The sequence below is a fragment of the Urtica dioica genome, chromosome 7, assembly GCF_054948205.1.
Source record: "Urtica dioica subsp. dioica isolate 48M chromosome 7, U.dioica_male_clone48M_v1_H2, whole genome shotgun sequence".
Classification (NCBI taxonomy): Eukaryota; Viridiplantae; Streptophyta; class Magnoliopsida; order Rosales; family Urticaceae; genus Urtica; species Urtica dioica.
Window position 1 is genome coordinate 30731825 of NC_142762.1, and position 72089 is coordinate 30803913.

The 72089-nt window shown below is 35.9% G+C and overlaps 3 protein-coding genes across 3 annotated transcripts; 2 read left to right on the plus strand and 1 right to left on the minus strand.

Annotated features, from left to right (window-relative positions):
• The first annotated feature begins 24397 nt into the window (after positions 1 to 24397).
• LOC149390771 (lachrymatory-factor synthase-like) lies at positions 24398 to 25136 on the plus strand. The gene has a single exon (XM_089621394.1). The coding sequence runs from the start codon at positions 24543 to 24545 to the stop codon at positions 25044 to 25046; it is 504 nt and encodes a 167-aa protein (XP_089477520.1). The 5' UTR covers positions 24398 to 24542; the 3' UTR covers positions 25047 to 25136.
• Positions 25137 to 44893: 19757 nt separating this feature from the next.
• On the plus strand, positions 44894 to 45610 carry LOC149390772 (lachrymatory-factor synthase-like). The gene has a single exon (XM_089620659.1). It carries the CDS (start codon positions 45025 to 45027, stop codon positions 45514 to 45516), a length of 492 nt encoding a protein of 163 aa, XP_089476785.1. The 5' UTR covers positions 44894 to 45024; the 3' UTR covers positions 45517 to 45610.
• A 3572-nt stretch (positions 45611 to 49182) lies between these two features.
• On the minus strand, positions 49183 to 52858 carry LOC149390773 (alpha/beta-Hydrolases superfamily protein). The gene is made up of 7 exons (XM_089620596.1): positions 52219 to 52858; positions 51956 to 51994; positions 51781 to 51851; positions 51394 to 51458; positions 50487 to 50576; positions 50302 to 50394; positions 49183 to 49963 (listed from the first exon to the last, which is right to left on the minus strand). Exons 1-7 carry the CDS (start codon positions 52809 to 52811, stop codon positions 49547 to 49549), a joined length of 1368 nt encoding a protein of 455 aa, XP_089476722.1. The 5' UTR covers positions 52812 to 52858; the 3' UTR covers positions 49183 to 49546.
• Positions 52859 to 72089: the final 19231 nt, after the last annotated feature.

The window sequence follows — 72089 nt, forward strand, 5'->3', positions numbered from 1 at the left end:
CGTCTCTCTTTCTTTCCTCGGCACCTCGAGCAACCACGAAAGTTTCTATCACTAAATCACTTGAAATAAAGGAATTAGTGAGTGGGCACTTTTAAACACTACGACTTAAGAACGAGTCTTGAAGTCGCAGAGCTAAACACTAGGTCAAATGAGGACCTAGGTGCCAAAACAAAAAAATCGAAAATAAACTAGAGAGAGAGAGAGAGGAAGGGGCGGCAACCACAAGTTCTAGAGAGAGAGGCTCTCAATCTCTAACTTATGTGGAATGAAAAAAATGAGAAGAATGAGGCTCCTATTCATAGGAGAGGTCTTACCTTCAATAAGGTAGTTTCCTCTTCTATAGAATATCACATATTCATGAGCCAATTTCGTCTTTTCCTCTTTGACATACTCGGCCAAGGTAGGCTTCATTAAGCCTTGGATTTGTTTCCTATTTTGTTACATGCCTAGCCTTTTGTCTCTCTCTTGGGCGCCTACCTCATTTCCTCTTAGGGGAAATTTGTTTCCTCTTTTTCTTTTTGGCAAGTATCTTCATACATTTATGCACAAAATATTTTCTCTTTCTCTTGGGTATGTTGGGCGCCTATCTCATTCAAGAAAGGCCTTCTAGAAGCTTTTCCACTTGTTCATGACAACATGAAAAATGTCCATTAAGAATTTTCAATAAAATTCTTATGAAATGAAATTAATTCACAAGACCCAATTATTTTAATATGGTCGAGTGACATTAAGTCATCAAATGAACTTGTCAAAAAATTTATTGACATTCATTTCATCCTATGTCTCAAAAGACAAAAATACCCTTTTGACAATTTTCGTTCTTGTTTTGATTTAGCGTCCAGTTTAACTATTCCTAATCGATGCGATTCGTGACAGTGACCTCATGGATCCAAATGAACAAAGCTTGAGCTAAAATACTTGGACTCAAAAGTTCACAAACCTTTTCCAAGTTTAGCTTAATGTCAACTGACTCCACTAAAGAGTTGACACTGAAAATCTCTCGGTTCAAATGAATTTATTTTCTACTCAAGAATTCAACCTAATTGTAATGAGTGGATCCACAGAATATTATCAGTGTTTACCCTTCATGAATATCATCAGCTAGTCGGGATTTACAAAATTACCATTTTACCCTTCTAGCTGTATTTCCTCAACTCCTTTGTCGCTTGTGAATAAGTTAGAAACAATGTATTGACGAGGAGCTAACAAGTCACATTGTTTCATCCAAAAGAGTCAGGACTCAATTTGGACACTGGCCAGTTCATTTATTCACACTCCAAGGAACAAAGCATGATGTGATATACATTACATTTCAGCAATCTCGTACATGAATTCCATATCTATGAGATCTTCACAAAGTTATTCATGATATTCTCACAACTTAGTACTTCACCAATAGGCCTTGTTCGGAATCACATAGTGAGTCCGAACTCTGACTTTCTCAAATGAGAATACTAAGAGTTTGTTCATGCAAATCTACATTTGTCTCTTCGTAAGTTGTTTAGTTTGTTTATGGACTAAAGACTAATGTTTTATCATAAAGCTTCAAACAGACACGGAAGAATGAATGAACGTTTCAACATTTTATTAATGGATAAGCAATTACAAGCAAGAGTCTTCATGAGACTTTATTACATCAAATGTACAATATAAAGATTACAACTCTTCTTGTGGGCACCATTGACAATACCTCTATCCATCATCTCTGATCGCGATGGTCATTTCACTTCTAACTTCTGGAGGTGCGTGCAAAAGTCGCTGGGATCGCAACTGAAGTTTAGCACCGCTTTTCACCCCCAAACGGATGGCCAATCCGAGAGGACGATTCAGACCCTAGAGGATATGCTAAGGGCATGTGTCATGGATTTTGGTGGGAGTTGGAGTAAGAGGCTGCCACTTATTGAATTCTCATACAACAACAGCTACCAAGCCTCAATCGGCGTTGCACCATATGAAGCTCTCTATGGGAGAAAGTGCCGATCTCCAATTCACTGGTTTGAAGCGGGAGAAAATAATCTCGAGAAAACAGATTTTATCCGAGACACAACAGAGGCTATCAAGAAAATTCGTGATCGAATGGGAACTGCCCAAAGTCGACAGAAAAGTTACGCCGATAAGAGAAGGCAGCCACTGGAATTTCAAGTAGGAGATTTGGTGTTCTTGAAGGTAGCACCTCTCAATGGTGTGATGAGGTTCGGCAAGAAGGGAAAGTTGAGCCCGATGTACATTGGTCCTTTCGAGATCATAGAAAGAATCGGAAAGGTAGCCTACCGTCTAGCCCTGAATCCCAAGTTAGCATTGGTGCACAATGTGTTTCATGTCTCGATGCTCAAGAAGTACCTACCTGACCCAACGCACGACTTAATCCAAGAGCCCATCGAAGTTCACGAAGACTTGACGTATGAAGAGAAACTTGTCCGGATTCTCGATCGCGAAGAGAAAGTTTTGAGGAACAAGGCGATTCCTTTGGTAAAAGTGCTTTGGAGGAATCACAAGATAGAAGAAGCTACTTGGGAACGGGAAGAAGACATGAAAACACGATATCCCGATCTTTTCAGAGATTTTTTTAGTATGTTCAAGTAAGAATTCTTATGTTTTTCTCGACTTTTGTTAATTTTCGGGACGAAAATTCTAATAAGTAGGGGAGATTGTGAAATCCCAATTTTTTTTAGCATAATTAAAAAGCTAAAATTTTTGTGTTCGAGTTACGTTAGTTTTTTTTTTTTAATAAAGTAGTAGTGAATGATTTATTTATGTGGTAGTTTTTGAAGTTTTTTTTTTTTATGTGTTCTTTATAGTATTTCTGAATTTAATATACTCTTTAGATTACAAAATATGGATATAATATATATATAAGTCATTTTACGTTTATATATATATATATATATATATATATATATAAGTTACTTATATGTATATATTCTTATGTATTAAAGTTACGTAATATATACTTATATATATTATCAATTTGTTTTTATATAAGTTATTCTATGTTTATATATATATATATATATATATATATATATATATATATATATATAATATATACGTATATAATCTATATGTCAAGCCTTTAGGTTAGTGTAGGTTAGGATATACGTATATACTTATATATTAATAATAATAATTAATATATTAATATTAGGAGTAGGATTAGGGTTTGGGCTTTTAGGATTTGGGCTTTTAGGGTTTATTTAAGCTATATTTAAACATCCCCTCATCTTCTTTTAACGCTTCTTCTCTGCTCTCTCTCCCCCATCCCTCTCTTGGTTTGAAAAATTCGTAGCTCCAATTAGGTATGTTTTCTTTTCTCTCTGGTTCGGATTCCCTGAAAACGGTTTCTTAAAACGCTTGTACTGGTTTCAAAAACATTGTTTTTGTGTTGATTCTTTTTGGAAACGTTAGTTTTAAGTGTCTTCTATCTAAATCTCCAATCAAAAAATATTTTTATGAAATACAGAATATTTTCCGATTATTTTCAAATCGGCGCACAGACCTGAGCCCAATTCTCGATTTTCAGACTTTAAACGCTTACTGTGGCTTCAACAAATTTGGTTTTGTGTTGATTGTTTTTGGAAAAGTTAGGTTTAAATGTCTTCTATCTAACATAATTGAAAAATATTTTTATCAAATACAGAATATTTTCTGATTATTTTCAAAACGGTGCGCACACAGTTTTTGACAAAAATTTTAAAGTTAGATTTTAGCACTTCTTTTATTTTTAATAAACAGTTAAAAAATTATTTTGGCCGTGATACCTTTACAAAAAGTGATCCAAATTATGTTTTATACCTACTCGAATATTTATAGAAGTTTTCTCAGAGTTTTAATTTTTTCACCGAAACCCTAATAGCCAAGGGTATTTTGGTAATTTCACTTTGAAAGTCGTTTTTGAAAATTTCCAGAACCTGAGTTGTCTTTAGAACTTCTTCAACAGTAGCTTAATAATTTTTTTCGCATCGATTAGGTTCCGAGTCGCGTAGCTTTTCCGACCCGTCTAGTTTTCCCGTGCCATCCTCGACCAACGGTCGAAATTTCCGAAACGAAGGTGAGAATGATCTCACTGCAACACGGATTAGTTAAAAAAAATATATATACTAAGTATTATGTGATATGAAGTATTTATGTATTGTGTGAATCTTTGTGTGTGTGTTTGTTCGGAATGTGCTTGGTATGATAGGATATGACGAGATGTGAGTTTATGTTATTATCTTATGCTCTGTATTAGAGTATCTATAACACGTCTTATCTTTCTAGCTATGTTATCATGTATGTTTTATCTTATGTCGCTCATGCTTTTAACGTAATGAACACGATTAATAAGTTAAGTAAGCAAGAGAGTCGTACCGCCTCGAACTATGGAGGTAATTAGAGGAATTTCTCGAGCCGAACTACGGGCTCACATAGAGAGTTCCTCATATGTTTATGTATGTGACGGGGCGTTCTATGGGAGGTCGCAGCCCCATGGTTCGTTACCAAAGTGTACACTGAAATTGGTACGGTTACTCTAGGGGACCCCCGAACTAAAATACGATAGACTTTTAATAGGGTATCTCATGTCACAGTTAAAATTTAAAGTACTAATAACTGGTTCATGCATTTTTATTTTCTTACTTATGTTTTGTGAGTTATAGTTATTCTCGCTGAGCGTTAGCTCACTCTATGTATATACGTCCGTGTTGTAGGTAAACAACATATGAACAAGTGAGGAGGGTGGAGCAGCGGCGGCGATAGCGAGAGGGTTGGGTTATGGTTGCCGTTTTCGAAAATAAAAGACTTCCGATTTACTTTCAGTTTTTCAATAATCCAGACCCAAGGTTTTATTTTTCTTATGGTTTAAGTTATGTTTTTCAATTCCGTTAAAGGTTACGACTTTATTTATGGTATTTATTTATAATGGTATTTTTGGGTTTTAGTTTCCGATTATGCAACTTCGAATTTTTGGTCGTTTTCGTTCATCAAGTTTTAAATGAAAATTTATTTTTAGGTTATGAGTTTTCAAACTTTATATTTTAAGTTATGTTTAAAAAAAAAAAAATTACCTCAAATTTTCTTAAGTTTTAAAAAGTAAGATGAGTAAGATGGTCCGAAAAGTCGGGTCATCACAATTGGTATCAGAGCAACGAACGTACGACCCCCTTCGCTATTGATCGTACGGCTTCCCCCTACTCAAGTAAGTTAGTACTTTTTTTGTTTACATCTTAGTCGTATTTTTTTTTACTTAGATGGAAAACATTCAAGCTGCTCGTGGACGAGGTAGAGGAAGGCCACGAGGCCGAGGTAGAGGAAGAGGTAGAGTTCCCGCTGATGTCCAAATGCAAGGTGCTCATCATGACGCTCCGTTTCCCGAACAACAGGGAGCAGCAGAGAATCCCAACGGTCCAGCCCCCGGACCTTAGCCAGCGGCCTAACCAGATCTTGCGGTACTCGTTACTGCATTGCTACAACGTATCGAAGCCCAAGAAATGGAGATACAAGAGTTGAGGAACCACCTCCCCCAAGTGAATGGAAATATGGGAGAGGATCAACAAGCACCACCAGTACCTCCTCGGGCTGTACCTCAGATGGGTCCAGTTGTTGTGGCTGATGATCTTTTCGAAAGGTTCAGGAGGATGAGAGCTCCAGATTTTGAAGGTTCCACTACAACACTCAAGTTCTGGAATTTTCAGAATTTCGGTTGAAAGTGCACAATTACGAAAATACCATTAAAGTCGAGAAATTAAATTTTTTGAAAAAAATTAAATCTATACAATTTATACTAAAAGCAAATAATATTTGGAACACTTCTTACTTCAGAGGCACATGAAAAATATGCTCAGATTATTAAATAAAAAATCAAAAGTATATGAGAGCAATATTGAATCTTTTTAAAAACTAAAAACTGTTTTGGAACAATTCTGCGCACTGTTTGGAGTTTATTCCAAATATATTCTATGTGTATTCGAAAATTCTAAAATTTGGACTAGATACCAAAAACATATAGAACTAGGTCATGTACGAACATTCGGTAAAAACGAATGTTTTAAGTATATAAACATGACGTTTTGTTTTAAAAAGAATTAAAGCGAAAACATGAGCAAATAACATGTGAATGTATACTCTGTAAAAAAATTAGATTAAAAAAATGTTTGTAACTATTTTAAAACGTGCGATTTTGACACTTCTTAAAAATGATTTCTAAACAGGAAATATTAAACCTAATTTTTCTTATGAAAAAACGAAATAAAAGCAAAAAAAAAAAAAAGAATAATTAAGGAAGTGAACTGACCACGAAACCTTAAAAGAAGTTAGAAAAACTCACTAACACTTCTTGAACAAAAACTTAGAAATTAAGGTGACTATTTGGGTGATTAGGGTTTTTATTTTTATTTTAGGGAAGAAGAGAAAAAGGGAAAGAGAGAGTGGGATGAGAGATCGTGAGTGAGAGGGCTAGAGAGAGCCTGAGGAAAAAGTGAGTGGAACAAAAAAAACTAACCTAATATAATCTAATAAAAAGTCAAAACAAATACCCATGCATTAAAATTATACGGTATAGTTATTTGATATTATTATCGTAATTATGTACTCATATGCCGAAAATTAGGCGGAAGACTTGGTCCCTATTATTTTTCTAACCGGACGAAAGATTTTTCAAAGCGGAGTAATAGAAATTCGTTAGCTACTTAAACAATAATAAACAACACGTACATGCATGTATATATTAATACCTGGATAATTTTTCTATTGAATTCAAAGGGCTACCATATATTCGTATAAATATATACATATAAATCATAACAAAAAACATATATATATATATATATATATATATATATATATATCTAGTGTATATATACAATCCAATATATATATATATATATATATATATTAATAATATTATATTGCCCACAACATACACGCATACCAATTACTATATATATACGTATATAACCATATCAATAAAAAGAATACCTAATATATACTTTTATTTCCTTTTGATATTTTTGGAATGAAATATAAATTTGACACCATTATGACATTAAATTTATATTATATATATATATATATATATATATATATATATCTTTAATTATATACATGTGTATCGTAGAAAAAGGAGAACTTAAAACTTAACCTATAAAATTCCTTAGGTTCTTTACTAGAGTAGATTTCGGGGTTCGACACTCACATTAGTTATGTGTGTGAATAGACATGTGTTTATATATCAATTGCGCCTCTCCACTTAGTACCAATTGGTTTTAAGATGGAATTTAACAAAAACGAGAGAGAATGAGGGATTTCGTTTTAGGGTTAATGATTTTGACGAGGAATAAGAGGGATTAAACAGATTTAACCTAACTTTGATTGCGATATTCGATGCGACAAGTCGCATCCAAAGTTCAATCAAACTAAAATCATTGTAAAATTTGGGCACGTCATTAATTGACGAAAATAAGAGAGAGAAATGAAGCCCACTCGGAATTTTGTGACATTTGAATGCAACAGCCCAGTTTCAATTTTGGATGCGACAAAATTAAAATCAATTAAAATGAGTGAAATTTGATTAAACTCGATAGCTCTTTAGGTCGCGACTTGTCGCATCCAATGATCATTTGGATTAGTCGTGTCAAAAAACTGTCCGAAGCTAAAAACCTAATTTTTCATAGTAATGTAAATGTATAAACAAGGTTTTGCAAAACTAAATCAGTTCTTGATTCTTTCTACATCCCTAAACTTTCTATGGTATCATCATTAAACAAAGTTTTGCAAACTGAATCAGTTTTATTTCTATTTTTTGTTTAATTAAAAGTGGTGATGTATAACTGTCCGAAGCTAAAAACCTAATTTGTCATAGTAATATAAATGTATAAACAAGGTTTTGCAAAACTGAATCAGTTCTTGATTCTCTTTACATCCCTAAACTTTCTATGGTATCATCACTAAACAAAGTTTTGCCAAGTGAATCAGTTCGTTATTTATATTTTTTGTTTAATTAAAAGTGGTGATATATAAAAAAGTGGATGATATTTTTTTATCTAGCTCTTTGCAATTTTTTTTCCTCTTAATTTTCTTTTGCAAAAATGGGTTGGTATTATAAATTATATTATCCTTATGTATTCATTTGAAAAAAAAATAAGACGTTTTCCAACAAAGATAATGAATTTTCATAATTATACATACATACATATATATATATATATATATATATGTATGTATATATATATATGCATACATTATATATTTACATACACTGAAACAAATATTTCATATTAATATACATTTTTCTAATTTTTTATTTATTTATTTTTCTGCTTTATGTATATAAGTATTTGTTGCAACTAGTTAATCATATAACTTTTTTTAAAGAACTAGCTCAAGTTTTATTTTATTAGGATAATAGTCCACCAGGCCGAAGTTAATTAAATTAATTATTCAGTTAATTAAATTAATTGAATAGTTAATTTAATTAACTGAACAGTTAATTTGATTAAATTTGGCCTGACGGGCTATTTTTCTAATAAAATGAAACTTTGACTATTTTTTAAAAAAATGGTGGACTATTGAGTTAATGGCCTAATTACCTCTTATTTATATGAGCCAACGACTAATTCAAGATTTTCAAGTCTCATGTGAAATTTACTCTGAAAATAAAAAAGATAGTAAGATATATGTTTATAACTTAGTATAAATTAGTGTGGAGTTATAATAGTCTTTCATTCTTAGTAAATAAACATTGCATTGGAAAACTAACTATGATAATATAACACTATCATAAATTTATATAAAAATATTACATTTTTTGCAACTAAACATTGCAACTTTACATTCTTAAAATTATGGTTATTTTAATAACAAACGGTACGTAAGAGCCACTCCAACGCAACAACATAACGCTATATAGAGCGTACAAAGTTCTCCAACCAAACGCCAAAAGCAACGGCATATTTGGTGTTAAATACAGTATCACGCTATATTTAGCATGGCACTGTGTACACGATATAAATTTTTTATTTTTTTTAAATTTATTTTATTAACCCATTAAACAAAAAATTTATATATATATATATATATAACTTTATTAATATTTATTAAGCTTGAATGTAATTTTTATTTCATTAAACATTCAATTAAAACATAAATTTAAACATAAATTACAAATTTCAAATTAAATACACAAAATAAACATAAAACTAAAAATAATAACACAAACTTAAAAGAAATAGTAAAAATATAAAACATACATAATTTAGTATTGGTAAGTAATGTAATTTTTATTTCAATTTTTTTATATTTTAATTTATTTTAAATATTGGTAAGTAATAAATAATTTTAATCACTTCATTAAAAAAAACAAAAAATTAGCGAAATAGCCAATTAAAACGTTGGCAATTGCTAAATAGCCAAGGTTTTGTAAATATTACGTAAATAGCCACTACATAAAAGCATTCAAAACCAATCAATAACAAGGAGAGAAATATTTAATGACATAACCATGTGTTCATAAATAATATAATAAAGCATAAAGAAAGAAAAGATTCATCCTATCTGAAATAGGCATATAATCCAGAAAATCTCGGCTCATAATGACACATCAACATGTTTATAAATAAATCCAATAAATGAAAGTAGTAAAACTAGTGGGAAATTAGATCATCAAATGGAGCATGAGCTTCTCTACAATTCGGGCTTGAATCCGACATTATTCAGCAAGCTCGAGCTCGTCAAAACTTGCGTGCTCCATCAGACCTGCTCTGCAACAAGAAAGAAGTTTGCTCAAGATTAATTATCCTTAAAACACTTTTAGGATATCTTTAATCATGAATTTTAAGGTACCATACCAATATTCTTCTTATTTTTCTCAAGCTCAGCTAAGTACACAGGACACTGCTCTTCCAATGGCCATCAGTGTTGTAGTGGTGACATTTACCAATGCTTTCACTATTCTTCTCTTTTCCTTTTCCCACTTCTCTTGATGTTTCTAATTTCCTTCTTGGCGGGACCTTTCCCCTTCATAATACTAGGGTGTACCTTAGATGATTCAGCACAAGAAGTCCAATTCTTCTTAGACTTTTGGGTTTTCGGCGAAGAACTCTTGTCAGCATAGTTAGCCGACCCTTTGTTCTTCCCATGTCGAGTGATAGACTCGAAAGTCTGTAACACATTCAATAGCTGAGACAGTCCATAACTCAACTTATTTATTATGTAGTTGGAATGTGGAATGTATGAAGTCAATCGAAATGGAATTCAGAATGATTCTCCCCTGAGTAACCTCATCCATCCCTACTTTTCGTCTCATCCATCAGATCAGAATCTAGGATATTTTCTTACTTTTCTCATATATTTAAGGAATCTAGATATTTGAGAATTATGAGGACAATATCTTATTTCCTTATTTAATGGAGAGAATATCTCTACCATTGAAATTAATTATGAGAGAGGATAAATGACAATATCTTATTTCCTTATTTAATGTAGAGATAATATCTCAACCATTATTATTCTCTCGTTTATTTAATTAGTTACCTGATTTCTTTTCCACAAATCTAGCAACTAATTAAATAGAGAATATTGGGTAATTAATATCTATAGTAGGCGCTCAACTTCTTGGTCATGGGCCAAGGAATTTCGAATTTTACAGTGTCCATAAGGCCCAACTTAAAATTCAATTAATTATTTAGTTGATCTAACAATAAATAATTAATTCCACAATAAATGTTTAATTCGGCAAATAGACAAATTTCCAAATGAATGGTGCTGAACAATTTTTAGCTGTGAGATTATAATAATAATCTTCATTATTACTAGAGAGTTCTTATTTATCTTTATCAGAGCCGAATCAAGGACTATGAACCTAGTAACATAATCTCCTATATTAAAAGACGAAATAGTCATTTCTCTTTTCAATCGATTCGTTCAATCTTGTTCAGTACTGCACAAAGTAATCGAAGATTGCACTCTACTTATTACTAGAATTATATTTAGTCATCGTGACGAGTGTTCAGGATCTAGTCAATTCGTGATCAAAATCCTCCAGGTTCAACCCATATCGAGTAAGGTCAATTATTCTGCGATACCTTTCTCGATATGTATATACCCTAAGCATCGTTGTTTCCCAACGAAAGATTCTTCCGTACGTTACTTACTACGAAATTGCTAGCAATCTATCCGTTCTGGAATCATCACTTAGGTGAGTGAACATTGACCTTCTTTCAGGAAGGCTTGATTCCATATCTGTCAACCACTTTCTTCTCATCTCACATTCCGGATTCCCAAGATATAATTATCCCAGCATCTCAGTAGCCTTTAATGAATGAGTCAAAGAACCCGACGATATTACCTGTAAGTCCATGATCACTTCAGGATTTAGATCAAGTCTCACTGTGACCATCATGGCGACCTTGGTTAGTGTGTCATAACGGTACTTAAACGACACATCAACAATCAAAATCTATCCAGGCTGCACACTTACCACAAGTACAGAATGCTCCAACAAAGTGATCAACCTTCACTTGTGTTCTACATATATGATTTTAGATACAACTATCATGGCATGTATCAATCATCGACCATGTTTTAACTCACCGCTCAAACTCAGATGCCCAGCATGTGGTTCATTTTAATGGTGATGCTATGGTAGATAGTTGTTATTGATTCTGATTCAGAAAACAACCCACTAATCATACGATGCTAATAAAGTAAACTTCTTATCCAAATCAGTAATCATTCATGTTTATTTATTATCTTCAGTGGGCAATATTCCTAACAATCTCCCACTTTGACCAGAGAAGATAAGGCAGTTTCCTTAGGCCATTTCATTCTTAGCCATCATACAACTGACGGCTTTGATGTTTGACCAGGATTGAGATTCCCATCTTATGGATTCTCACCTTAATCTATAATTATGTCGATTGATGTATGTCTCATTTAATATTCTTCCAGTTAATGCTTCTTTGCAAGTGATCTTTGACTTACCTCATAAGGTCAAGTCAAATTGTTCGTAGTAAATTAGTCTACTACAGAACACATTAACATTTTACATATCTTTTAGATAATCCACCAGAATTTATATCATTAAGATAATAAGTCTACCTATTCCAGGTGTACATCCCTTTGGAGCCAAAGCTAGTTGCCCATAGCATGTTTCAATCTCATCACCACTAATCATAGTGTGATTTTATTGAACATATTTATAAGAACTTCTATTGACCTATTTCCATTACTTGGTTATTTATAGTTGCTCCGTATCAGTCGTGTTCATATTCTATATACACAAGGATCTACTATATTTTAATAACTAAAAGTATCTCGCTATTTCCAGAAAGTCTTAGGGGCTGTTTGGTAGTTAATTCAAACAGTTTTTTGTTTTTTGTTTTCTATTTTTTGTAGTTGTACGGTAAAATATTTTTGCAGTTTTTTTCAAATAACTGTTTGGTACATATTATATTTTTATTATTGAGAAGCTGAAAAAACAAAATTACTATTTGGTACATGAATCTGTTTTCTAACTCAATTATTTTTTTAACATATATTTAAATACACAAAACATAAATATGACATTGTAGTCTAAATTATATACAATCATTTTTTTTACATTATAAACATAACATCATGCATATTGACTCTACATATCTTGAGCTATAAAATCTCTAAACTCCGTATATAAACGTCGAGCTTGTGTAGGTGCGCCTGTGTACGGCGGTCCGCCAACTTCTGATGCACTTTGACCTCCGACTCTTTCAGAACCTTCACCTTCAATATCCTCAATAGGAACATCTTGATTCCATCTTGTAAGCAAATGGTCTTCCTTTGCATACATTTTTTTTTATTAAATTATGTAATATAAAGCATGCCATAACTATACGAACTTGTTTGTGTAACGATGAGTGCATGTAGTTAAAAATTTCTTCTGGTCTACTCATTTGTCTATTTTGTCAGAACTCGGATAACTGATAATGTGCGGTGCGGTACGGTGACAAAAAACTTGGCTCGTTAGGAAATCCGTTATCCACGACATAGTATTTTCCTCCACAAATATGCAAACACACTAATAAAACTAAGCAAAGAAATCTCACAGATTCAACAACAACAAAAGTATTACAGAAATACATACAAACACAGTAATAACACTTAGCAACCAAGTCCCACATCTTGATTTTGGATTTCTAATTTTGATCGCCTTTTTAAAACTATAAAGCATAAGAGAATAAATAGTACCTTCAGTCAAACGAATACAGAGGTCAGTCCTCTCTTGGGAAACTGAAGAGATGCTTCAGAAATGCTCCTTTATCCAACTTTCCTGATTTCAAGTTGAATATCTGGATTAGAACACGGTATGCACATATGACCCTTTTTTTTTTTTTTGGCTAGCAACACAGACTTTGTATTTACTATATACATATGTATATGTATGATTTTTTTTAAAATCTGGATATGGATATGCATATTGTTTTCTCAGTAAGGTCTCCAAAAAGAAAACTACTCTACATAGAATATCTATAACATAGTTAATAAACACAGCCGCTCCCCCAACTTTCATCCTCAGGCCGCCACGTGGCGTCGCGAGGAGGCGACACGTGGCAGCCTTTTTTTTTTTTTGTCTTTCCGTTTTTTTTTACCTTTCCGTTTTTTTTTGCCGTTGCCTTTCCGTTTTCTTTTTTGCCTTTGTCTTTCCCTTTCCGGTTTTTTTTTTTTTTTGTCTTTGCCTTTGCCTTTTTTTTTTTCTTTTTTCTTTGCCCTTTCGTTTTTTGTTTTGTTTTGTTTTTTAGCTTTTTTCTATTTTGTAAATTTTTTATTTATTTATATTGTTTTTTTTCTCCCTCTCTCATCAATATATTTTGTATAATTTTTTTATGTATTTTATAATCATAATTACGGATACTATATTATACTACATCAATAACATACATTATTTTGACTGTATGTTAGTTTTAAATTTTCTTTATTAAATTATATTTCTTTTTTTCTTTGATATTTATTTCCCTTTACCTTATATGTGTCTCCATATTTCATTGAAAAGCGAACGCAAGTCTTATTTACCCATGAAAGTCTAATCGATGTATAAAATAATTTTTTAACATTTTATTATTCGTTCATGATTTTTAAGGATTTTTTCTTAATTATACTATATCGTTTTCTTTTTTTGAGGTTTTTTTCAATCTATTTTGTAAATCTTTTTTTTTATGTATATTGTTTTTTTTTCTCCCTCTCTCATCAATATATTTTTTATCATTTTTTTATGTATTTTATAATCATAATTACTGATACTATATTATACTATATCAATAACATACATTATTTTGAGTGTATGTTAGTTTTATATTTCCTTTATCAAATTCTCTTTCTTTTTTCTCTTTGATATTTATTTCCATTCACCTTATATGTGTCTCCATATTTCATTGGAAAGCGAATGCAAGTCTTATTTACCCATGAAAGTCTAATCAGTGTACAAAATAAATTTTTTACATTTTATTATTCGTTCATGATTTTTAAGGGTTTTTTCTTAATTGTCGATTTCTTTGGTGCCCATTGTTTACGAATCTTGATAACACAAATTAACATCTACAAATTTTACTTGCTATTATCATTTATAATATGCTAAAATCATTCGCACGTAGCGCGATGCTAAAACTAGTTACAGTAAAAAGCAAACTTTCGTTAGACACGCCAAAACTTTGACATAATCACGTTAATACCAAATCTGTATATATGGGTATTTTAATTTTTTTTATAAAAACCCTAGAATTTCCTATGTTCGTTTGACCAAACCAATAATTAATTAGCTCGTTTTATAGCCTTGGTTAGAGAATACCTTGAATTTTCACAAGAGCGATTCCGATTGGAAGAGATCCGCGGAGAAAATTCAAGCGAGAAAGAAAGAGTTGGTCGGAGAGATTGAGTCACTTGGGCTGAGAAAGACACCGGAGAGATCGGGGAGGGTCGAGAGAGCGATGAGAAGTGGTGAGGAAGAAGATGATTTGAGAAAAAAGAAAAAGATAAAAAAAAATTAGGGAAAAAGAATGATGAACTGGAGAAATGAGGAAGATGTCGAAAGAGTGAGAGAGAGAGAAAGAGAAAAGTTGAGTCAAAAATTTACAAAACACCTTTTTTGGCTTTTCTAATTCTTTTGATATATTTAAAAAACAACTTTAATAGTTTTTAATCACATTAGTTGAAAACCAAAGCCAAGCACCCACTTTCCATTTTGTTTTCTATTTTTATAGTTTGAAATGTTAAAAACGCTTTTTGAAATGACAAACAAACAGAACCTTAGTGTTACAACACTTTACTATTTCTCGGAAATTTACCATTGTCAGAAGTCTAATTATTAGGCCTTTTAATTACAATGTCTTTAGCTTCGAAAATCGAGCTACATACCTTATATCAATAAGTATATTTGAGACTACACGGAACGAGTTTATCGTTTCTATACATCAAAATATAGAAACAGTCAGCTCAGTCAATGTACTGGTGTCATAATTTGGTCCATCATTCAAACGGTAATGACACATGTTTTGGAGTCATAATAATCGATCATTCTCAAGATATCGATTTCTTTTAACAAACCTTCATATACAATCATTCATGGTTTGTCCATCACTTGGATCAACTTTTCATATTTCAAAAAGTTTTAGTAATCAAACCACTATGATCCATGCCATAAATTTTTTAGAACTTCATCCATAAAGGACAGTTCATCTTCCACTCAGAAGATCCCGATGAATTGGTTCGTGGTATCAGAAAGAAGAGTACGAACATCGCCAATGTCTCTTCTCAAAGGCTCGATCCCTTGTCTGCCAAACAGCTCATTAGTAGCTCGAACTCATTCATTAATCTATTTATAGATCTATCTTTTCCATTAAGCCAATGGCTTAACTGGTAGATCTACAAAATACGGGTTTATGACTTTAAGTAAGTTAGTTTGATCTTCAGTGATACTTCACGATCATATCTTTTCATTTAAAAAAATATATTGTTGATGATAGTTACAAGGATCCTTACAAAGATGCACTCACCTATTGATTTTAGTGGCAAGTTAATTACCAAGTATCCTTCCATTCAAATTATTGACTTATGTGGTAAGGCAATTATTAATTATCATTCCACTCATATTATTGAATAACAGCAGATTTGTTCCAGTTAAGGTTGCCATCATCAATGATGGCTTCAATCCTGTGAAGGATGCTGCTATTTATATATTGATCAATAGTGGCTAGATTCATTTAAAGGTTGCTCCCACTTAATTATGGAACAACAATGGCTAGAATTCGATCAAGGATGCTCCCACTCAATAATATGACTAACAGTGGCTAAGTTTCAATTAAGGATGCTCCCACTCAACCATTTGATTAACAGTGGCTAGGTAACAATTAAGGATGCTCCCACTCAATCAATGTGAATATTAGTGGCTAGGTTCCAATTAAGGATGCTCCGACTTATTCAATTTATCAGAGATTTATAACTTAGAAAATATAATTGTGCTTACATATAGTATATGAACGGAAATCAAAATCATTCACATTCTATATCATTCAATTCTATGGCAAAGGCATTCATTCATATTCAAATATCATAAAAGCATTCAAAAATATATCAATAACAAGGAGATAAATATTTAATGACACAACCATGTGTTCATAAATAATGTAATAAAGCATAAATAAATAAATAAAATTCATCCTATCTGAAATAGCCATAAGAGGCTATAATCCAGAAAATCTCAGATCCTAATGACACATCATCATGTTAAAAAATAACTCCAACAACTGAAAGTGATAAAACTAGCAGGAAATTAGATCTTCAAATGGAGCATGAGCTTCTCTACAATTCGGGCTTAAATTCGTCATTGTTCAGCAAGCTCGTCAACACTTGCGTGCTCCATCAGACCTGCTCTGCAACATGAAAGAAGTTTGCTCATGACTAATTATCCTCAAAACACTTTTAGGATATCTTTAATCATGAATTTTAAGGTACCATACCAGCATTCTTCTTGTTTTTCTCGAGCTCAGCCAAGTACAATGGACAGTGATGGAATTTACCAATGCTTTCACTATTCTTCTCTTTTCCTTTTCCACTTCTCGTGAAGTTTCTACTTTCCATCTTGGCGGGACCATTCCCATTCGAAGTACTAGGGTGTGCCTTAGATGACGCAACACCAGAAGTCCACTTCTTCTTGATTTTCGGCGAAGAACTCTTGTGAACATAGTTAGCCAACCCTTTGTTCTTCCCATGTCGAGTGATAGACTCGAAAGCCTGTAACTCATTCAATAGCTGAGACAATGCATAACTCAACTTATTCATTATGTAGTTGGATGTGAACTGTATGAAGTCACTCAAAAGGGAATTCAGAATGATTCTCACCTGAGTAACCTCATCCATCAGAGCCCTATGGAGTTCAGCTGCGATCAAGTAGTACGTCATTTTCATGACATGATCCCTTACCGGAGTTCCCGCAATCATCTAAGTGCTCGTGCACTTACGAGTGAGTTCACTGTGGACTTGCTCCCTCAGCATCCCAAAAATTTCTTGCACCGAGTCAAGGATCTCCACGCCGGTCTCTTTTCCTTCCATCAGATATTCTTGCAAGGATGTAGGTCATGGATTTGTTATTGGCCATGGTCCACTTGTCATAGTCTTCCCTCAAGTTCTTGGAGGCAGCACGACCAACATAAGTAGGTCTATCTTTAGTGAGGATAAAATGGATGCTTTCACTCACCAGCACAATGTTCATGTTTGACTTTCACTTAGGGAAGTTTTCACCAGTGAGAACGTCTTTCGACAACAAGGTCATAATAGGGTTCCACATGGTTACTGAATATATAAAAGCAATTTTATCAGCAATATGAAAATAAACAACTATAAATTTAATTTAGGAAATAAAAACCATAATGCAATCATGCACGGGATAAAATACTAAGCAAAAGAACCCCGTTTTATATTCCATGGTAATTCAACTAATAGGCACAATCCGTCTCACTAGGATGACATAACGAAGTGCACCTAGTGAAAATGAGAATCATCTTAGATTAGTGAGCAATCACAGTATATGTACATTCATAACTATGCTCACTAACTATCAGTTTTATAGGAATCTTTAGCCACATGAACAACCATCGATTGTTTCATGCATGAGTCGACCCAACATGTCAGCAGAAGAAAGCTTAGCTCATACGCCTTGGAGAAGTTCTAAGCCACGCAGAGATCCACTCCTCCCACCTATCGCCATAGACACAACCTTGGTATTAGAATCAGAAAAGCTCTTCCGTTCGGAGTAGACCACCATGGCATTCAATTAAGAAGACCTGCCGGTCACGAAGGGATCTTTCATCATCATGGTGTTGTCATCAATGTTGGAGGTCTATTACTCAATATAATTTTAATATTTTAATTTTCCTAGTATTAAACATTAATCTATTTGATACACTTGGGTTTACTAAATCATATTAAAAACCCAAGTGCTTCTAAGCTACCCTTAAAAACATGAGTTTCGATATAACTTAATTATTAGGAATTTCGTGACATCAAGTCTTGATTATCCTAATAGTATTCCATCACGGAAAAGCTCCCAGTAGGGTAGGAAAGACACTAGGCCTTTCAACAACCTCTCAGCTTAGCCTCTTATCGGCTTGATGACAAAGCTCTCCGATCCGTTCAACTAATTCATTAAAACTATCCTAATCCAATTAGATAATTTAAATAAATGAAAGTCCATGATAACCATTAACCCACGAAAGAATTTCTAAGTTATAGCATACAAACATGGCTAAGTAATTAAATAAACAAGCAAACATGGTTTGATTCGGTTTGATCGTTTCCTATTTGATCCTATAAATAAAAACAAGATGAGATCCATACAATTGGCCCATGGATTCGGTTTGGGCCCAATCTATGTCTCATGAAAAATAAATCAATACAAATTATTTATTTTTCCATATTTTTCAAAAATAAATTAATTTAGGGCTCTATGTCTCATTGAAAAATAAATCGATATCATAATCATTTACTTTTCTATGTTTTAAATTAAAAAAATCGTTAAGCTCCAACCCATACAATTAATTAAATAAAACATTTAAATAATAATTTTTTTAATTAGTGAACCCGTGGGCCCACTTGGCTACCTGGCCTTGACCCGGACGAATCCCACCAGCCCTAACGAGCCATGGTAGGGCTGGACTTGTTTGAACAAGAGCCGTCACAAAGGACGGCTCAGAGGAGGGCCGTGAGGCCGTGGCCGTGGGGTTGGGTGGACGGCCTTGTGCTCGTTCGTCCATCGCCTCGCCGCCGTGGTCTCGTGAGCCGTCGGGGCTGCTCTGGGTCTTCGATAGGTTATGGGTTTATGGTCGTGATCACGGTTCGTCAATCGTCGGATTACAATCAATAATAAAATTACATAAAACCTATACGCTTTGAATTTCGGGTGTACATAAAATCTAAAAAGAGAGAATCAAACATTCTACGATCAAACCAAATAACAATTCACATATCTTCATATTGAATTGAATGAAAAATATAAACACATATAATTTCATTCAAACCATATTAAATTTAATTATCATAACGAATCAATTAATTAAATAAATCATCTAGCTCTGATACTACTTGTTAGTAATTAATTCAACTCATCATAACCATGCGGAATAAAATAATTACGCTACTTAGCTAATTAATTAAGGTTATTTAATTAATATCAAACCATGAGAGCAGTTGTCAAGCAACCGAATTAAATAGACGAGTTATCAGAAAACTTACAGGTTTCTCCTTAAGCTTCTGAAACGGGTTCACCTTCTTCTTCTCAACTTCCTCTCCAATCTTTGAGCTCCGATCTGATCTCCCGGAACGTAAACTCTGGATGACACCGTAGTCTTCCGAAACGTAATCTCTGAACGAAAATCTAATTATGGAGTTTCAGATTTACTCTTATATTTCTAATAATGGAATCACATAATTCTGAGGGAGAGGGACAAAGAAAAAAATATGTCAACCTCTATGATATTGGGCGAAGTTTTTGCTTCTTCGGTTGTGTTGATTGTCTCATTAACCCCTATTTATAGTGGTAGAAATGAGATATTCTAGTAAGCTCCTAGAGATATTTATTCTTCTTTATTTTTACCTATTTTGTAGTTAAGCATGAACCGTTGGATCTTGACTATGAATCCTACTTTTTCTCTCATCCATCATATTAGAATCTAGGATATTATATTTTCTTATTTTTCTCATATATTTAAGGAATCTAGATATTTGAGAATTATGAGGACAATATCTTACTTCCTTATTTAATGGAGAGAATATCTCTACCATTATTATTCTCATAGTTATTAGGAAATTAATTATGAGAGAGAATAAATGACAATATATTTTCTTATTTAATGAAGAGAGAATATCTTAACCATTATTATTATCTCTCTTATTTAATTAATTATCTAATTTCTTTGCCACAAATCTAACAACTAATTAAAGAGAGAATATTGGGTAATTAATACCCATAGTAGGCACCCAACTTCATGGTCATATGCCAAGGAATTTCGAATTTTACAATGTCCCTTAGGTGAGTGAACATTGATCTTCTTTCAGGAAGGGTGGATTCCATATATGTTAATAACTTTCTTCTCAGATCACATTCCGGATTCCCAAGACATAAGTATCTTAGCGTCTCAGTAGTCTTTAACGAATGAGTCAAAGAACCCGACGATATGACCTAGAAGTCCATAATCACTTCAAGATTTAGATCAAGTCTAACTGTGACCATCATAGTGACCCTGGTTAGTGTGTCATAACGGTACTTAAACGACACATCAACAACCAAAGTCTGTCCACGTCGTACACTTACCGCAAGTACAGAATGCTCCCACAAAGTGATCAACCTTCACTTATGTTCCACATATATGATTTTAGATACAGCTATCCAGGCATGTATCAATCATCGACCATGTTTTAGCTCATCGCCCGAACTCAGATGCCCAACGTGTGATTCAGTTTAATGCGGAGGCTATGGACGATAGTTGTTATTGATTCTAATTTAAAAAACAACCCACTAATAATATGATGCTAATATAGTAAACTTCTTATCAAATTCAGTAATCATTCATCTTTATTCATTATCTTCAGTGAGCAATATTCCTAACACTTCTACCTCACAGTCGGAACAGATTACTAAGCCTGCTCCAGAAGACGAAGAGAATGAAGATGAAGATGAGGACGAGGAAAAAAATGTGGCCGATAGTGGTGAAGATGAAGATGATGAAGGTTCTGTTGAGACTCCTACTTTCTAGAGTCTCTCTTTATTTGGTCTGTACTATCTGAATATTTGGTCTCCTTTAGTTGTTTATGTTCTGGTTGATACACTCATTGGCTTCTCTTTATGATCAGTCTCTGATCTCCTATTCGGTATGTGTATTCACACCAATGTTTAAAATATCGATACCGATACTCATACCGAGGTTCTTATTTTACGGATATAACGATGGATATTCTATGACAATTTTAATACCGACTACCGATTATATCGGTGATATATCGATTATCGACGGATATATCGACAAAAATCTTATAACAAAATATAATAAAATATGTACCACTATTTATATTTTAAAATATCTAATAAAACAATCAAATTTAAAATATAACTATAACTTTTTTCTTATAGATATACATTATTAATATTTACATTTCTTTCTCAATATTAAAAAATGTAACAAAATATTTTTCAAAGAAATTATTTTTCTACTACATTACAAATATTCTTTAAAATAATAAAAAGGAATAGTATTATATATATTTAATTATTTAGTCTATTAGTAAAGATATTATATATATATATATATATATATATATATATAATACGTTATTTGTGATACATATATTTATATGTATAATAAAATATAAATAAGGAAATATTAATAATATCATTCTACTAAGTAAAATTAATAAGAAAAAGATATAAATAATAAGAAATCATAAATAAACAAAAGACAAAAAAAACAAAACAAATAAAACGATATTTTCAAATTTGGATAATATTTTGTCGATATTTGTTGATATTTTGGATTTTTAACTACTAAAAAATATCGGTATTTTATCGATATTTATAAAACGATAACGATTACAACGGATATTTTACCGAGACTCTTCAAAATTGGATATATCGATGATATATCACCGATATATCCTGATATTTTGAACATTGATTCAGACTATGTTGATTGTGGTGATTATCTGTTGTTTGCGTCAGTTCTCGTGTGCTTATTCAGATATTTGTCTTCCCTTGTTTTGGTTTATCCTTGTCTTTGATATGTTTTTGAGGCAATCAGGGGGAGAGGTAGTCTATTTGTCATTTAGTTTGACTTATTTGATTGCTAGTCTCTTGGTATCATGTCATTTATTTTGACTTAAACTTTATCTGACTAAGAACTTCTCTAGAAGTGCTTGCCTAAAAAATAGCCAAAGGGGGAGTTTGTTGCTACGTTATGTGTTGGCTTATTTTTTTACTACAAGTTGCTGAGGAAAGATGTCGGACAACATGCTTCAGGATTTGTAGATACATATTTCTCTTTTTGCGCAGACTGTAATTCTGGCAAGTTTCTTCTGCCACAACTTATCACTGAAGACTTTCCTTGATGATCTTCATGCGTTTATGGGTGAGGAAACCCTAGATTGACTTCTAGACTTATATGACTGCTATAAAAGCCGAGTGCTACCCCATTAGCTATTCTTTACGCTTTATCAAATATTTAGGGTTCCTAACCGTACATATGATCAGCGGACTGGGAAACTATTTATTTTGATAAGAGCAGTGTAATTCTCCAAACATTATTCCAGAAATCTGAGTGTCTGTGAGATTAAGTTTTGTGATTGCGTGATTGAAGTCTTTACGTGTGTTGATATTGAAGCTGACCAAGTATCGAAGCGTGCTTGAAGAGTGGAATCGAGAGGGGTCTCAAATTTAGGGGGAGTCCTGATTTGGTAATCACTTGTAGTAATAGTTCTAGGGCATTGATTCCGGTGTTGTTCATATAAGTCCATTGTTTGTACTATTTTCTACTTGATAGTGAAATATTTTTCATTGGCTGAGAGCCCTTAAATGTAGATGACATTGCACCGCACTGTGTAAATATATTATGTGTCCTTTATTTTACGCACTGGTTATTTTATTATTCATTATCTGCATCAGAGCAAGTTGTCGAACACATTGACTCTACATTGTGTACGACATCTTCTCTCTCTCAACATAATTTCATGAAATTTGTAATTAAAATTATTGAAATGCACGAGTTTAATAGTAGACAATTTCCGTGATATACAAGATATCAAGAGGTTTTGTATGTTAACTAAATGATATATTTTGGGATATTTGTATGATATTTAACTTATATGTGTTTTTTTTTTTTTTTATAGTTTATGTAAGCTATAGGGGCTGCCGATGGCATTTATCAGTACACTAAATCGTGGTATATATCAATGCACTGAGGTTTCTAACTAAAGATTGACGCCGTCGCTTCCAAATATTAAAAAAAAAGTATAACTTCAAATTTAAAAAGGCGGCTAAATTTCAATGTTTACAATTTACACGTGCTCGTAACATTTGTTTCAAACCAAAATTTCTAAACTAAACAATTATTTTAAAATCAATTAATTTGTGTTAAATATCGAAATTACATATTTAAGAGCGCAAATACAATTTTCTATACATAATCTAGCAAGTTAAATATACAATTAAAATCAATAAATTTACAAATAGTCAAGTTTATTTAAAATTATAAAAATAATCAAACTTACAAAATTCGTAATGTCTACAACTTTTTGTTGGTTCCGAATATAAAATCGTTACCAAAGTAATGATAAAGAGTTAAAATGGGAATAAGGAGAACACTATATTGGGAGAAAAGTTCTTTCTCTTTGCTTAGAAGATAATATGTCAAATACAAGTTTTTGAGTTGAAATGAAATGCATACAACTATGGCTATTTATAGGAAATGAAATACTACATTAAAATCCTTGCTCATCAAGTTTGCTTGCTCATCAAGTTTGCTTACTCCCCAAATTTGTAAAGACTTGCTCACCAAGTTGAGCTTATTAATCTCGCACTTTTCTGCCTCGTGTATAAATGTAAATACACAGTGGATCTCATATTTAATCTAGAGGCGTCAATATTGAGAAATACACCAACTAACTCTACAGAAAAAAATAAAGAATGTTGTAATATCTAATTGTAAGGTCTTAATAATCAGCCTTGTAATTTTCTATTGCATGTGTCCATGCGAAAGACTTGACAAAGTTTTTTATTCTCATTTGACTTTGAACCGCTATAGACATTACCATGTAATAAACTGTGTGCATGATCCTCTAACAATTAATATCCTTCAAAAACGGAGTATTTGAAATCCACCACGACCGTCACCACATAAGGGATTTCCACGTTGTCTTTTCTTAACATCTCTATAAAAAGATCTTAATCATAAGGGATTTCCACATTATCTTTCATAAAATCTCTGTACATAGATCTTAATAAGCATCATAAGCGATTCCATCACTCTGTTGCTTTAACATCTGTTCAGATTTCTCTCCCGACAATGGTGAAAGACGGAGAATGGCAAGGAAAAGTGTCGGCGAAAGTGAGAGGCGCAACGGCGGAGCAAGTCTGGCCTCTGATTGCGGATTTCTTCGGCCTCGACAAGTGGCACCCCGGCGTGGACACTTGTCGCCGTCTGGACGGTCCGGGAGGGGCGATCCGCTACTGCGAGAGGAGGGTAAGGCATGAGACGACTGGTGAGATCATAGCCGTTAGGTGGGCCAAGGAGAGGCTGATCGAGACTGATCCGATCGAACGGCGACTGAGATACGAGGTCCAGGAGAACAATGTGGGGTTCCGACAGTGGATCGCCACCGCCCAGGTGGTGTCGTCGGACGCAAAAGGGCAGAGCGGTAATTACGGGTGCGAGATCATATGGCTGTTCGGCGGAGAGCCCATGCAGGGCTGGACTTACCAACAGATCGTGGCGTATTATGACTCGTCTCTCACAGGCATCGCTAAGAATATAGAACACGCTCTTCTCTCTATTGCCTCGCATAACTAGAAGTTGACTTTTATTTCTCTTTCTCTCTCGTGCATCGTATTCATGTTACGTGCACGAACTATAGGTCGTCATTAATTATAGTGTATTTTTTATACGTTTATTTTAAACATATTTCATGCATGTTGTTGTCTTAATTTGAGTTTGACGAGTCAACGATAGCTCTTCCTTATAAAACTTCGTTTTTCGTTTTCCGATCTCTCTCAATTATCATGTCATCGGTTAGGTTGGGTTGTGCAAAACTGCAATAACTATATATACAGTTGTGGCAGAGATCATCAGATCCTGTGATTGCAGTTTTATCCGAGGGTTTGAAATTTGATGCCGACAAAATATATATAAACATATATATATATATATATATTAGTAGTTTAATTTTTCAAAAATACGGATATAATTTTTGGAGAAATTGAAATGACTGACTACGAGTTTCAGAATTAGTAATTTACCGTATTTTTTATTTATTTTGTACGGAAAATATACCCGCAGACATTTCAATCAGTGTTAAAATCTGTCATACATTTTTTTTTTAAATAAAAAAAATAAAAGCAGTTTACATATTAGTAAACACATATAATGCTGCATTAACTAACGTTAAATTTAGTATAAAATAAATACACTTGACTGAAGAGAAATTTTCCTCCCTTCTGTTGAAAGAAAAATGAAAGAGTCGAAGTACTGATTCATATGGATTTTAATATGGGTCTAAAGTTATTATGCTTACTGAATTTCATAAGGTTTTGGGAGTTTGGTAATGCTTCTCCATATTAGAAGCACAAGTGGCATGGGAAATGGTTCATGTGTTGCAATATGAGTCTAAAGTTAGTATGCTTCATTAATTTCATAAGGTTTGGGAGTATGGTAATGCTTCTCCATATTAGAAGCACAAGTTGCATGGGAAATGGTTAAGGTTATTAGTTAGGCTAATCTAAAAAAAGTTGTGTCGATATGCACTAAGACAAATAAAGACTTTGGATGTGACTTTTGTCCAAAGCTCAAAAAATCGCATCCAATAATAATGCGACTTTGGAAGCGACAAAAATTGCATCCAATCCTCTATAGCTAAAGCTACTGGATGCGACTAATCTTATAAGAAAAATCATGATTTTTTTATGCAACATATTTTATGCGATTATCGATTCCGCCAAAACATAAATTGCGGGAATTGATACATTTGGATGCGACTAGTCGCATCTAAAGACTTTCCCGTCAAAGCGCGGGAATTCTTTAGATGCGACTAATCGCATCCAAAAGTCATTTTCCGCACTTTAACGTGTTGTTTTTAGATGCGACAAGAAACCGTTTTATTTATTTTTAAAATTAATATTTATATAAATATATTATGGTAAAATAAAGTAATTTCGAAAATATTATAAGACATAATATAATTTTTTATATGAAATATAATAAAAATTATCATAATTTTTTCATAAAAAATACAAATAAAAGAGTTGCTAAATATAAAAATATTACTTCTTGCGTGATTTCTCGACAAACAGCTCTGCTACTGTCCTCTTGCGTTTTTCCTTCCTCTTGTGACGATGCTTCCGTTATTGCTTGCACGATCTCGCTAGTGCTTTACACGAGCTGGCATAATCCATTCTACCTCTGTAGATACTGGCATAATCTGAGCCCTCGCAGATACGACGCAGAGGCAGTAGTCAATAACGTGGTCTGTGGCTCGGAGTTGGGTCAGCGGCGTGGCTTGCGGCTTATCGTCGGATCAGCAGCTCGATATCAGGCCAGTGGCGTGGTATATTCGGCTCGGTGTCGGGTCATCGACGTCCTTTGCGGTTCGCAGAGAGGCAGATGAGGTTAGAGAGTTAGAGACAGAGATAAGCATAGAGAGTTAAAGACGTAGAAAGGTAGAGAGAGATTGAGAGAGAGAGAGAGAGAGAGAGAGATAGATTGAGAGAGAGAGAGAGAAGGCAAGGCATGACAGTGTTGTCAATGGTGCCCACAAGAAGAGTTGTAGTCTTTATATTGTACATTTGATGTAATAAAGTCTCATGAAGACTCTTGCTTGTAATTGCTTATTCATTAATAAAAAGTTGAAACGTTCATTCATTCTTCCGTGTCTGTTTGAAACTTTATGATAAAACATTAGTCTTTAGTCCATAAACAAACTAAACAACTTACGAAGAGACAAATGTAGATTTGCATGAACAAACTCTTCGTAGTTTGCTTAAAACGATATATTCGCAATCTAAGGGTCAAATGCCTATTGACCTCAGTACGATTATTATGAGAATCTATGATGTCTAGTTATGGAGCATTGAGAGTTGGAGACTCTATAGTTCTTCTAGGTATCTTCTAAAGGTACTGAATTGACCAGTGTACTTCTAGAGACAAAATAAGAACAAACCATTTAACCTCTTATGTCTCGAAATCACTACATATGAATTGCATCGTGCTTACCTTAATCCTGAAATGAGACATGCCATTTCACAACTTACGTATTCTCATTTGAGAAAGTCAGAGTTCGGACTCACTATGTGATTCCGAACATGGCCTATTGGTGAAGTACTAAGTTGTGAGAATGTCATGAGTAACTTTGTGAAGTTCTCATAGATATGGAATTCATGTACAAGATTGCTGAAATACAATGTATATCACCTCATGCTTTGTTCCTTGGAGTGTGAATAAATGAACTGGCCAGTGTCCGAATTGAGTCTTGACTCTTTTGGATTAAACAATGTGACTTGTTAGCTCCTCGTCAATACATTGTTTCTAACTTATTCACAAGCGAAAAATGAGTTGAGGAAATAACAGCTAGAAGGGTAAAATGGTAATTTTGTAAATCCCGACTAGCTGATGATATTCATGAAGGGTAAACACTGATAATATTCTGTGGATCCACTCATTACAATTAGGTTGAATTCTTGAGTAGAAAATAAATTCATTTGAACCGAGAGATTTCCAGTGTCAACTCTTTAGTGGAGTCAGTTGACATTAAGCTAAACTTGGAAAAGGTTTGTGAACTTTCGAGTCCAAGTGTTTAGCTCAAGCTTTGTTCATTTGGATCCATGAGGTCACTGTCACGAATCACATCGAGTAGGAATAGTTAAACTGGAAGCTAAGTCAAAACAAGAATGAAAATTGTCAAAAGGGTATTTTTGTCTTTTGAGACATAGGATGAAATGAATGTCAATAAATTTTTTGACATGGTCATTTGATGACATACATCACTCGGAAAAAATTAGATTTATTGGGCCTTGTGGATTAATTTCATTTCATAAGAATTTTATTGAAAATTCTTAATGGGCATTTTCCATATTGTCATGAACAAATGAAGGAGCTTCTAGAAGCCCCTTCTAGAGTGAATATAGGCGACCAACATACCCAAAGAAAGAGAGAATATTTTGTGCATAAATATATCAAGATACTTACCAAAAGAAAAAGAGGAAACAAATTTCCTATGCATGCCATAAGGAAATTCGGCCAAGGCTAGAGAAAGGAACAAAATAGGAAACAAATCAAGGCTTCTAGAATGCCTTGTTGGCCGTGTGACTCTATGAAGGAAAAAGGGAAATTGGCTCATGAATATGTGATATTCTATAGAAGAGGAAACTACCTTATTGAACGTGAGACCTCTCCTATAAATAGGAGCCTCATTCCACACATTTTATTCATCCAAGTTTAAGAGATTTGAGAGACTCTCTCTCTAGAACTTGGCCGATCCTCTCTCTCTCTCTAGTTAATTTTCGGTTTTTGTTTTGGCACCTAGGTCCTCATTTGACCTAGTGTTTAGCTCTGCGACTTCAAGACTCGTTCTTAAGTCGTAGTGTTTAAAAGTGCCCACACACTAATTCCTTTTCTCTCGAGTGATTTAGTGATAGAAACTTTCGGTGTTGCTCGAGTTGCCGAGGAAGGAAGAGAGACATGCTGCGAAGGGAGACGAACATTGCAACCTTTTTCCAAAAGCTTCTCAACGTTCAAGCGTCTAAAAAAGTTAGTAAACTTCTATGCTCATATTAGTTTTTATTTATATGTGCTTGTTCTTTGTCTAGGTTAGTAAAAACTGTTTTACTTGAAAAAGAAATTTTTTAAAATTCCGCCGCTTAACGAAGCGTTAAACTTTTTCTTAAACCCTAGATCGATTCCAACAGACACCTGGGTTTGAACAGATGCGGTCCTCATTGGTGGTATGGGAGAGAGATATAAATAGAGAGAGAGAGAGAGAGAATGTGATAGAAACATGCCTCGGGCGTCAGTCAATGTTGGCTCAGCGGCATGGAGCAACAGTCAGTGACGGCAAGAAAGAGACAATGGTTGTCTATGCGATCTCGATGGTTCGATGGTGATCTCAGTGGCTCGGACACGCGTAGAAGAGGCAAGGTGAGGGTAGTGGTCTTAAACGCAGATGGTCTGTTGGCCTCGCGAAGGAACTCTGGTGGTTGGATGGTCTCGTGTGAAGGAACGATGCTGACGGGGTCGAGTAAAGAATCGCGGTGTTTTTTTAGAGTGAGAGAGAGAGCGGTGGTTGTAGGATTTTAGGATATGAAATTGGGGTCGGAGAGAAAGAGGTGGTGGTTGTGGTGGTGGTGGTGGTAATGGCAGAGATAGCGAATGAGTGGTGGTGAAGAAAAAGAACAGAAGTGGTGGTCGGAGAGGATGGTCGCACGAAGATAGAGATAGATCTACGGAGTGAGAGACTTCGAAAAGATCTAAATCAGCGGAGATGGGGCGACGAGCATGAAAAAGGTCAGAGAGAGGTGGTTTTGCATTGAAAACTATTGAAGTGTGATAGTTTGTTGGAATTGATCTAGGGTTAAGAAAAGATTTAACGCTTCAAGCAAGCGGCGGAATTTAAAAATTTTCTTTTAAACAAGTAAAACGTTTTTACTAACCTAGACAAAGAGCAAGCACATGTTTATATTTAAAACTCTCTAAAAGAAATACTCGTTAACTAACCTTTGTGAAGCTTGAACGTTGAGAAGCCTTATGAAGGTTGAAACGTTCGTCTCCCCACGCAGCTCGTCTTTCTTCGTTCTTTGGGAAACTCGAGTAACCACGAAAGTTTCTATCACATGAATCACTCGAGAAAGAAATGAATTTGTGTGTGGGCACTTTTAAAAACGACGACTCAAAAAACAAGTCTAAGAGTCGAAGAGCTAAAACACTAGGTCAAATGTGGACCGGTGCCAAAACAAAAACGAAAAGAACTTAGAGAGAGAGAGTGTGAGACGGGCGGCCTGTTGTCAATGGTGCCCACAAGAATAATTGTAATCTTTATTTTGTACATTTGATGTAATAAATTCTCACAAAGACTTTTGCTTGTAATTGCTTATTCAATTAATAAAAAGTTGAAACATTCATTCATTCTTGTCTGTTTGAAGCTTTATGATAAAACATTAGTCTTTAGTCCATAAACAAACTCAACAACTTACGAAGAGACAAATGTAGATTTGCATGAACAAACTCTTCGTAGTTTGCTTAAAACGATATATTCACAAATCTAAGGTCAAAGGACTATTGACCTCAGTATGATTGTTAGGAGAATCTATGATATGTCTGGTTATTGGACATTGAGAGTTGGAGACTCTATAGTTCTTCTAGGTATCTTCCAAAGCTACTGAATTGACCAGTGCACCTCTAGAGACAAGATAAGACCAAACCATTTAACCTCTTATGTCTCGAAATCACTACGTATGAATTGCATCGTGCTTACCTTAATCCTGAAAATGAGACATGCCATTCCACAGCTTACGTATTCTCATTTAAGAAAGTCAGAGTTCGGACTCACTATGTAATTCTGAACAGGACCTATTGGTGAAATACTAAGTTGTGAAGATGTCATGAGTAACTTTGTGAAGTTCTCATAGATATGGAATTCATGTACAAGATTGCAGAAATGCAATGTATATCACCTCATGCTTTGTTCCTTGGAATGTGAATAAATGAACTGGCTAGTGTCCAAATTGAGTCTTGACTCTTTTGGATGAAACAATGTGACTTGTTAGCTCCTCGTCAATACATTGTTTCTAACTTATTCACAAGCGGCAAAGGAGTTGAGGAAATAACAGCTAGAAGGGTAAAATGGTAATTTTGTAAATCCCGACTACCTGATGATATTCATGAAGGGTAAACATAGATAATATTCAATGGATCGACTCATTACAATTAGGCTGAATTCTTGAGTAGAAAATAATTTTATTTGAACCGATAGATTTTCAGTGTCAACTCTTTAGTGGAGTTAGTTGACATTAAACTAAACTTGGAAAAGGTTTGTGAACTTTTGAGTCTAAGTATTTAGCTCAAGCTTTGTTCATTTGGATCCATGAGGTCACTGTCACAAATCATATCAAGTAGGAATAGTTAAACTAGGAGCTAAGTCAAAACAAGAACGAGCCAAGGTTTACGAAAATTGTCTAAAGGGTATTTTTGTGTTTTTGGACATAGGATGAAATGAATGTCAATAAATTTTTTGACATGGTCATTTGATGACTTGCATCCACTCGGCCAAGTTAGTTTGTTAGGGCCTTGTGGATTAATTTCATTTCATAAGAGTTTTATTGAAAATTCTTAATGGGCCTTTCTCATGTTGTCATGAACAAATGAAGAAGCTTTTAGAAACTCCTTCTAGAGAGACTTGGCCGCCCACCCTATAGAGAAATAGGAGAGATTATTTTGTGCATAAATGTATCGAGAAGAAACAAATTTCCTCCATGCACAAAGAGGGAATTCGGCCAAGACAAGTCAAGGGAGAAGAAAACATAAAAGGAAACAAATCCAAGGCCTTCTAGAAGGCATCTTGGCCGTGTGGAATAAAATGGAAAGAGGTAATATTTTGCTCATGAACATGTGATATTCTATAGAAGAGGAAACTGCCTTATTCAAGATGAAACATCTCCTATAAATAGAGCCCTCATTCTTCACATTTCATTCATCCAAAGTTTTAGAGATTGAGAGCTTCTCTCTCTAGACTTGGCCGACTTCACCTCTCTCTCTCTCTCTCTAGTTTTCTTTCGTTTTTGTTTTGGCACCTAGGTCCTTATTTGACCTAGCATTTTTAGCTCTTCGACTTTGAGACTTGTTCTCGAGCCGACGTGTTTAAAAGTACCCACTCACTCATTCCTTTTCTCTCGAGTGATTATAGTGATAGAAACTTTCGTGGTTGCTCGAGTTGCCGATGAAAGAAGAGAGATGTACTACGAGGGGAGACGAACGTTGCAACTTTTCAAAAGCTTCTCAACGTTCAAGATTCTAAAAAGGTTAGTAAATTTATAATGCTCATAATATTTTTTATTTACGTGTACTTGCTCTTTGTCTAGGTTAGTAAAATCGTTTTACTTGTCAAAAGAAAAGTTTTAAAATTCCGCCGCTTACCCGAAACGTTAAACTTTTTCTTAAACCCTAGATCAATTCCAACACGGCCAAGCTAGAGAGAGAAGCTCTCAATCTCTAAAACTTTGAAATGAATAAATAATGAGAATGACGGCCCTATTTATAGGATAGGGATTACCTTCGACAAGGTAGTTTCCTCTTCTATATAATATCACATATTCATGAGCAAATATTGCTTCTTTCTCCTTCCATTTGGACGTGCAACCTCATAGTGCAAGTCATTGGATTTGTTTCCACTTTTATCTTCCTTTTCTCTTGCCTTATCTTGCCACCCATCTCTTTCCATGCAAAGGAAATTTGTTTCCTCTTTTTTTTTGGCAAGTATCTTCATACATCAATGCACAAAATAATCTCTCTTTTTCTCCTTGGGTTGGACGGCTAACAAGCTTCTAGAAGGTACTTCTAGATTTTTCTTCATTTGTTCACGACAACATAAAAAATGCTCATTAAGAATTTTCAAGTAAAATTCCATGAAATGAAATTAATCCTCAAGGCCCAAAAACTTGTTGTGATCGAGTGTTTATTCGTCATCATATGACAATGTCAAAAAATTTATCGACATTCATTTCATCCTATGTCCAAAAAGACAAAAATACCCTTAAGACATTTTTTGTAAAACTTGTCTCGTTCTTATTTTGACTTAGCTTCTAGTTTAACTAATCCTACTCGATATGACTTGTGACAGTGACCTCATGGATCCAAATGAACAAAGCTTGAGCTAGCATACTTGGACTCAAAAGTTCACAAACATTTTCCAAGTTTAGTTTAATGTCAACTGACTCCATTAAAGAGTTGACACTGAGAATCTCTCGTTTCAAATGAATTTATTTTCTACTCAAGAATTCAACTTATTTGTGATGAGTGGATCCACTGAATATTATCTATGTTTACCCTTCATGAATATCATAAGCTAGTCGGGATTTACGAAAATTACCATTTTACCCTTCTAGCTGTTATTTCCTCAACTCATTTGTCGCTTGTGAATAAGTTAGAAACAATGTATTGATGATGAACTAACAAATCACATTGATTCATCCAAAAGAGTCATGACTCAATTTGGACACTGGCCAGTTCATTTATTCACATTCCAATGAACAAAGCATGAGGTGATATACATTGCATTTCAGCAATCTTTTACATGAATTCCATATCTATGAGATCTTCACAAAGTTACTCATGACATCTTCATAACTTAGTGTTTTACCAAAAGGTCCTTTTCAGAATCACATAGTGAATCCGAACTCTGACTTTCTCAATTGAGAATACGTAAGCTATGAAATGGCATGTCTCATTTCTGGATTGAGGTAAGCATGATGCAATTCATACGTAGTGACTTCGAGACATAAGAGGTTAAATGGTTTGTTCTTATCTTGTCTTTAGAAGTGCACTGGTCAATTCAGTACCTTCAGAAGATACCTAGATGAACTATAGAGTCTCCAACTCTCAATGTCTCATAACCAGACATCATAGATTCTCCAAACAATCGTACTGGGATCAATAGTCTTCTAATCCTTAGATTGAGAATATATTATATTAAGAAAACCATGAAAAGTTTGTTCATGCAAATCTACATTTGTCTCTTCATATGTTGTTAGGTTTGTTGAAGGACTGAGGACTATAGATTATCATAAATCTTCAAACATACAAGGAAGAATGAATGAACGTTTCAAATTTTATTAATAAATAAGCAGTTACAAGCAAGAGTCTTCGTGAGACTATATTACATCAAATGCACATAAATAGACACTAGTACTCTTCTTGTGGGCATCATTGACAACAAACTCCCACTTGACTCAAAGAAGATGTGAGTAGTCCTTCATGCCTAATCCCTCCCGATTCTGGTCGAAGACCTTGTTCGCTAGGGTCTTGGTGAATGGATCTGCCAGGTTGTCGACCGTTGAGATCTTCTTAACCACCACGTCTCCGCGCTGCACGATCTCTCGAATTAAATGGTATTTTCTCTCAATATGTTTAGAGTGCTTATGGCTTCGAGGTTTCTTTGAGTTAGCGACAACCCCATTGTTATCACAATAAAGGGTCATGGGCTCGTCGACGTTTGGAACGACTTCCAAATACTTAAGGAATTTTCTAAGCCATACAACCTCCTTGGATGCTTCAGAAGCAGCCACATATTCTGCTTCCATTGTGGAGTCAGCAATGCAAGATTGCTTAATACTCCTCCACACAACAGCTCCACCATTAAGGATGAACACAGATCCCGAAGTGGATTTCATGGAATCCTTATCCACTTGAAAATCGGAGTCAGTATATCCCGTCATGTCAGGTCAGTACCTGAATATGTAAGCATCAAGTTCCTAGTTCTTCGAAAGATACTTAAGAACATGCATAACATCAATCCAGTGCCCGGGTCTAGGGTTGGATTGAAAACGGCTAACTACACCAACTGCGAAGCAGATATCTGGTCTAGTGCAAAGCATAGCATACATGAAACTTCCTACGACTGAGGAGTAAGGAATTTTCCTTATGTCTTCAATCTGTTGTGCAGTCTTGGGAGACTGGTCCTTAGAGAGTGAGACTCCATGCCTAAAGGGTGTTTGGCCCTTCTTGGAGTCTTGCATCGAGAAGCGATCCATCACCTTATCGATATAAGATGCTTGAGAGAGCGACATAGTCCGGTTCTTCCGATCTTGAAAGATTTGGATCCCCAGAATGTACGCGGCTTCTCCTAGATCCTTCATATCGAATTGCTTTGCAAGCCAGACTTTAACATCAGATAACTTACCCACATCATTACCTATGAGTAATATATCATCGACATATAGTACAAGAAACACAACTTTGCATTCGTGTATTAACATGTAAACACACGGCTCATCTATTGACTGCTCAAAGCCGAAGCTCTTCACAGTTTCATCGAATCTAATATTCCATGACCTAGATGCTTGCTTTAATCCATAAATGGAGTTAAGCAACTCACAAACCTTGGTCTCTTGACCTTCTTCCATGAAACCGTCTAGTTGAGCCATAAAAATGCGCTCGTCGAGATTGCCATTCAGGAAGGCAGTCTTGACATCCATTTGCCAGATCTCATAATCGAGAGCTACAGCTATGGATAGAAGTATGCGGATGGATTAAAGCATCGCGACTGGCGAGAAGGTTTCTTCATAGCCAATCCCTTCTTTTTTTGTATAACCCTTAGCCACTAGTCGTTCTTTGAACGTCTCGACGTTCCCATCCGGACCCTTTTTTTCTTCTTGTATATCCACTTACACCCTACGGGTTTAATCCCTTCAGGAAGGTCTACAAGTTTCCAGACTTTGTTGACATACATCGAGTGCATTTCAACTTTCATGGCGTCAAGCCAAAGGTTTGATTCAGAACAAGCCATCGCTTGGCTATAGGAAACAGGATCATCCATGTCAGATACGACTACTAGAGTGTCTCCATAAGACATGTACCTGTCAGGATTTTGAGTAGCCCCCCCACTACGTCGAAGTAATACTTGACGAGGTTCTGATGAGTTAGGTTTTGTTTCAGTTGGGGTAAGAACAGTTCTTACAGATGAGGTGGAAGCTTCCTCACCCAACTTTTTTTCAAGAACAATTTTGCTTCCAGGTTTTACATTTTTCATAAAGTCCTCCTCAAGGAAACGAGCATTCGTGCTAACGAAAGTCTTATTCTCCTCGGGACTATAGAAAGTGAAACCTTTGGTTTCCTTTGGATATCCAACGAACAGACACAATTCTGACCAACTAGCCAACTTGCTATTCTTTTGCCTCAGCACGTGTACAGGGCAACCCCAAATTTTGATGCGGCCTAGATTTACTTTACGGCCAGTCCATCGTTCATAAGGAGTACCAGGAACAGTTTTAGATGGAACTTGGTTCAGAATATATGCTGCTGTTTCGAGGGCATATCCCCAAAAAGGAAATAGGGAGTGATGAGTAACTCATCATTGATCTAACCATCTCCATAAGAGTTCAGTTTCTTCTCTCTGACACTCCGTTTTGTTGAGGTGTGCCAGGTGCGGTAAGCTGAGAAGCGATACCTTGTTCTTTAAGAAAGTCATCGAACTCTCCAGACATATACTTACCACCTTGATCAGATCGAAGGGTTTTGATCTGTTTGCCAGTTTGCTTTTCCACTAAAGCCCTAAAGACCTTAAATACGTTAAAGGTCTCAGATTTGTGTTTGAGCAAATAGACAAAACCGTATCTTGAGCAATCATCAGTGAAGGTAACGAAGTATTCGTATCCTCCCCTTGCCTGTGTACTGAGCGGACCACATATATCAGAATGTACAAGTTACAGCAACTCAGTGGCTCTTCGACCCTTATAGGAGAAAGGTCGCTTAGTCATTTTTCCTTCTATGCAAGATTCACAAGTAGGTAGTGAACCTATTGCAGAGGCTTGGAATGGACCGTCCCTCACAAGTCTCTTAATCTTGTCTAGACTGACATGACCAAGTCTTAAGTGCCAGAGATATGTTGATTTTATTAGATCGGAGGATTCTGAAAGTTTGATCCTCTTTGGCTCCCTAACTAGATCATTATCTATTTCATTGTGTAAAAGAGAGGGTTGAGTGGGATAAATGTAGAAAAGAGCATTCTTCATACATGCAGCAGTGACAAAAGAATTTGATAAAGAAATACGAATTACATTCTTTATAAACTTTAAACAATAATCTTGCTCTAAAAGATGAGCAACATATATTAAGTTTTTCTCAAATGAAGGAACATAATAAACATTATTCAAATTTAAAGTGTGGTCTTCAAAAGACAGCGTCACGGATCCCATAGCCCTCGCAGACACTAAGCTCTCACCACCCAACTTGAAGCAGAAGTCGCCTTCCTCTAAGCTTTTGCTTTTCCTAAAACCAGTCAAGGAGCAGCAAATATGGTTAGTAGCAGCGGAGTCAATAATCCACGATGATACATTATCAGCTACTAAGCAAGCTACGATAACAATACCAATACCTTTTTCCTTAGTTTTGAGGTAGGCAGGACAGTTCCTACGCAGTGACTAGGCTCGTTGCAATGGTGGCACTTGTAGTTAGACTTGTCCACCTTCGGAACCTTTGGCGTCTTCTTCTTCTTTTGAACCTTAGGTTGGTTCTTCTTCTCGGCCTTGCGAGGTCTCTTCTTAGATCCAGAGGTGGAGGCAATAGCATGTACCTCTCCTTGAGTCCTCTTTTTCTTAGTGAGTCCATCCGCGGTGTGAAGCTCCTTCATAAGCTCAATAACAGTGTACTCTAGCTTGTTCATGGAGTAGTTCAGCTTGAAGGTATCAAAAGACTTGGAGAGAGTTTCCAAGATCATGTCTATTTTAGTCTCCCCATCAATCTCAGATCCAAGGATCTCCATTTCGTTTAGATAGTTAATGATCAGCATCATATGATCTCTAACGGGAGTTCCAGCCTTCATGCGACAGTTCATAAACTGTCGGACCGCTTGTTGCCTTGTTTGACGTCCTTGCCCTCTAAACATCTCATGGAGATTGTAGAGCATATCGGCAGCAGTCTCGATGTCACGATGTTGTTGTTCCAATACATTGTTCATAGATGCCAAAATATAGCACCACACAATCTCATCGGATCGGAGCCAGGCCGCCAGGGCGTCTTTTTCCTCTTGTGTCGAATCATCATTCATTTGAAGACATGGGGTAGTGAGTACCCATTTGTGCTTGTCGACAGTAAGGACTATGTCAAGGTTACGTTTCCAGTCGACGTAATTGTCGCCTTCGAGTTTATTCGAGGAAAGAATGGTTAAGAGAGGGTTGAGAGACATTTTGCCTATAAGAGTTGAAACAAGTTTATGATTAGTCTTTGGTTTAGGATTTAAGTTTTTAAGATTTGATAAAATCCAAAGGTGTTATAAACGAAATGATAATCTACTCCCTCAAGAGAAGGCCGCAAAAAATCTCCTTTTATAAGTAAATGACACATCATTAATGCTTAGCCAAGATGTCAATACACCAATTTTGACAAGCCACCTTTTAAATTGGTTTGATCACTCACATCCTTTCGCAGAGCCTCAAGAGATGATTACTAGGGATTGAGTCTAAGTGTGCAACCAACCACTTAGTCCAAAAGGTCAACTTTGAAAAAACAATCCCCAAGAGGAGGCCTTGTCTTCATCGTCTCACTCTCGGACGTAGCTCATTGAGCAATGATCGAAGAAAAAACGTCATAGAGTACTCTCATTGCAGAGAGGGCCACAAGAGTGACTCTTAGTCTCACGTTAAATTGCTTCTTTCATTAGTGTTGGGGATCGTGGGTTACAAACAACAAGTATAACCCTCCCACTTAGTTTTTTAGAGTTGGCACATTGTCTCTTATAAGTTTGGAAACAAATTTCCTAGTTATAGAGCGACAGAGTGGACTTCTAGAAAGGAATCCTAGATCTTCATGTTCAAGGAAGAGCAGTGTTAGTGCATAAAGGCACAAGGTACATACTCGGACATTTTCCTATTTTCTATTCGGGAAAGTGCATGAGGGAAGTGTGAACTTCAACTCACTCGAACACTTGAAAGTTTGAGATTACACATCTATTATTTTTTCGACTCGTCTACGAGGACACCTCCCACTCAAATTTTTAAGAGCATATAGATTTTGAATATATGTGATATAGATATAGTTTTGAAAACATTTTGAAAACTTATTTGATTTGGATGACAAAATATTTTAAAGTTTGAAAACGAAAACGGTTTTTCAAAATTCAAACTAGTTTTGTAAGAATTAATTTCAATTAAATTTTCAAAAATCAAAACATTTTAATCTTTCACATTATGTTTATTATCTTATAAAAAAAAAACAATTTTTCTCAAGGAAATTTTCTCATTAGAGTTCTATAACTCATGGTATTGGGGTCGAAAATCCGGAATTCTAAAAAAACTGGACTTTCGGAACAACCACGCACCTCAGAGTAAAATCATCATAACTAGTGGCTCCGACGTCTTTTTGACCGAAAACTAATTGCATTGGAAAGAGAACAAACAGAACTTTAATTTGATTCAAGAATCATTAAATTTCGAATTCTGAGCTGACAGTTATACCACTTTTTACTGCGGGTTTTCTCGAGCTCGAAGAAAACTGGAAATAATTAAAGTTCGGACTTAAGTGCGAAAAAGAATCGAGTGTAACGGAACGTTTTAGATAATTATTAAAGCTTTTATATGTGTTTTATTAACATGGTAACAACATATTATAAAAGTAAATAACAACAAACATAAAACGAATCGAGTAAATAAACGAAACTAGCAAGACAATATAACTAGTCACAAAATTACTCGAAATTTACTCAAACTTTAAAAACACGTTTTTCATTATAAAAAATTAAAAAAATTTAAAACTGATTCTAATGTGTTTAATAACATCCCAAGCTCATAGAAAATCAACATGATTTTTAATTTAAAGGCACGAGCAATAAATTAAAAAAAAACGAGTAATCTTTCGAAAATAGTAACAATCCTAACTTGTCAAAAAAACAAGTAATCTTTCGAAAACGATTTTCAAGATCATAGTTTTAATCACATCTACATGCATATCTTTGACCATAGCTCTGATACCATTTGTTGGAATTGATCTAGGGTTAAGAAAAGATTTAACGCTTCGAGCAAGCGGCGGAATTTAAAAATTTTCTTTTAAACAAGTAAAACGATTTTACTAACCTAGACAAAGAGCAAGCACATGTTTATATTTAAAACTATCCAAAAGCAATACTCGTTTACTAACCTTTGTGAAGCTTGAAAATTGAGAAGCCTTATGAAGGTTGAAACGTTCGTCTCCCCATGCAGCTCGTCTTTCTTCGTTCTTTTAAAAACTCGAGTAACCACGAAAGTTTCTATCACATGAATCACTCGAGAAAGAAAGGAATTAGTGTGTGGGAACTTTTAAAAAAGACGACTCAAGAACAAGTCTAAGAGTCGAAGAGCTAAAACACTAGGTCAAATGTGGACCTAGGTGCCAAAACAAAAACGAAAAGAACTTAGAGAGACAGAGGGAGAGGGACGGCCAAGCTAGAGAGAGAAGCTCTCAATCTCTAAAACTTTGGAATGAATAAATAATGAGAACGAGGGCCCTATTTATAGGATAGGGATTACCTTCGACAAGGTAGTTTCCTCTTCTATATAATATCACATATTCATGAGCAAATATTGCTTCTTTCTCCTAACATTAAAATACAAATATATATATATATATATATATATATATATTTCTTTAATTATATACATGTGTATCGTAGAAAAAGGAGAACTTAAAACTTAACCTATAAAATTCCTAAGATTCTTTACTAGATTAGATTTCGGTGTTCAACAGTCACATTAGCTGTGTGTGTGAATGGACATGTGTTTATATAGTAATTGCGCCTCTCCACTTAGTACCAATTGGTTTTAAGATGGAATTTAACAAAAATGCGAGAGAATGAGGGATTTCGTTTTAGGGTTAATGATTTCGACGAGGAATAAGAGGGATTAAATAGATTTAACCTAACTTTGACTACGATATTCGATGCGACAAGTCGCATCCAAAGTTCAATCAAACTAAAATCATTGTAAAATTTGGGCACGTCATTAATTGACGAAAATAAGAGGGAGAAACGAAGCCCGCTCGGAATTTTGTGACATTTGGATGCGACAGCCCAGTTTCAATTTTGGATGCGACAAAATTAAAATCAATTAAAATGAGTGAAATTTGGTGAAACTCGATAGCTCTTTAGGTCGCGACTTGTCGCATCCAATGATCATTTGACTTGGATTAGTCGTGTCAAAAAACTGTCCGAAGCTAAAAACCTAATTTTTCATAATAATGTAAATGTATAAACAAGGGTTTGCAAAACTAAATCAGTTCTTGATTCTCTCTACATCCCTAAACTTTCTATGGTAACATCATTAAACAAAGTTTTGCAAACTGAATCAGTTTTATTTCTATTTTTGTTTAATTAAAAGTGGTGATGTATAACTGTCCGAAGCTAAAAACCTTATTTGTCATAGTAATATAAATGTATAAATTACAAGGTTTTGCAAAACTGAATCAATTCTTGATTCTCTTTACATCCCTAAACTTTCTATGGTATCATCACTAAGCAAAGTTTTGCAAAGTGAATCAGTTCTTTATTTATATTTTTTGTTTGATTAAAAGTGGTGCTATATAAAAAAGTGGATGATATATTTTATCTAGCTCTTTGCAATTTTTTTTCCTCTTAATTTTCTTTTCGAAAAATGGGTGGTATTGTAAATTATATTATCCTTATGTATCCATTTGAAAAAAAATAAGACGTTTACCCACAATGATAATGAATTTTCATAATTATACATATATATATATATATATATATATATGCATACATTATATATTTACATACACTTGAAGCAAATATTTTATATTAATATACGTTTTTCTAATTTTTCTATTTATTTATCTGCTTTATGTATACAAGTATTTGATCCAACTAGTTAATCATCTACCTCTTTTTAAAGAACTAGCTCAAGTTTTATTTTATTAGGATAATAGTCTACTAGACCGAAGTTAATTAAATTAATTATTCAATTAATTAAATTAATTGAATAGTTAATTTAATTAACTGAATACAGTTAATTTGATTAAATTTGACCCGACGGACTATTTTTCTAATAAAATGAAACTTTGATTTTTTTTTTTAAAAAAGGTGGACTGTTGAGCTAATGACCTAATTACCCCTTATTTATATGAGCCAATGACTAATTCAAGATTTTCAAGTCTCATGTGAAATTTACTCCTAAAAATAAAAACATAGTAAGATATATGTTTATAACTTAGTATAAATTATTGTGGAGTTATAATAGTCTTTCATTCTTAGTAAATAAACATTGCATTGGAAAACTAACCATGATAATATAACACTATCATAAATTTATATAAAAATATTACATTTTGCAACTAAACATTGCAACTTTACATTATTAAAAGTATGGTTATTTTAATAACAAACGGTACGTAAGAGCCACTCCAACACAACAACATAACGCTATATATAGCGTACAAAGTTCTCCAACCAAACGCCAAAAGCAACGGCATATTTGGTGTTGTATGTAATAGCGTGGCACTGTATACACGGTATAAATTTTTTATTATTTTTTTAAATTTATTTTATTAACACATTAAACTAAAATTATAATCTATATTTAACTTTATTAATATTTATTAACCTTAAAAAATTTAATTTTTATTTCATAAAACATTCAATAAAAACATAAAAATTCAAACATAAATTACAAAGTTCAAATTAAATACACAAAATAAACATAAAACTAAAAATAATATCATAAACTTAAAAGAAATAGTAAAATATAAAACATACATAATTTAATATTGGTAAGTAATGTAATTTTTATTTCAATTTTTATATTTTAATTTATGTTAAATATTGGTAAGTAATAAATAATTTAATCACTTAATTAAAAAAAATATAAACATTTATTGAAATATTTATTAATAAAGAGATTGTATAGTTTTAATAATATAATAATGGTGAATAGTACTTTTAGTGCGAAATTTGGTGTTGTTGGAGTTGGAAAAAAATTTATTGTTAAATCAACATAAAAATGGTGAGATTTCGACCCCAAGCATGGGTTGACCGCGGAATATGGCAGAGAGATAGTGGCGTTAACTTCTAAGCATGGATTTAAATGTCGTCGAAATTCTCCGATTTTCGCCGGCGGTGTCGTTTTCGCCGGAAAAAATGAAAGTGTATATGAAAGTGTATATGAAATTTCCATTTAAATTATTTTTATATAATATTGTATTCTCCGATTTTCGCCGGCGGTGACTCATATTTTTATATATGTGTATTTCAATATGAAAGTGTATATATATACTTGAAAAAGAAACATAAATACTATTACATATAAGTCTATATATTAGATATTATTATAGCTTATAATTTAAATATCATGTAAACATGTAAATTACAAAGTTAAAAATTAAAACATGTATATATGTATGTATTTATATATTTTATTATATTTTGTAACATTATTTCCGTTCGGTTTTCTATCGGCATGTCGATTTTCCATAGAAAACGGCATTTAAAAACGGCATATCAGTTGCCCTTTTCCACATTTTTTCCGTTCGGTTTTCCGTCGGCATGACGATTTTCCATAAATCAAGAGGCTCGAAACGACGTCGAAAACGGAATTTCAAACCTTGCTTCTAAGTCGTGGTGACACTATTTTGTGGCCTCTCTCCCCTATTGATGATTGTTCACTTGTTTAATTAATAGGTTTGACTTTTAAATCAGTGGAATTGATGGCATAACGTCTCTTTGATTAATCAGCGTTTCATTGGTTGAAAGTTCAACTTCTAAGCCATGGATGTATTTCCTGGTAGGGTTAATGCTGATCATATGGAACCCGGAAAATGGGATCCCCTGATCCCGTCTCATATAACTCCCGGAATCGTAAAAAATGGTACCGGAAAATCTTGGAAACCATTTTCTACGATACCGAAAATTTTCGGTACCATATTTCGTTGTTCCGGGATTCCCATATTTCTCATATTTATTTTTTTCATTTTATTTTAATCATGAATGCATTTAAAAATAAATAAAAATTCATATATTTTCAATTAAAAAATACAATTTTAAAAATATGGTACTAAATAGTGCTAAACGGGGATCCCAGTTCCCGGATGGTTCTGAGACAAAAATCCCGATACCACATTTCATAATACGATTTTTCCCATTTCTCATATGCTACCAATAAAATGGGAAACGGGATCCCGCATGATCCCATGACCACCTTTAGGTAGGGTATAGTAATATTTGGGCTTTGGTAGTTCCTTTGGGCTTATGTTACTGCAGTCCATATTTATCATTTTATTTGTTGTGAAAGTTTAGTTTTGGAGCGACAAAAGATGTGCATAATATATCAATTATATATTAATGTATTAAATATATTCATAGTAAAGTATGATTGTACATTAAAAACAATATTTAACTTAGAGCAGTAGTATGTAAGAATGACAACATGTATGGATACAAACGAATACACTTATATCGGTAATTGTATCCATTAGGAAAAATAATCGTGAATTACCCGGTTTAAAAATAAAAAAGTAAAAAAAAAAAAAAAATTAACCACTACCAAAATCTAAATATAACATAAAAATTAGAATTTAAAGTCAAAATATAATATAAAATGAAAAGGCTAAAGAAAATTAAAATTCTTAGTTACAAAACAAATAATTTTAAAGTATTTAAAAAGTAATTGAAAGGTATTTAATTTTAAAAAATTAAAATAAAAATTATAACAGATCGGGTTAATATTAACGGATCGGGTAAAAGTTTCTTGTATCCGTATCCATATTCATATCTATTTAAATGTTAACGGTATTATCCGTTAATCCGTTTACGCGTTTTGAACGGGTATTATTTGACCTGCTATGAATGAATAACGAGCGAATTAACGGATATTAAGTAATAATACCATCCTATGCCAATGGAGTTAATAAAGTGGCCAAGTAAAGATATACTTGTATATCAGAAAACAGGAAGGATATATTATATTCACCAAGTGTCCATTATAATAAAGGTCAAAGGCACAAAAGAATCTCCTCACATTCTTTTCATCTCTACCATAAGTCCTCACTACTTCTCTCTCTTTCTCTCTCTCTCTCTCTCTCTCTCTCTCTCTCTCCAATGGCGGAAAACGGGAAGCTGGAGGGGAAATGGGAAGGGAAGGTCTCGGCGAAGGTGAAAGGCGCCGCGGCGGAGCAAGTGTGGCCTCTGCTGGAGGACTTCTTCGACATCGCCAGGTGGCACCCCAGCGTGGACACGTGTCACCGCGTCGACGGCCCGGAGACGATCCGGTACTGCGAGACCACGATAACTCGGGAGGAGACGGGAGAGAGCCACGTCAAGTGGGCCAACGAGAGGCTGCTCGAGAGCGATCCCATCGGACGGCGACTGAGGTACGAGGTCCAGGAGAACAACGTGGGGTTCGGGCACTGGATCGCCGCCATGACAGTCGTGTCGTCGGAGGAGAACGGGTGCGAGATCGAGTGGTCGTTTGTGGGAGAGCCGGTGCAGAACTGGGCTTACCAAGATCTTCTGTCGTTTTATGAGTTCAGCGTCCGAACCATCGCACAGAAAATGGAACACGCTCTTCTCTCTCCTGCCTCGCAAATTTAAAGGTTTGACTTTTTTTTTTTCTTTCCCATGTTTTTCTCTCTTCTCTCAAAGCACTTCAATAAGATCATTTATGGTCGTTGTGTGCGTATTGTAATGATGACTGATGAGTTTGTGTATTTTTGTGTTTATTGGTTTTTTTTTTTTTAAGGATTTAAGTTAATTGTCAAGGTGGAAGATTTGTATTTGTGGGATCATTTTCATCATGATGTGGTTCTCTACTTTGAAAGTTGGATTAATTTAGACGAGTCAGCGATGTATGTTTTTTCTAATTCTAAAGGCCATTGATTGTGTCGTGATTTGTATGGCACAAATAGATATTGATTGCAAAACGTCGTATTCGAATTTAAAATCTCCGTGCGCGAAAGGTATAAGTCTGTCGTTTTCTTATATGGATATTTTATTTATTGGGGTGGATGATCAAGCAAGTCATGTTTTGTCCTCGTCTCGTCGTCAACAATCGTGGCGGATCACATAACAATCTATGCATTTGAAAGTGTGTGATATATAAATAAATTAAAAAAAAAAAAAAAACAAAAACAAACGGTCACCGCGAGCATCTTATAATTTTAGCCAACCATGTCTCGGTTAAAATGTAAAAAATACAATATTACACTCGGCACAAACTTTTCTAACAAACTGGTCATAAATTTTTATTAAATTTTTATTGAAAATTTATAGTTCTATTTATTTCCCCGATGAATCCACTAGCAGAACTTCAGTAAATCCCAAATATATTTAAATACTTTCTATTTTTATTTTAAAATTTATATTAAAAAAAATATTAAATTAACTCTCGCGGAGAATTATTTTTTAAATTAGCCCACGACGACTGCTAGCTCCGTGTTTGGATACATGGTTTGCAAACTCACTACTAATAACCGTAAATTAATGGTAATTTTTATCATCATTAGTGATTAGTCGCCACTAAAATACATAATCGATAAATGAAAATATCATTGTACATAACCGATAAATGAATATATAATTGCTCAATTATTGATAGGTAAAGGTATTAGCGGCGAAATGAATTGGACTAATTTTAGCAGTGGTTAGTCACCGTTGTATAGATGTTTCAACCAAAAATTTGACAAAATATGGGAGCTAGGAATATTACTCCCCTTATTTTTAAAATGAATGAGGGGCAATTAGTCACCGTGGAATGCTAAGTCAGTATTTTTAGAGCTCTCTCTTCTTCTGCATTCTCTCTCTCTCTCTCTCTCTCTCTCTCTCTCTCTCTCTCTCTCTCTCTCTCTCTCTCTCTCTCTATATATATATATATATATACATATATATATAATATTCCACACACACTTCGCTAACCAGTCAAAAATGCTCCCACCTCATGCTCCTTTATCGGCACCGTGCGTTTATTCCGTCCCCTTGCCGTAGACACCATGATCATGCCGCTTGATTAGGTTGGCTCGAGAGAAATCGTCACCGTCCCAGGTCTTGTGGCAAAATCGCGCATCTTATGCTGACTTTGACTTCGTGGGCGTTTCCTAGAGGAGATAGGTCAAGTTCTAGATATATAATATGGGCAGCCCCGTATATCTGATTTATTACGCATGATAATAGATATCCAACGACAAGATTCTATTAATTAAGTATCGTTTAAATCATATGGGTTTTATAAGTTGTGGGGCTTTCCAGCCCAGTAACAATTAAATAAAGGAGCCGAATTTTTTTTTTTTTTCTCGAAATTAAATAAACAACATTGATTTGCATTCGTTGTTTTTTGTTGGACTCACCATTTTAAAATTTTCTAACCATTACTTTGAAATGTTTTTCCAAATTAAAGCCAATAACAAGAAAATGGCCAAATTTTCTAGGAACAAGTGGTTCCTAAAAACAACTAAATTCGATTTTCAAAACTGAACAGTACTTAGGTGCCGTGTTGACTTATAGATGCCGCCCTGGGTTAGTTTATCAAAGATTGTATAAAATGATGGGAAAAAAATATTAAGATTAGTTGTAAAATGAATTATCAAAAGAATTATTTTTTTTCCTTGTGCAATGCAATTAATGTTTTATTGGTAAGGTAAACAAGGTGAAATAAGATTTCTTAGAGCTAACTCCGTCAAAGACAAATCTTAACTTATCCATAAAAATACTACATATACATATATATATATATATATATATATATATATATATATATACTTATCCATAAAAGTATATATATATATATATATATACTTTTTTTTTCATCGGATCATTTTTTAATAAATTGTAAAACACACTCCAATATAAATAAGGGTGCTATAAATTTATAGCAAAAAATAAATTATAAAATTGGGATGTAATCAACGTTTACAAACGTTTAGGAAAATAGTCAATGACAATTATATTTGATTTAAGTATGCTCATATTAAACGTGATATATTAAACAACAAAAATGTAAATAATTTAAAAAAATTCGACAATGAAAGACAAGTGTTATGGGTTCCGAATTTCTAAAAAAAAAAAAAAAATTCAACTTATTTTCTTAATCAAAAATAAAATTTTCACAAATTTTGTTTCTAAGTTTTTCTCTCTAAACCAAAAAACAGACTAATCTTCATTAAATTTCCATTTATTTCCAAAAAATTTCCGAAAATTTCCAGTTATTTCTATAAAAAAAATATTACATAAATTTTTAGTTCCATAGACAAAGATTGGAGTATCACTAAGAATAAAGGACAACGATAATGACGACCATGAAATTTTATTATGTCTAGGTCTTGAAAATGTGGATAAAAAATCACCTCTCGTCAATGAACGGAAAATGTATCAATGGTGGATTCCGGTGGAATTCTACAGCAGAAGACAAGACCTTTCATCAACACAATTGGTCTATTTTTGAAGCTCTCCTCGCCACGAATCCGTAGGATTTGAAATCAATTAATTTCGATTTCATATAAGAAATATATGGATTTTCGAAGTTTTGATGAGGAAAAAAAAAGTGTACGAGAGAGAGAATAAGTGACTTATAATTGATCTTAACTTCCGTCGCTGATTATTGTTATTATTATTTTTTTTTTTTTTGCATCACTGATTATAACCAACTATTATTTAAGTCCCGTATCCAGAAATATTGGATAATATTTTGTAAATGTAATCTGACCCGGTGGCCAATATTGACATTTTAATAATAAGTGACATATCAGACATATGTGAAAATTTGCGTGGACGTCTATCAAAGAATAACTCTAGAGGATAAACATGGATTAGCATACGGCTAGACAAAGGACCCAAAAGGCGGCTTATGACAAGTACAACAACGATACTGCAAATTCTAAATTGGATATTGAAGATATTACTCAAGGAATCGAAGGGTTACATCATTTTCCTAGTTGTTAGAATATAATTATTCTTTTTGTAATAGCCATCTGGAATCTTTCTGCAATTTCTAGTTGGTCATGACTCATGACTCATGGTATCAGTTCCTTCCTATCCATCTTAAATTTGTTTCCAATTATTTTGCTTAGAATTCTTTTTCCTAAAGTTGTTAATCTACAATTTTCTGAGGGTATTTTACAAAATTCCCTTGACAAGGTCATTAGGGTACGCAAAGTCCATGTGATTTGATTAGAAAATAAAACGTTACCTTTAGTTATTAAAACAAAATTTTCGGATCTACATTAGGACACCATTTCCTAAACTAATAAAAAATAACAACCCACCACGTTCAATTGTAAATTGATTTCCCTTTACTCTATAATCATTGTTTGAGCTTGCCAGTTAGTTTCCAAGTCATAAGAGTACAAATCAAATACCAATAAAATAATGAAAGCATAGAAGAAGCCACATCCTGGAGAACACCCACAAAAAAAACATTTTCTCCTACCAGTAATGTCAACATTGCGAACCAGAAAGACACTAATACTTGGGCTTTTTACAAGTACATAATTCTTTCAACGCGCAAAACCAAACCATAAGGAAAAAAAAAATGACTTAGGTATATTAGTATATAAATAATATATATATATATAGATATAGTGGAGTGTGTATTACCTATATAAGCTTTTCTATATATATGTTTGTTTTGAGATCATCCCCAAGGGCAAGAGAGCCTGGTCTCCATCCAGTGAATGATGTCTCGGCCGATATCGTGGCGCTCGGGCTCGAAGAGAAGGTCGTGCAAAAAGCCGTCGTAGAGCCTTATGTCCTTGAACTGCGAGGGAGCTTGGTTGTAGAGGTCCTGAGAGGCCAGAGGGTCGGTCACCGTGTCGGCCGTCCCGTGGAGGACAAAGAACGGGACCGTCACCGACTTGAAGTTTCGCATCAGATAAGACGAGATTCGCAGAATCTCGTGCCCCGTTCGCACCCTTATCGGTCCCGTGTAGACCAGAGGATCCGAGTATTTCGCCAACAGAGCCACGGGGTCGCGGGTCACGGGGATGCCTCTTTTGTTGGCTCCTTTGAACTGGAATTTCGGAGCCACCAACGAGAATATCGGTGCTATGGCCTTCATACAGAGGAGAAAGGAAGAAAAAAAAAACTCCAATTATATATTGCAAATACCCGAAATAGATTACTGGAAGACTACAATTACATTCTGGTAAAAAAAAAATGCACTTTTTATACATGTGTTTTAGAACTTAAAAATTCATAACAATATTACAAGCCATGGATAATTACGTGATCTTTTCACCAAAGTTTGTTGTTTAAACAGGGTTTTTTTTTTTTTAAAGTAATTAGTTGAGAGTATACATTTGTATTAACTTATAGTTATATATTAAAAAAGATAGATTTAGATATATACTTGGCTCAAGGAGTTTGAGTTGTATATCGTTATGAACGTACCCCGACAATCGGATGAGACGGTTTTACTCGCAGAGCTGGTGAAGTCAGCACGATACCCTCGACCATTTCTTTGATGTGCGGATGCGAGGCTGCCTGAAGAAATTGGAAGATATACGTTAACAAAGTGAATACACCTTTGAAATTAAAATGAATGTGTAAATTATGGATGTGTTTGAACCGAGTACCTTCAAAACAACAGCTCCGCCGGTTGAATGACCAAAGAGGAAGCACGGAACTCCCGGGTTCTCAGATTTGATCTTCTCCAAGAAAGCCCCCTATAAATATGCATCCACAAGGTTCAAAAATTTCCAGACACAGATCGGGATTTTTAACACAACTCGAAAACATAAATAGACGAGTACAAATTCCCCAGTTATCTTTGGCACAAATATGGAAGACGTTAAGCGAAGATCATAAAATTAAAGTGCTTGCGAAAATAAACAACTTCCACCGTGATATATTTAAGTTTGACTTTTTTGAGTAAATAGTCCCTGAATTATTTTGTTAGTGATATACATTATTCCTCAGATAAAATTTGTAATCAAATTGGTTCCAAAACTATTGATTATACATTTTTTTGTCATTTTCCATAAAATAAAATAAATAATATTAAAAACATTTTCTGAAGTTCAATATCTAAACTACTTAATACATATACTTACGAACTTAAATAGCTTGTATCTAATTTTTTATAGTAACAAAGTCTCACTCTAAAATCTAAATTTTATTATTATTATTATTATTATTATTATTATTATTATTATTATTATTTCATGCTCTGAATATGATTTAATTAGTTTATTTCATAGCAAAATTAACAAGTTAATCAAGTTGGAAAATATGTTTTAAATTTTTGTGCGATTCATTGTGATACAAAGTTTAATATTTACGAAAATTACTAAAACTATAAAGTAAAATATTACTAAAATTTTACAAAATCATTAAGTTGGGGACTACTTCAAAGTGCTGCTTCTTTACTAAAAAAATAGAGAAGTACAGTTTAAAGATAAAAGCGTTTTTTAAGTATTTATGCCAAAAAAAAAATTATGGATGGCCTTTAAACAGAATGTTAAAATTTGTGCTAGAACTCACAGTATCAGCAACAACGTGGTCAAGTGAAGGGACATAGCCGTGCAATCCATCACTCCCGCCATGACCTACCGATATGAGATGTGCAATTTATCAACTACTAATCAAACCCAACCACCTCACTAATATCCCATCTAGTAATATCAGCTAACACTTGAGGCACAATTAATCACAAACTTCTTGTCTCACAGAGTCAAAATCATCTCTACTAACTACCCATGTGAACACACTTCATTGCATTTGAATGACAACATTTCTTATATACCTCTCAAGATGATCACTCATCGATACCACCGTACAAGAACCACAAGACATAACTCAACACTACCTAATTAATCACAATAATTTCCAGGAGTACAAAAAATAAAATTAAAAAAATTGAGGATATACCTATCCAATCCATTGCATAGACCCCAAAGTTGGAGGAGTTAAGCTGTCTTGCAAACTGAACATATCTTCCACTGCAAATGAAAATTCCATTTCACAATTTGATTACACCATATTAAATTAAAATTCTCTGTTTACTACGAAGCTCAATAAATCACAAAATTCTAATGTCACTCACCTATGCTCGTTGAGCCCGTGAATGACTATCAGAATGCCCCTGAAATCACAAAAACAAATAAATGAATAATGATGATCAATTTAACGCAACCACCACCAAACAAACCTCTTTTACGCAGTTGCGAAACAGAGTACAGCCAAATAAACAAACCCACAGACGCGTTACCCAAACCGACCTTCATAAATGGAATTAAACCCACAAAACCCTCTATTTTCACCAACCAACCAGAAAGCAACACGTAATACTAATTTTAATAAGCTTACTTTAGTTGACCGGAGACCGGGACCCAGGAGCGGCAAAAGAGGGCGTTGCATTTGACGCCGTAGAACAGCGAGGCTTCCCAGCGCGACTGAGAATCCGATTCTCCGGCGAAGCTCATGTCCAGACCCTCTGCCAGGGCTCTCCTTCTCGCCGTGTCTTCCTCCTCCATCCTCCGCAGCGTCTTCCTCATCCTCGCCGGCGCCGGCGACCCCGCGCTCCGGCGCCGAGGAAGAAGCGCCACGAACAGAGCCACGAACAGCGCGTGGAGGAACACGATCGCCGACCTCACGGCCTTCACGATCGGAATTATGCGGTTGCTTGCGCCGGAGGTCAGCTGGTCCATCTCCGACATCGCGGCGGCGGGATTGCGATTGGGATTGGGATCGACGACTCGGCTTTTAATTCGGGAGAGATTCTCGCTGTTGCTGTTGTTGTTTGTTGCAGCGACGCGGGGGAATCTGGACCGTACGATGGTGCGCGATGTGAGAGAAGGGACGGTGGCGATGCGGCGGCGTAAATGGCTCGTCGACGATTGAGGATTGAGAGAGGGGATTGAGGAGGAAGAGGAGAGAGACGATAAACAACACTGATTCATTTGTGTTGCTCTGCGTTTTGCTTTTCTTTCTATTTATTGTATTTACTTTTTTTTCTCTGTTAATTGTTATTCAATTATTAATAATTTAATATTATTATTATTATTTCATTTTGGGCTAGAAGTGATGTATTTTTATTAGATTATTATATTTTGAGATAAGGTTCCGGTTGTGACTTTCTGTAACTTTGAATTTTGACATTATGTTCCAATTTTTTGGTTAACTTTAATTGTTGCTTAGTGAAATAACTCAGCCCAAGAAAGAAAGATAAAGGGAAAGGGCAGTCTGGAAAAATAATTATTAAGCGGACTTTTCCCTCGCCATAATGTCCACATTTTTTAAAGTCAAACTAATATATATATATATATATATATATATATATATGGAAGTCTTTGTTTACGCGGTAACATAAATACTTGGCAAATTTATATAGGAAGAAAAGTTTATATGATACTTTCAAACGGGAAACCATATTTACTTTCGATTCATTATTTATATGAACGAACCAAATAAAATACAAATTATGACGAAGCCTTCAAACAAAAATCTTCCCAGTTAATTGTTTATTTAATTGACTTGCTGTTGGGACATCGTAGTTTCCAAAATTCGAAATGAAGATTCAGGCACATGCAAACACTTTTGGTTGGGTTGAGCTGTATCAAGTTTGTGGCCAGGATAAGAACGGGGAGTTGCCATGTCACCAGCTTTCTTTCTCAAACTCCAATGTTGATTCTACACCACGTGTTTCACTTACTCTTTTTCTGAGGAAATTTGACTTACTTCTACACGCTAAACTTTAGAAAGCAACAAAATTCCAAGAGAATTGCAACTAGGGACCTCTTCCAGAAAAAAAAAAAAAAAAAAAAAAAAAAAAAAAAAAGGGTTAATAACCGGGTTTAAATAGTGTTAATTACATTTATTATCTAAGTTAATTCGTTTTGTTCTTTGAGAACGTTTAAATACCAAGAGAATTGCAAATAATGACTACTTAACATTCCAGCAAATATAACCGGTTTGTTTTTGTGCACTGAGATTCTACACACTTTTTAGAAAGAAAAAAATACTAAATCTGTTTTTACCATAATTCTTTGCAGAACTTGAGGCTATGTTTGGTAATCAACTCAAAAAGTGTTTTTGAGTTAAAAAAATAGGAAACAAAAAGTGAAAATTGTGTTTGGTAAAATTTTTGAAAATTTTTTTAAAAAATTTTTGAAGTTGTTTTGTAAAAGAGTAAAGAAAACTGAAAATAAATAAAAGGTGTTTTTGAAAAAAAAAAAAAAAAAAAAAAAAAAAAAAAAAAATTTCTCTTCTCTTATCCTTCTCCTCATCTTCTCTTTACATTTTTTCAAAAACAAAAATGAAAACTGTACCAAACACTTTTTTCAATTTCTCAAAAACAAAAATGAAAACTGTACCAAACAGTTTTTTGAAAACAACTGCAAAATAATTTTTCAGTATAACTACAAAAATTAGAAAATAAAAAACAAAAACTCAACCGTGAGTGTTCATACTTTGAATACTGATTTCCTTTCAGTCAGTTGCTTTCCATTGATACAGACGCGTCTATTACGAAAAGATAAGAATGAATAAAGACATTGTAATCACATATATTATATAGTTTAAGAGTACTTCACATACTATGCACGCATATAATATATATACAAATCATTTTCAAATCCAATGTCATTACTCATTGACCATGACCACGGGTATGAAATAATGAACCATCCTAAATTCCTAATGTACTGACGATTTATTACGCGTCATCATCTGAATAAAAACTAAAAGATAAATGAAAGATTATGTATAGAAGCTGGTAAACGACCAATGATCAATATTTTGGGTCAAGGCGGAAAAAACAATTGACAATACTTAATGGTGTCCAAGACTTTTACAGCCAATATAAAACCAAAATATATTTGAGGGCAAACAGAAAGGGAAGCAAAAAATCATACGGAGATTAACAAGTGGGTGTAATTTCAAATTATTGAAAAATAAATATTCTATTTACCAATGTTATAACGGGGTAATAAAGTTTAGTACACCCCTTGATCAATATTTTGTGGTAACGGAAATAACTCGACTACTGGACCCATAGCTAGCGAGTTTGGGGATGAGACCAAAACCAGGGGATGATAAAAATCATTGTAGATGCGTTGTGTGAAGATGGAGTAGCTGTTTGGATGTTGAACTATCAATATAGAAGGTGCAACAAGACATTAACGGGGAAGCTAAAAAAATAAATGGATCTATTTGGAAAATAGCCAGGTTAAACGTTTAACATTGATAAATAGCTAATGTTTGGTAAATTTTAGGTAAATAACCATTTTCATATATTTATAGACGTAAATATTTGGTAAATAACCATTTTCTTATATTAAGACACATCATTATTTACGGCTATTTAGTTAAGATTTACCAAACGTTGGTTATTTAATAATGTTAGACGTTTAAATTTACTATTTTTCTAATTTTTTTAAAAACAATTAGAGTGCTCATTTTTGGTCTCTTGTGCCTTTATTTAAATTGACTTGCAATGTTGATATATAATTGGATTTGGAGATCGGAAATTTCAATGGCTCACCTAATTTGCGAGTGAGACATTAAATCCGGTTAAGCAATAACTAGCGAAACATTAAATTATCAAGTTAATAAATGAGCTTGTCTATTACCAGGTTTGAATCCAGTTCTTTCTTCCAAACTCCTCGATCTTATGAATTTTCCTCTGAGATTTACTCTGCAAGTTTAAAAGGGATATACACAAAATATAATTTAGAATTGCAGTTAGTTGGTAGTATTGAGATTATACCATCATTCCTTCTTAAGTTCTTCAAGCTCGTCTATGTAGAGATAGATGGAAATTTTACTTCCAATAGCCGCCAGACTTCCAATGGAACATTATTCATCATTGTCTTGCGTCTTTCCTATTACATGCTCCTTGAACCTATTCTTCTTCTAGCGGGACATTTCTCCTTAGAAGGACTTGCCTTTGTCTTAGGACCCAGCTCCAAAAGAAACACTTTTCTTTTTTTTTTTTTTTGGCACATAAGTATTTTCAGCATAATTTGTTTACCACTTTTTTCCGTCCAGGGCTCTGAATACACTAAAAAAAGTCTACATCTCTCTCTCTCTCTCTCTCTCTCTCTCTCTCTCTCTCTCTCTATCTCTCTCTCTATCTCTCTCTCGATTTCCATAATGATTTAAAAAAAAAAAGTTCCAATCGGACTAGAGTTGTGGCAAAGATAGTGAAGCCGAAAATCTCAAGTCGAAACTCGGGTGGAAGGACGAGGTGTATGTTATGGTGATGGCGAGTCGGAGTGCAACTACAGAATGAAGACTGAGGTGTCGGGGCGTTGGAGATATTACTTGTTGTTCGTGGCCGGTGGTGTTCCCACCAGAGGTCTACGAGTCTGCATCCCTTAGCCTTGGTTGCCAGATTCATAGCCTTGTTTTTAATGCTGTTGTTACATTAATTGGCAATTTAATGTTGGCAAAATAATATAGAATCGTGGAATATATTATCGGATAGCGTTGGGCCTTGTTACAATTTTTGGTCACAAGTGTCGCAGTTTGTGTTGTAACAGTCCTGTGTAACAGTCTCGGCCCATTAACTTTTGGGCTTCGCTACTCCGACTTGAAGAAGGATTCCAACGTGGATTAATGAGATAATGGGCTGGTGTTCCTAATTCGACTTCAAGATTTGTGTTGACCTAGTTTTCTCATATAAATAGGTCATCACCACACCATCTTCACTTACGCATTTGGAGAGATTTATTTGAGTGTTTAGCTGAGCTTAGAACGGCCTGTGTTCAAGCTTTTAAGGTGTCTTTTACCTCTGCTTTGTTGCCTATATACGGGTGATTGTATTAGAAGCTAGAGGTTAGGTTTTTCAATTGTTTTTGTTGGGAAACACGTTTAGAAGTCTCGGGAGAGATATTCTGTGGGAATCGAGGGGATCTCGTACTTAGGGGGAGCCTAAGTTGCTGTTGAAGAGGATAGACGTAGGTTGGGTGGCTAGCGAGGGAGTCGTTGAGTGTAAATCCTTATTGTACCACGTTATCATAGTAAATTGCTTTCCACCGGGCAAATGCCCTCCAGACGTAGGCACGAATTGCCGAACTGGGTTACCAACTCTGGTGTCTATTTATTATTTCCGCATTCATATCGTTTATCTTTTGCTTTCTCTAAATTTCAGCAACTGTCGCATTTTCTGTTACAACACTTTCTGCAACAGCTGCGCAGATTCAGTAATTTCAATTGGTATCGGAGCGGTTCACTCAGTCCTGTTGAGTGTGATCCGTAGTGTTACTGATCTGTTTATTTAGAGATGGAGTTCATGAGAGAAGGTGCATCTATTGGCCGTCCGCCCCTCCTCGACGGTGGAAACTACTCGTATTGGAAAGCTCGGATGAAGGCCTTCTTAAAAGCACTAGACGAGAAAGCTTGGAGAGCCGTCCTCACTGGCTGGAAGCACCCCACCACCACCGATGGTACCGGAGAGACTGTTTTGAAACCTGAAGTTGATTGGTCTGTGAATGAAGATAAACTGGCAAGCGGTAACTCTAAAGCTCTTAATGCGATCACGGCTGCCGTCGACCCCAACACATTCAAGTTGATCTCTACATGTGAAATGGCCAAAGACGCATGGAATATCCTTCAAGTCACTCATGAAGGAACTAATATGGTACGAATGTCTCGTCTCCAGCTTTTGACTGCTAAATTTGAGAACTTAAGAATGACAGAAGATGAAACGATTAGTGAATTCAATTCTAGACTTTGTGACTTGTGTAATGAATCGTTTGCCCTTGGTGAAAAAAATGTTTGAGGAAAAATTTGTCAGAAAAGTTCTACGGTCGCTTCCGAAGCGGTTCATCTACAAAGTCACTGCCATTGAAGAGGCTAAAGACATATCCACAATGAAGCTGGAAGAGTTAATGGGTTCCCTCAGAACCTTTGAGATGAACGATGAGCACCACAATCCCGAGCCGAAGATTCATGGAATTTCATTGAAAGCTGACCTCGACAACAACCACGGCCTTACTGAAGATGAAGACTTGGCTAAGACTATCTCTCTTCTGGCTAAGAACTTTGGCAAATTCATGAAGAGGATGAACAACAACACTCACAGAAGTGTTTCAGAAACTGTCTCTGACAGTTCCCAAAACAGATCCAACGCCAACGAAATTTCCACAGATCTGAATGTCAAAGCTAAGGCGATTCAATGTCGAGAATGTCTTCGGTCATATCCAAGCAGAATGTGCCAACACCCTCAAGAAGCGTAACAAAAGCTACAACACCCGTACTTGGAGTGATGAGGATTCAGAAGAGGAAGACATTATCGACAACTTCCTTGCTTTTACTGCCCGTGATTCTCAAGACAATTTGAAGCCATGCAACACTGTCGCAGGTTGTGTTAGTGACGTTTTCTACAACAGCGACTCTGAAGTCAGCAGCAACGAAGAAGATGAAGAAGAATTAACACTTGAGTCTGTTACCAAGGCTTATGGACTTCTCTACAGCAAGTGGAATGATGTTGTTAGTCTTAATCAAAGGCTTTATGAGAAGATTGCCATCGCTTCAAAAGAAAAGGATGAACTCCTTGCCTCTGTTGCCTCCTTAAATGAAGAATTGAAATCTGAAAGATCTCAACAAGATAAGTTTCATTCTGAAATAACTCTCTTGAAGAAAAATATTAGAATGCTCAATTCTGGAACGTCAAAACTTGATGAAATTTTGTGTATAGGAAAAACCAGTGGCGATCATCATGGTCTAGGCTATCAGAGAGGAGGAGCATCCAGCTCTAAGACTATCTTCGTCCCGAGCATAAATTCCCAGAATGAAGTTGCTGGCTCAACAACTGTTACAACAGCTTCTGCAACACCTGCGAAGGCAAGCCAAAAATCTTGGGTTTGTCATTACTGTGCGAAGAAGGGTCGTATTAAACCCTGGTGTTACAAGCTCCTGAAAGATCTGAAAAAGCAAAGAAGTTCAAGGTCAAACCCTCTTTTTTTTTTAGTAAGGCACTATCGGCCAGGATTACATGATATATTAGCAGTGCAAAGCGCAGGTGGCACTAACGGCCAAGATTACATAGTAGGTGGCACTATTGGCCAAAATTACATACTTATTAGAATAAATTCTAGGGGGCATGCATTTCTGCATCCCATGGGGGCTTGAACCCATGACATCTCCGTCGAGGTGAGTGTGAGATTACCGCTAGACCAAGCTAGCTACCACAAGGTCAAACCCTCTTGCCATGAAAAAAGTTTGGAAAGTCAAAGATCCACAAAATCGCGGTGCGTGTACTCCTCTGAATGTCCCGACCAAAGACAAGAAATCTATCATATGCGGTAACTTCATAAAAGAGGATGTTGCTCCGGAACAACAACTTGCAGATATTTTCACGAAAGACGATTCAAAGTTCGAATCGCTTAGGCGTGTCGTGGGTCTTTGTGTGAATGATTCGTGATCTATCATCGACGTGTATTCGAGTATACATATGGAAAATTAATGCTCGAATACACTTTTATTGAAGTATGATATTTTTTTTTACCTCAAGTGCAAGTTGTCGTGTTAATTCAGATTTTTAGTGTTCGTCCGAGTAGTTGTTTTTGTGTTTTTCGTTTTTTTTTTCCAGCTTCCTCCCTTCCAAAAGAAAAGGAAAAAAAAGGGTCAAAAGTCGAAATTAAAAAAAAAAAAAAAAAGTTGCAGATTTCCAGATTTTATTGCTCTGGTTTTTCACTCGACAGACAGACTTCAATGTCTTATAATCCAATCTCCACCGTTCAGAATATACCTTTAAGTATTACGACCATGGTGTACAAATTTCGTAACAATCCAACGGTTAACGAATTCACAAACTCCTGTTTGGCAAGGCTGGTCGGAGTAGTTGCGATTTATTTCGAAATTTGTGTTTTCTTCTCCGATGAACCAACGTTTTTCTTCACCTCCGGAGTAGATTTACACTACCATGAGCGCCTCTTTTCTACACTCATTGAGCTAGAAGCTTGTGTATTGAGCTTGGGTCGTGTTTTTTTCGACGCCGTGATATTTTCTTTTCGACAAGAAACGAATTCTACGATGATGCATAACATTCAGGGGGAGCAAACTGTTGTTTGGTGGTTGTTCAATTTTGGAGGTATGTTTATGGAAAAAAATGAGGAGATTATGTGACTCATGGTGACTCTGCCATAATGGTGTTGAAGGTTCGTCGTCGTCGTCATCGTTACCTTGTCACAGGTACGATTCTGTTTTGCCTTTAAACGCCAAAGGGGGAGATTGTTGTTACATTAATTGGCGATTTAATGTTGGCAAAATAATATAGAATTGTGGAATATATTATCGGATAGCGTTGGGCCTTGTTACAATTTTTGGTCACAAGTGTCGCAGTTTGTGTTGTAACAGTCCTGTGTAACAGTCTCGGCCCATTAACTTTTGGGCTTCGCTACTCCGACTTGAAGAAGGATTCCAGCGTGGATTAATGAGATAATGGGCTGGTGTTCCTAATTCGACTTCAAGATTTGTGTTGACCTAGTTTTCTCATATAAATAGGTCATCACCACACCATCTTCACTTACGCCTTTGGAGAGATTTATTTGAGTGTTTAGCTGAGCTTAGAACGGCCTGTGTTCAAGCTTTTAAGGTGTCTTTTACCTCTGCTTTGTTGCCTATATACGGGTGATTGTATTAGAAGCTAGAGGTTAGGTTTTTCAATTGTTTTTGTTGGGAAACACGTTTAGAAGTACCGGGAGAGATATTCTGTGGGAATCGAAGGGATCTCGTACTTAGGGGGAGCCTAAGTTGCTGTTGAAGAGGATAGACGTAGGTTGGGTAGCTAGCGATAGAGTCGTTGAATGTAAATCCTTATTGTACCACGTTATCATAGTAAATTGCTTTCCACCGGGCAAAGGCCCTCCAGACGTAGGCACGAATTGCCGAACTGGGTTACCAACTCTGGTGTCTATTTATTATTTCCGCATTCATATCGTTTATCTTTTGCTTTCTCTAAATTTCAGCAACTGTCGCATTTTCTGTTACAACACTTTCTGCAACAGCTGCGCAGATTCAGTAATTTCAAATGTCATTTTTAACACCTTGCACATATTGAAAATAATTGTTAATTAGTGTTAATTGTAACAAAATTAACTTTATAATTTATTTACCAAAAATATTAAGCAACAAATACTTTGGATCATACGTTGGCTAGGAGTCTTTTTTTGTTTGGATGCAGGGGTTTTTTTAACGTGCTTTTATTTTCACTATTGTTGTGTTAATGAGAAACGACAAACATAAATCATTATCTGAATTTGCAATCATAAATATATACATTATTGTCAACAATTACCAGTTATTAACTTCTGCAATTCGAATGCAAAATTATCATAAAATACTCGAACCCCAATGTTCTAAAACATGCATAAATTATTTGTAACAGATTATTTCCTAATATTTTCAACATCGGTTTCTTGATTTAATATTATTTCCAAATATTTCCAACATTAAGAAAGATTTCGAACTCATGTCATCTTCTTCGTGCAATAGCATAACACGGAATTTTAATTCATAAATAAATACATTTGATAATCGGCTTCATGTATGTCTTTGTTTTTTCTTATCAATTCTTTTTTAGTTCATCCACCGATTTGAATATATTAGAACATTTTTTTTCACTTCAGAGCTTTTTTTTTTGTTCTTCAGTGCATTTAATGTGTTGATGATTAGTCTTCAATTGCAAAATCAATATTCATTTAGTTTGTTGCGCGTGAACCCTTAAAGTCGGCCTCTTTAATCGTAATATTAGTTAGTATAATTTATTTCGTTCTTTATCTTTTATTACGAATATAAATAACAAACCGCGAGAAATATGTAGAAGGGCATTTGAGTCTTTATACCTTGAGAAATAATGGAGTGTGGCTAATAACAAATTATTATCCAAACATGAGTAGTTCGCAATAACAAGTTTTAGATTGGCTTGAAATCTACGACTCTCTTAAATACATCAACTTCAAAATAAGAAGGTCAACTTTCCCTTTCTATGCCCCTTTCCACAACGTTGTGGCTGTCAAACCCTGCGACTTTTCTTTTCGACCTCTGCTCCCCCAGCCGCCCCGATGGAAGACATTATCGGTCAATTGAGCGATTTCTCTCTCTCTGGTGAGAAGAGATTGTGGATATAACAGAGGACTGGATTGCCGATGGTAAGGACAAAATCCGATTTGGTCTGATAGGTAGGGTTTTCTCCTCGAAACCAGTCCATTTTCATCTCCTCCGCGATCTGTTTTTGAATATCTGGAACCCAAGAGGTGGTGTGGATATCCGCCAGGTTGCGCCCGATTGCTTTTTCTTCAATTTCACTGACCCCTCTGATAAGGATGGAGTCCTAGCCAATGAGCCCTGGCACTTCGACAAGGCGCTTCTAATCCTTAAAGAGTTAGTGAATGGAGAAGTCCCGAAGGCGGAGGATTTTTTCCACACGAAGCTCTGGATCCAAATCCACAACCTCCCTGTCTTTGCCATGACTGTCCAAATTGGTCGCTTCCTGGGCAATCAAGTCGGAACTGTGGTGCACGTGGATTCTGATGACCAGGGACGGTGCTATGGTCACTCCTTGCGTGTCCGTGTTAATTTTGATGTCCGCCAACCCTTGAAGAGGGGTGCTAAATTCCGCCTCGGAAAAGACGGTGAGGTGAAGTGGGTCGACTTCCGATATGAAAAACTCCCCCTATTCTGATTTGCATGTGGCAGAATCACTCACGCGGTGAAGGATTGCCCGGTACCTGAGGCCGCCTCAATCAAGCAAAGTGGGTCATATCCCTTTGGGCTCTTCCTGTGTGGATCATCATTTCGGCCACGGGGAGGTCGAAATCCGACAACCAACCAAGGCGAACCCGGACCAAGCGCCACCTTGAAACCTGCTAGTCCTGGGTCGTGTCTTGGACTTTCAACTAGAGCCTACTCCATATCGTTGACCCATCCCAACCACTCACTGCCACTTTCCCTTAGCAGCACCCACATGCCCAAAATTTCTCGCGATCCTACTCAACCAATCAATCCCTCGGTTATCTCTATCCCACAAATCTCGCCAACCACCAGGTCAACTCTCCCAAATGATGCCACAAATCTCGGAATCCCACCTGTACCCCTTCCACCAATATCTTTGGGCGGGAATGAAGTTTTCTCTGAGCTACCTTCGATTCAAAATCCTAGGCCTACCCCACAGCCCATGATATCCTCAAAAAAGTAAAAGCCCAATATCCTTTTTGGCCTTGACCAAGATTCCGATCATATAGCTCACCAAGCCCATCCTCTCAACCCGGCTCTCACTGAACCATCACCCTTTCCTCACCTCTCACTTCCCGAGCAAACCCTTACCCATCAAGCTCCTTCCTCGACCGTGGAAATTCCTTCCCTTGACCCTCTTACTCACCTCATCCCCTCACCTACCCCACCCACACACCATGACACCCCAAGCTCCACTACCACTCATCCCCCTACCCAAGGAAAACATAGCCTCCCCCTCACTGATACTACCTTCTCGATCGGAACTTCTACCCAAGCCCCTAAACTCAACCGCCACAAATGGAAAAAAACTTGCATGCACCCCGGGTAGTAGCAACCCCACACAACGTCTCGACTCGGCAGTGGCGAAGCGTAAAGGCCCTGCTCACAGCCATGACTCAAAAGAGGAAAAATTACGGAAAATTATGGATGATACAAGTATCTCCACCCATGGATCGGCGGAGGCTGGCGATCAGCCCCGCCGGGCCCAATGAATTGCATCGGATGGAATGCTCGGGGTTTGGGGAGCCCCGAGTCATTCCTAAAACTTCGAGGTATTCTTCGAAGTCTCTCCCCGGGTCTCGTTTTCCTCTGCGAGACACGGTTATCAGGACCCAAGGCTCATGAATTTGGTGGTCGCCTAGGCTACCAAAACAATATGGTAGTAGATAGCCGAGGACAGAGTGGTGGCCTTATTCTCATGTGGGATACTAGTTGGGACGTGGCCATTAAGAGCTTCTCGTCGTGGCACGTCGATGCGATAATCATCGACCCTCTGAACCGTACCTGCCGGTTTACAGGTTTCTACGGCAATCCTGTTAGCAACGAGAGAAAGAATTCTTGGGATCTTCTTCGTCGCCTTAACTCTTTCATGACTCTTCCGTTGTGTTGTCTAGGAGATTTTAATGAGATCCTGGTCTATCGCGACAAGAGTGGTGGCTCAGATCGTCCCCGTAGTGGGATGGCGGATATCAGCTCGTGCCTCGATGATTGTGAGTTTCGCGACTTGCCTTTCTCGGGGGATCGCTGGACCTGGGATAATGGACGGAGTGGCTCGACAAATATCAAGGAGCGCCTGGATCGGGTTGTTGTCAATGATGAGTGGGGGCCAGCTTGATGGTCCACTTTGAGGTACGCCACCTCGATTACTTTGGGTCAGATCATCGGGTGATTCACGTCTTCATTGACCCTACTACAGCTACACGGAAAACACAGCGAATGGGTTTCAGGTTCAAACCCTGTTGGTTTAAAGACAGTGAATGCAAGGAAGTCATTCGCCTAGCTTGGGAATCTGACCGCTCCGACGCTACAGTACCCTCTATCAACCGTCGTTTGAAGCTGTGTTCAGACTCCCTTCGCCGATGGAGCTCGGATAAGTTTGGCTCAGTCCCGAACAGGGTGAAAGCGATGCAGAAACATCTTCAATCCCTCCAAAAAGGAGGCAGGTCGGAGGGGGAAGTCAAACAGATCCGGGAGATAGAGAAATCGCTATCCAAACTGCTGATGTTAGAAGAACACTACTGGAAGCAGAGGGCGCGAACTGATTGGCTTAAATTGGACGATGCAAATACAAAGTTTTTCCACTCCAAGGCCATAAGTCAACGGAAGAAGAAAATTATCCATGGATTGGAGGACGACAGAGGTACCTGGCGGTCTGATCATACAGTGATTGTTCAGATTGTGGAAAATTACTTCAAAAATATTTTCACTTCTGCGAGGCCTAGTGCTACTGACTTCCGCTCGGTGTTGGAGGCTGTTGATTCCAGTCTAGATGAGATGGCAAGAGCGAGAATCGGGGATCAGTTTACAGCTGACGAGGTGCGTCGGGCAGTTTTCAGCATGGGAGCAGACAAATCGCCGGGCCCCAATGGCTATCACAACGCTTTCTACCAGAAAATGTGGGACGTTGTTGGGGAGAACATGACCCAAGTCTGCTTACCCATCCTCAACGGCAAAGCCTCAGCCCACGGTCTCAACCATACCACGGTGGCTCTGATTCCGAAAGTAAAAAAACCTTCCAAGATAACTGATTTCAGACCTATCGGTCTTTGCAACGTGTTATACAAAATTATCACAAAAACGTTGGCTAATCGACTTAAGTTTTCCTTGACCCATTGATATCCCAGTCTTAGAGTGCCTTTGTCCCAGAAAGATTATTACGGACAACATCATCGTGGCTTATGAAACTATGCACTCGTTGATGAAAAGAAAAGCGAGTCTGAAAGGGTGGGTGAGTATGAAACTCGACATGAGTAAGACCTATCATAGAGTCGAGTGGGGCTTCGTGGATGCGATTATGAAGAAGATAGGGTCCCCAGAGGTATGGTGCTCGGTCTTCATGGATTGTATTTCCACTCCTTCGTATTCCTTCGGTGTTAATTGGAGTACTGAGGGTCATGTGGTTCATCAGCGAGGTCTGTGACAGGGCTGCCCACTATCACCCTATTTATTCATTCTTTGCCCTGAGGGCTTTTCATCGCTGATTCGGAAAGCGAAAATTGAAGGGCTCATCACGGGGTTCGCGTGCAGAAAACGAGGGCCACAGGTTAGTCATATCTTCTTCGCGGATGACTCACTTATTTTTTGCCGAGCTAGGAGGGGCGACGTGATGGCTATGTCAAATATCCTAGCCACCTACTCAAAAGCTTCGGGACAGACCATCAACTTCCGAAATTCGTCCATGATATTCAGCTCCAGTGTAAGTCATGCGCTAAAAACATATTTGGGTGGATTGATTGGTATTTTCGTGTATCAATTCTCACGACAGGTACCTGGGGCTCCCTCAATTTGTTGGACGAAACAAAAAGCAAGTCTTTCGGTCGGTGTGAGACAAGGTGTGGACCCGGCTCTCCTCGTGGAAGGGGCGTCTTTTCTCTCAAGTGGGTAGGGAAATCCTGATCAAGGTCGTCGCCCTCGCCCTCCCTGCCTTTACCATGAGTGTTTTTCGTATCACGAGGGCCCTTTGCGAGGAGATGGAGGCTACGATGGCCAGATTTTGGTGGGCCGGTGATGTTACTAAACGCAATATGCACTGGTGTAAGTGGGACAAGCTCTGTCTCCCTAAATCCCATGGAGGTTTAGGATTCAAGAGCCTGGGGAATTTTAATCAGGCCTTGCTAGCTAAACAAGGATGGCGGATCATTTTGTCTCCTCATTCCCTCGCGGCCCGGGTCCTCAAGGAAAAATATTTCCAGCCCGGGAATTTCATGACGGCTACCCTTAATTCATCAGCCTCCTTCCTTTGGCGCTCTTTCATATGGGGTCGAGACATTATCCATCAGGGGCACAAGTGGAAAATGGGAGATGGGCGCTCTATCTGGGTGTTCCAAGATCGCTGGCTTCCGTCACCGGTGACCCTAAGACCGATAACAGTCCCCAGAGAAGATGATAAGGATCGGTGTGTAGACTCCCTCATCTCGGATGATTCCCGTGAATGGTCTCGGGAGAGGATTAAAGAGGTGGTTTGGCCGGCCGACGTTCCGACAATCTTCAGTATTCCCTTGAGTCTTGAGAGGCGCCCAGACTCCATCACTTGGCCACTCGAGAACTCTGGTGAGTATTTCGTGCGATCCGGTTACCGACTCATCTCATCGACTTCTCTCTCTCTCTCTCTCTCTCTCTATCTCTCTTTCTCTCTCTCTCTCTCTCTCTCTCTCTCTCTCTCTCTCTCTCTCTCTCCCTCTCTCTCTCTATCCCTCCTTCTTCTTCTACCGTGGACATGGGTCTCTAGAGTCCACTTTGGCGGCTACGTGTACCACCAAAAGCCAAGATTTTCTTCTGGCGGCTTATGAATGGTTGCCTCCCCACAAACGACGCACTGGCCAATCGTGGAGTCCTGTGTTCGAGGAAGTGCCCTTTCTGTAGCAGTCCCGAAATAATCTCCCATGTCTTCCAGGACTGCCGACGAGCTAAGGAGGTCTGGCGTCATACGGTTTTCTGGGATCGTATCCAACCAAACGCTCGGTGCAACTGGGAAAATTGGCTACTCGGGAACTGGAAAGGCTTGTCGATAGAGGAACAGGAATTGGTATGCACGATCTGCTCTACGATGTGGTGGGCCCGGAACTGTTATGTTCACGGACGTGCTGCGACATGGACGGCGGAGATTGCAGCAGCGGCGGGGGAATGGCTCAGCAACTTCCAGGCTGTAAACGAGTCCCGCAAGAGTCACGCGAAGAAGCCAAGGGACAGAGTTTCGTGGAAGCCGCCTGAGCCTGGGAAGACAGTGGTAAGCGTGGATGCTTCGATCTCGGAAAATGGGCTAGGAACTAGTTTTGGAGGGCTTATTCGCAACCACGCAGGGGAGGTTATTGGGGACTTTAGCAATCGCATTCCGAACATATACGAGCCGTTGGTCGCTGAGTCAATCGCAATGCGAGAAGGACTCATGTTTGCTAAAACCCAGGGGCTGATTGTTGACAGTTTGGAGAGCGATTGCTTCACTGCCATTTTTGCGATCTCAGGTGCAACCACGGTGGCCTCCATCGATCAGATCATCTGTGATGTTCGCCGTCTTCTTTCGGAGCCTAACGGTGTCCAGTGTCGTTTCATTCCATGCGAGGGAAATGTTGCGGCTCATCATATATTAGCCCATGAAGCTTTTAATTTTAACAACAATGTATGTTGGTTATTCGAGAATCCTTCTTGTATTTAGTCGATTATAGTGACCGATTCGGTTGCTCGTCATTAATGAAAGGTTACTCGATTTTATTTAAAAAAAAAGATTTATTCATTTTTCATAAATAAATTGAAAAACACGACTGTCCATGAACAAAAATGAAAGTAACCAACAAACAGAATTGTTCTCATAGTCAGTATGAGAAGGATAATGTAAGTACAACATTGAGATGATGAATAAATACCCTAAATAGACATAAAAAAGGGAAATTAAAGGTAAAAAATTTAAATTAAAACCTATAATTTAATATATATTTTTTTACACAATATAAACCAGAAAACACATTTTTACATAAATAGAAACAAATTAATGAGAATATATCATTAAAGTCGAAACCTCTATGAGGCTTATAAACCATCGTATCATCAATGTATTTGATATAAGTAGGAGACCACCCACCAAGAACATGTTTCCAAATCTTTTTGTCAATTAGCTAAAAATTGATTTACTTAATCGATAACCAAATCAATAAAAAAAAAATTCAAAATCAAAATTTGGTGCTAGGTAAGCAAACCAAATTTTTAGTTTGGTAAATCAAACTGTTTTTTAAATTTTTGGTTAATGATATTCAAAATATTCAATTCGATTTTAGCTGAACTGAACCGAGATATATATTTTACTCATACATTAATGGGGAATTGCCACAACTACTACCTATTTGATAATTTTTTCCTATTTTCCACCAAAACCTTAATTTGGACACCAATACCACTAACACCTATGTAAAACTACCCATTTACCCTTCACTTTAAATTTTCTTATTTGGCTCTCTCTCTCTCTCTCTCTCTCTCTCTCTCTCTCTTCGCGTCAGTCCCCATAAAGTCTGACTATCTCCTCTCTATCTCTCTAATCGCGTAAGTGGTTTCTCTCTCTCTATCGTTCTCTCGTTCCCGCCAATATTCCTCTCTTTTTCTCTTTTTCTCTCTTGACCCCAGCTCTCTTTCTCACCGTCGGGGTCTAAAACCAAAGGACCCAAACATCCCCCTGAGAACCCTACTCTCTCTTTCTCGCCGTCGATCTTTAAAACTCGAATACTCAAACGCCCACGAGATGTGATATTAGATGTCAACAATTGACGTCAACTGTTGACATTAGATGTCAACAAGTGTCGATGTCAACAGTTGACATTAGACGTCAACTGTTGACATTAGATGTCAACAAGTGTCGATGTCAACAGTTGACATTAGACGTCAACTGTTGACATTAGATGTCAACTGTTGACATTAGATGTCAACAATTGTCGTCAACTATTGACATTAGATGTCAACAGTTGACATCTAATGTCAACAATTGACATCAAATGTCAACAGTTGACATCAACTATTGACATCTAATGGATGAATTTAAATTTAGTTCTTCACTTGGGCATTCAATTCACAACATTACAGATATATAAAACATAGTGTAAATAGACATATTAAGCAGTTTCAGGCTTTCAAGTCATACAAAAACCCATACACAAATATAAATATTAAGATGTTTCAGGCATTCAAGTCATACAAAAACCCATACACAAATATATATATTAAGAAGTTTCAGGCATTCAAGTTAAGGGCCATTTCTTGTTAATCTTCATCCTCCTATAGAAGAGGAGTTCCTCTCTCATGCTTTTCAGCATTAACAGTCGTGTCCCCATGGACACGACTTCCATAAAATCTATTTTTTCGTTTAACTTAGTCTCCCAATCGTCTCCGAAGACTTCTTTCATAACACTTTCGACACTGATGATCAGACGCGATCCAGGCTCACTATAAAAAGTATCCAAGTACCATATGTACTCAGCCTGGCTCATTTGGAACTCCGTGAGTTGTGCATCCATTGACTACAATTTTAGTAACCAAAAATTAAAAATCACATCTACAATCACAAAAAATAATAACAAAAATCAACTTTGATTTGCATCAAAATGTACCTCATTTGGCTCGAAGTCGTCAGAGCTTGTTGCCGGAGATTCAAGGGAGTGCTTATTTTACATTTCTGCGTTTTTTTTACAATATTAGAGTTAACAATGTTTATTATTTGTTGATTTCAGATTTCAACAGTTGACGTCCATTGTTGACATCTAATGTCAACAACTGATGAACTCTGTAGAGTTTAGACGTCAATTTATCTCATCAGTTGTTGATATTGTCAATAGTTGACATCTAATGTCAACAACTGATGAACTCTGAAGATTCTTAACATACCCAAACAATATTCTAAAATTTTAACCACAAAATTTAGGGAAAAAGCAAAACGAACCTTGTGCGCGACCTTGGCTCTCGTGGGGATTTGGGTCCTCGGGTTTTAGAGAGCTGGTGCGAGAAAGAGAGCTGGTTCTCGGGCTCCTGGGTTTCTTGGGTCTGGTGGCTTTGGGGTAAAGAAAGAGAAAGAGAAAGATCGAGAGAGAGAGAGAGATCGGGAAAATAACAATCCGACGAGGGGACAGAGAGAACGAGAGAGTGAGAGAAAGAGATAGAATGGGAAGATAGAACGTGAAAGAGAAGAGAGAGATGTAAGCATGATTTAAACGATCCTAATCAGCCAAGATCTTAGAACTAGATGATTTTCACAAAACATCAAAGATCAAGAAAGCCTACCTCGATCCATGACGAGAGCAACGACGGTGGCGGAATCACCGGAATTGATTTCTCCTTCTTGACCCTTTAGACTTGAGAGTTATCTTTTGATAGCTCAGGAAAACTGCGTAATGGATTGAGAGAAGACCAATCCCTAGGGTTAGCTTTATATAGACTCACCATGAGGGTATAAAGGGAAGTTACCTTTTATTTATTAACCAATAAAATTTATCTTATTTATTATTAAACTAATGGGTATTAATATACTTGGGCCATAATTGTTTCACACGTACAAAACCCACGTATTGGGCTTACAAAACAATTGGGTCTAACATTCTCCCACTTGGCCCATGTGTCATTATATACCCCACAGTTTAAGAATAAAACATAATTGCGCGTAGCATAAGATAAATCCGTCATAATATAGGTTACATCATAAAGTCATTATCAAGCATGAGAACTAATAAGGATCATAGCGGTTGTATGTCAATTTATCGACATAGTCCCTTCCGTGTATCACAATACTAGATTCACACTCAATAAGACACATAATATGGTATTCATTAGCGGTCCGAATCTTGATCATATAATGCATTCATGTATATACTAATCATAATAGAAAACAAGATTCATTACTTCATATCAGAAACAAAATAAATGAGCTCAAAGTGTCAATCACATAAACATAAAAATAACATCAACGATGACATCAAAGGATCCCCATTCTTTCGACATGTTCAGTAAATGCCTTTGGAGACAATTCTTTCGTTAATGGGTATTAACCAATAGACTTTATCTTATTTATTATTAAACTAATGGGTATTAATATACTTGGGCCATAATTGTTTCACATGTATAAAACCCACGTACTGGACTTACAAAACAATTGGGTCTAACAAGAGAAAGATAGATTGACGGGAAGAGAGAACGAGATAGAGAAGAGAGAGAGAAATCAGATTGACGCGAAGAGAGAGAGAGAGAGAGAGAGAGAGAGAGAGAGAGATGAGAGAGTCAGACTTTATGGGGATTGACGCAAATAGAGAGAGAGAGAGAGAGAAATAAGAAAATTTAAAATGAAGGGTAAATAGATAAGTTTACATAGGTGTCAGTGGTATTGGTGTCCAAATTAAAGTTTTGGTGGAAAATATGAAAAAGTTATAAATAGGTAGTAGTTGTGACAATTTTCCTACATTAATATATAGAAATTCAACTTGGCTACGCAGTTAATATTTGGCTATAGCAATTAGGTTTTATTAAAAATTACAACACATTTTTTTTAGAATTTTGCTAAGTGAAGTTGAACATTAATTTAAACTCGGATACGGGAGTAGACCACTATAGTCCATCTGATCCGATATGGTGTTCGTTGAGTTATATTTAATTTATGATATTATATAGAGTATATACCGAATTAAACCAAAATTTAATATCTTATTACGAGATGTCACTGGGTTAAATTATTGGCTAATTTAGCAAAATAGTCAACTTAAACGTTGAGAATTGCTAAATAGGCAAGTTTTAGTAAATATTAGATAAATAACCAATTTTATATATTTATAAACGTAAATATTAAGTAAATAGACATTGCTATATTAAGTCATATCATCATTTATGGCTATTTACTTAATATTTACCAAACATTGGCTATTTAGCAATATCAAACGTTTAAGTTTGCTATTTTTCTAATTTTTTGTAAATTATTAAGTTATTGCTTGACCGAAATTCGGCTTTAGCTGAAATTGGAGTGGTTTCGATTTTAAACGTTG

Bases quoted from the DNA above. Each gene is read 5' to 3' on its own strand.
- LOC149390771 (XM_089621394.1), top strand. From the start codon at position 24,543: ATGGTGAAAGACGGAGAATGGCAAGGAAAAGTGTCGGCGAAAGTGAGA.
- LOC149390772 (XM_089620659.1), top strand. From the start codon at position 45,025: ATGGCGGAAAACGGGAAGCTGGAGGGGAAATGGGAAGGGAAGGTCTCG.
- LOC149390773 (XM_089620596.1), bottom strand. From the start codon at position 52,811: ATGAATCAGTGTTGTTTATCGTCTCTCTCCTCTTCCTCCTCAATCCCC. The intron at 51,852-51,955 runs GTGAGTGACATT...TTTCATTTGCAG, and splicing joins CACGGGCTCAACGAGCATAG to TGGAAGATATGTTCAGTTTG. The intron at 50,577-51,393 runs GTGAGTTCTAGC...GCATATTTATAG, and splicing joins ACCACGTTGTTGCTGATACT to GGGGCTTTCTTGGAGAAGAT.